This window comes from Dipodomys spectabilis, unplaced genomic scaffold (assembly GCF_019054845.1).
Source record: "Dipodomys spectabilis isolate Male_0828 unplaced genomic scaffold, ASM1905484v1 ptg000215l, whole genome shotgun sequence".
Taxonomy (NCBI): domain Eukaryota; kingdom Metazoa; phylum Chordata; class Mammalia; order Rodentia; family Heteromyidae; genus Dipodomys; species Dipodomys spectabilis.
In genome coordinates this window covers 10,566,819-10,635,930 of record NW_024870892.1, presented here as the reverse complement: position 1 = coordinate 10,635,930, position 69,112 = coordinate 10,566,819, and the positions used below count along the sequence as shown (strand labels likewise).

Genomic DNA, 69,112 nt, shown 5'->3' with positions numbered 1-69,112 from the left:
TGAGAGTCTCACAGGACTGGGAATGTGGTTTAGTGGTAGAGTGCTTGTCTAGCACGCATGAAGCCCTGGGATCCACTCCTCAGTACCACATACACAGAAAAAGCCAGAAGCGGTGCTGTAGTTTAAGTGATAGAGTGCTAGCCTTGAACAAAAGATCGAGGACAGTGCCCAGGTCCTGAGTTCAAGCCTCATAACTGGCAAAAAAAAAAAAAAGTGTCTCACAGACTTTCCTGCCTGGGCTGGCTTTGTACCTCAATCCTCAGATCTCAGCCTCCCGAGTAGCTAGGATGACAGGCCTAAGCCACCGACAGCCAGATCTTTCTTCTTCTTTTCCTTCTACCTCCTCCTCCTCCTCTTCCCTTCCCTCTCCTTCTTCACCTTGAACCTCAAAGGCCTGGACACTCTCCCTGAACTTTTGTGCCCAAGGCTAGCCCTCTACCACTTGAGCCACGACTCTTACTTCCAGCTTTTTGCTGGTTAATCGGACGTCAGAGTCTCACAGACTTTCCTGTCCCAGGCTGGTTTCATACTCAGATCTCAGCCTCCGAATAGCTAGCATTACCGACAGACACAAGCCACCAGCACCCAGCTCTTACTTTCTTCTTCGAGCCTTTTCTAAACCTTTTCAAAATTCTCCACAACTAGCCCTTATCACTTTTGTCTTGTGAAGCAGAAGATGGAAACAAAGCAAACACAACTGCTCCATGCTGCCCTTCTCCCTTGGCCCTCGGCCCTGTTCTCACGCTGTTCCCTCCCACTGCCAGCCCCATCTCCTGCACCGGCTTTCCCTGCTGGGGAATCACAGACAATGGCTTCTGCTGTGGGTTCACAGCCTCCAGTGTCTGCCTCCGTTCAGCAGAGGCTCTCCTGAGGGAGACAAAGTGTACCTAACTAATCTGAGGTTCAGGGAGGAGGTAAAGGAAGCAGGTGACACACATTTGGCAGAAGCAAGTCTAGCCTGTCTCCTGGCCTCACCCCCCATCTCTCCACACTCCCAAAGACACTGTGGGAGCCAGCTCCCCCCTACCCCACCCCCGTGGGTCTACTCACTGGCCAGCTGCCGAAGACGACGGTAGTTTGACACATGGGTCTTGGGTTTCGGCATGGGGTCCCACTCTTCCAAAAGGGGAGCTGGGACCTTGGGCTTTGCTAAATGCAGGATCCGTTGGCTGGGGACTGCTGTCTGAGCTGCCCGGGACACCTGCAACACCTGGAAACAGAGATCCGTGGGGAAGAAATGAAATAGCCCACAATCCCTTGCAGAGTTTACAGCCAAAGATGCCCCGCCCCCAACCCTTGTCTCAAAGCAGCACTAAAAACAAACAAACAGCAGCAGCTCAGCCAGCACCAGTGGTTCATACCTATACTCCCAGCTACTCAGCAGGCTGAGATCTAAGAATCACAATTTGAAGCCAGCCCAGGCAGGAGAGTCTGTGAGATGTATCTCCAATTAGTCACCAAAAAAAGCAGAAAGTGGAGCTGTAGCTCAAGTGGCAGAGAGTGAGCCTTGAGCAAAAAAAGGTCAGAGACAGTGGCCAGGCCCTGAGTTCAACCCCCAGGACTCTCTCTCTCTCTCTCTCTCTCTCTCTCTCTCTCTCTCATACACACACACACACACACACACACACACACACACACACACATACAGATGCATTTAGCAAAAAGATTATATATAAAAAGTTCCTTCTTGTGGGACATCAATGGCTCATGCCTGTAATCCTAACTACTGAGAGGCTAAAGATCTGCTAGAGGCTGAGATCTGACGATTGTGATTTGAAACCAGCACAGGCTTGAACTCAGAGCCTAGGCACACTGTCCTTGAGCTTTTGTGCTCAAGGCTAGTGCTCTACCACTTGAGCCACAGCTCCACTTCTGGCTTGGTGGTAGTTAATTGGAGATGAGAGTCTCAAACTTTCCTGACCAGGCTGGCTTTGAACCTTGACTCTCAGATCTCAGCCTCCTGACTAGATAGGATGACAGGCGTGAGCCATCAGCTCAGCCTGTTGCCTTCTTGTCGCCTAGCCTGGATGCTCAAAAGTGTTCTCTGTCACCGTACCCACTGTCTGGGCCTGCACAAGGCAAGTGACAAGCTCCACCTACCTCAGACATGTCCATGTTCCAAATATTTGTACGGATCTTGGGGATTGCCAGTTCCTTCAGCCGATCAGTGGGGTGGTATTCCAATGTGGGCCGAGGGATGGGCCAGATGGGCGTGGTCCTAGGGAGCATCCACAGTTTAGATTAATCACCAGCCTGTCCCAGGGGATGGGGGTGGAACGTCAGCCTTTGTGCATGTGTGTATCCATTACTGAGCCTGTTTCTAGAATAATGGGAGTCTAAGAATTTGCCGGGGGGGGGGGGGGGGGGCGGGGGGGGGGGTGATGAAAATGTCTCTAAAAGTAAGCCAGGCACCAGTGGCTCATGCCTGTAATCCTAGCTACTTGAGAGGCTGAGATCTGTGGATTTCCAGTTCGAAGCCAGCTCAGGCAAGGAAGTCTGTGAAACTCTTATCTCCAATTAACCACCAAAAAGCCAGAAGTGGCCCTGTGGCTCAACTGGTAGAGTCCCTACCCTTGAGCAGAGAAAGCTCAGGGACAGTGCCAAGACAGTTCAAGGCTAGCATAAAAATCAAACAAATTTTTTTTTAAAAAATCAGCATGACTAGTAGAAGTGTCTCTGTCCATAGGAAACCACTGTAAATTCAGAGACATGGTATAGAGGTCTTTCCACACCTCTGTGTGTGCATCGTCACCTTTTCTGTTCATATTGGTATCTTAGGCAGAGCACAGGTAATTCTGACGCCATGTGTAGCCAGTGACGGTGGATTCAGATTTCTGCGTGTACAGCTACTCAGAACTCACGAGTAAGGACAGCTTGGAACTCCTGCCAGCTGGCCTGCCATGTTTATAAGCTATGTACAGCCTCAGTTGGGCCATTGCGAGAGTCAGCCTCACTAGTACTAGTACAGTAGGATTTGCTTTTCATATCTGTGAGAGAAAAACTGTCTTTTCTATCAAAGTGTGTTGCTTAAAAGTTCCTGCTTTGCCAGGCACCAGTGGTTCACACCTGTAATCCTCCCTACTAAAAAAGCTGACAAAAAAAAAAAAAAAAAGCTGACATCTGAGGATCATGGTTCAAAGCCAATCTGCACAGGAAAGTCCGTGAGACTCTTATCTCCAATTAACTACCAGAAAACCAGAAGTGGAGCTGTGGTTCAAAGTGGTAGAACACTAGCCTTGAGCAAAAAGAGCTCAGGGATAATGCCCAGGTCCTGAGTTCAAGCCCCAGGACACACACACACACACACACACACACACACTCACACACACACAAGAGGTCTGGGTGCTAGTCGCTCACACCTGTAATCCTAGCTACCCACGAGGCTGAGATCTAAGAATCTCAGTTCAATGCCAGCCCAGGCAGAAAAGTCCATAAGACTCTTATCTCTCCAGTAAACTATTCACAAAAAGCCAGAAGTGTCACAGTGGCAGAATGCTAGCCTTGAGCAAAAGCAACTCAGGGACAGTGCCCAGGCCATGAGCTCAAGCCTCAAGATAGGCAAAAGAAAAAAAAAAAAAAAAAGCAGAAGGTATGGGTATATTTTGAGATTATTTGTGTATTATTAATCCTATACATTTTACCCCATTCAAACTAGCCAATCCTGAGAAGATTGTGAACCTGAGCTCAACCAATCAGAGCAAAGGGGTGGAGCCTTCTGCATAAAGTGATAAATAGGGAAGCAGCCAGCCTGCTCTGGGTGCTTGCTTGCTTGCTTGCTTCCCAGATTTCTGGCTGGTGATGCATCTTTCTGGAGAAGTATATTTTACCTTGCTGAGACAATTCTTTATTTTCCTATCTATCGTGACTCCAGTAGTTCTAAGCCTCATAGATCAGATCTCAGTCTCCTGAAGCTAGGATTACAGGCATGAGCCACAGGTGCCTGGCTTCAGTGATGTTATTGAATATTTCCTTACTTGCATAAAGATGGGAAGTTTGTGTGTGCATAGCTCCAAAGACCACTTTCACATGCATGCGAGGTGAGAGAGAGCCACCAGCCATGTGTCCTGAAATCGGAGCATAAGGTAACTGCTCATCCTGCCATTTTTATCTTTAAGTCAACAGAATTGTGGGGCTTGAAGAAGCTTTTTGTTTTGTTTTGTTTTGGCAAATGCTAGGGCTTGAACGCGGGACCTGGGTGCCATCCCTGAGCTTCTTTCGCTCAAGGCTAATATTTTACCACTTGAGCCACAGCCCCACTTCTAACTTAATTGGAGATAAGAGTCTCACAGACTTTCCTGTCCAGGCTTGGAACTGCGATCCTCAGATCTCAACCTCCAGAGCAGCTAGGATTACAGGCATGAGATGAGCTACTGGCACCCGGCTTGTGATGCTGCTATTTGAGCTCTCATTCTCGCAGATCCCTGCTGGGCTTCTTGTGTATGCAATCTCTGTAAGCCCCAGTTTGTAGGTAGGGTTAGGGTCACAGGGCAAGAGCTCCTCGGGCCATCATCCAGGAGCCCAGGTGATCCTAGGATCTAGACTCTCTGGCCAATCCCATCCAGGGAAGGGAGAAACCGGAAACACTTCCTTGCCCACCATGCAGCACCTGCTCAGCCCTCCTCCCTCACCTGTTGTTGCTATAATACTCCAAGTAGAACCTCCTGGGCCTCGACAGTTCCTCCACTCGTGGGGACACAGCTAACGGAAGAGAAAATGACCCAATTGCCACCGTGATGCTGGGCCCTAGCATGAACCACCTGCCCATCCCAGGGTCTCTGCGTGCTCTGCTCTGTTGACCGTAGACCTAGGCAGGAGGCACGGGCTGAAGACACTGCAGATGCCTCTCAGTACCAGACACATGGCAGACAAGTGGGCTCTGCTGCTCTGGGGTGGGGACAGCAGGCTTGAGGGCTCTCAGGACAGGTCTGAGCGGCTGGAGCTACAGCCCAGCTTATGCCTCCTTTCTAGCAATCAGCATGGACACTGGGAAACTGGATTTAGGTCTAAAGTGTGTGTAAGTCTAGAGTTTCCAGTGTTCAGGGAATCACTGTGGTAAGTCTGGAATTGCAGGTGAGAGCTTGCACCATTACTCCTCTCCAAAGATGAGCTCTTTGGGATCTTTGGCTTTTTCTTTCTCTCTTTCTCTTTCTTTCTTTCTTTCTTTCTCTCTCTCTTTCTTTTGTTCTTCCTTTTTTGTTTTGTTTTGTTTTTTTGTCGGTCGTGGGGCCTGAACTCTGGGCTTGGGCTCTGTCCCTCAGCTCTTCAGCTCAAGGCTAGTGCTCTACCACTTGAGCCACAGTGCCACTTCCGGCCTTTTCTGCTTATGTGGTGCTGAGGAATCGAACCCAGGGCTTCATGCATGTAAGGCAAGCACTCTACCACTGAGCCACCTTCCCAGCCCCCCCCTCTTTCTCTCTCTCTCTCTCTCTCTTTCTGATGTTGGGTATTTAATTTGGGGCTCTACACTTGCTAGACAAGCTAGACAGAAAGCATGTCTTCAGCCCTTGTAGTTTGTCTTCTGGACAGTATCTTCCAATTCTGCCTGCGCTGTCCTTAGGTTTGGATCCTTCTACCTCCACTTCCAGAGTGTCTGAGATTACAGGCATTCCCCCACCATGCCTGGCACACTTACAGTGTTTCATTTGAAGGGAGCCACACTCTCAGAGAAGGGTAGAAGGACTGAAAGAGCTCTCTTTGTCAATCAAACACTCTGCTCCCTGGAGATCCTATCCTGTGCCCCTTATACCAGAACTATCTCCGAGGGCTTGGGCTACTCAGGCAATCCAGTCCCTAAAATGGATCAGGGAGAAGAGCCCCCCCGCCCCCCCCAGGTGGTCGATCAGATTAGGGAGGGAAGTGGTTTGCCCCTGCTTTGTCTCTGACCCCAGGAAGCCAGGTGCCCAGCACACCACGCGGGGATGGAGGCCATCTGGGCTGCCCGGAAATCACCCTACTTACTGGGTACCGTGATGGTCAGAGTGGTATCCTTAAGGAATCGCTCAGTCCAGTACACGGAGGGCCTGGAATACAGCCGGATGGCTCAGAGCAAGGCAAGTAGAGGCCAGAGCCTGCGCCCAGCTGCAGAGGGGAACCTGGGAACGCCTCCCCCTCCCCCACCCCACCCCTAGCAGACAGGAAGTCCGCGGCCTGGGGAGAACGGAGGGAGAAAGTGGAAGAGCAAGAAGAGGGTCCAGTCAGGGAGGGGAGACACCATAGATCATCTGGAGCTGGCCACTGGTTCAGAGATAGGGGCAGCTGGAACAAGAGAACCCAGATTTCTCAGGGAGCAGCGACTGCCAACGTTGAGAGGAGAGAAGAAATGAGAGCTCTGAGCCCGCCCGCCCGCCCCTCCCCCTCACCAGTGCCTGAGAGGAAGAGGATGGTGGCTTGAGTGCAGCCTGGGGGGGGGCATTAAAGGAGGGGGACAGGACACCCCCCAACTCACCATTACAGGCAGAACTGTAATGTAATGTCATCTTGCGTGGGGGAAATCCAGGTATAGCCCTTACAACAGCACCCCGGCCTGCGGGGAGACAGGGACCCAGGCCCTGCCTTTGGCTCTGGGTGCCTGACTTGCTCCCCATTTCCTCTTTGTCCTTTGGACACCACCCAGAGGGCACCCAAGGGGTCACCTTGTCCCTGGGTCCCCACTTCCAGTGTGCTGGCCTCTCCCAGAAACCCCGTTCACTGTCTAGGCTTCCTGACCTGATGGTGAGGGCGAAGGTGTGGATGGTGGGGAGGGTGGGGGGCCAGTGGGGTCAGGAAGGCTGGGGAAGGAGATGAAGGGGTCCCCTCGATACCCAGGCTGGCTCCTCTCACCTGTCTGTAACACTTTGCCAGTTGGTCTTGGGCCTTGACAACTCATAGAGCCGTGATTGTCTCCTGTTTCTGGGCCTGGAGAGACTGACGGACTTCTCCGTGATGGTCAGCTGACTGTGGGAGAGTTCCTTGTTGGGGGGGGTCTGGTCCACACCCCCCAAGGTATCTGGACCCTCAGAGAACTCTCAGGCCTTGCTCAAACATCTTTCCTCGGTCCTGAGCCATGAAACCCACCACTATCTAATCCTGGCCTGAAATGGGGTTTTCAGATGCTGGGGTATCGGCTTCCTCCCCACACCCCATCGCCCCCCCCTCCACCGAGCGCCCACCTACCTCGTCTCAGGAATGTCATCCTCCCTATCCTGCTCCAGGACCTTTATGAGGCTCTGGACGTCTGGCAGCAGGTCCTCCTGGACCATCTCCTCCTTGGTGATGGACCCATGCTGGGTCCCCAGCTCCATCCCATCAGGGCTCTGGGTCCGGGGCTCCGAGAGCCAGTGGCTCTCACTGAACGCACTCGGCGACTCCACAGGAGCATCCTCCGACTTCGTTGACTGTGAGGTGGTGTCTGTGGGCAGACTCAGCTGGCACTCTCCCATGGACAGGGTCCCCTGGGAACCCTCAGCCCTGCTCCCTGACATCCCAAACATATCTGAGCTCACCACGGCAACGGGAGAATGGCCCTCCCCGGCCCTGGGTTCTATCAGCATCATTCCAAGCCCAAAGTGGAATGTGGCTGTCAGGTGGGATGGGGCAATATGCAGTTCCTTCCTTCCTTCCTTCCTTCCTTCCTTCCTTCCTTCCTTCCCTCTCTCCCTCATTCCCTCCCTCCCTCCTTCCTTCCCTCTTTCCCTCCTTCCTTCCTCCCTCCTTCTTTCCTTCCTTCCTTCCTTCCTTCCTCCCTCCTTCCTTCCTTCTTCCCTTCCTTCCTCTCCCTCCCTCCTTCCTTCCTCCCTCCTTCCTTCCTTCTTCCCTTCCTCTCCCTCCCTCCTTCCCTCCTTCCTTCCTTCCTTCCCGTCTTCCCTCCTTCCTTCCTCCCTCCTTCCTTCCTTCCTCCCCTCCTTCCCTCCTTCCTTCCTCCCTCCTTCCTTCCTTTTTCCCTTCCTTCCTCTCCCTCCTTCCTTCCTTTCTCCCTCCCTTCTTTCCCTCTTCCCTCTCTCTCTCCTTCCTTCCTCCCTCCCTTCCTCCCTCCCTTTGTCCTCCTTCCTTCCTTCCTCCTTTCCTTGTTCTATTTCTTCCTCCCACCTTCCCTCCTCTGCCTCTTCTTCCCTTCCTCCTCCTCCCCTTCTTTCCTCCCTCCCCCTCCCTTTCTCCTCCTTCCTTCCTTTCTTCGTTCCTCCTTCCCTTCCTCTTCTACCTCCTTCCTACCTTACTGCTTCTCCTCCTCTTTCTTCCTTTTTCCCTCTCTTCTTCCCTCCCTCCTTTCTTCTTCCTTCCTTCCTTCCTCCCTCCCTTCTCCTCCCCTTCCTTCCTTTTACTCCTCTTTCCTTCCTTCCTTCCTTCCTTCCTTATCTCTTTCTTCCCTCTCCTTCTCCCTCTTCTTCTCCATTCCCCCCCTCTCAGATTTTTTTGGTATGTGTGCTGATCCCAGGGCTTACCTGAATGCTCTCCCTTAGCTAGAAAGGCCTTCTTGCTCAAGACTGAGGCTCTACCAGTTGAGCCATTTCTTCACTTCTGGTTTTTCTGCTGGCTAATTGTAGATTTGGATTTGTCTGTCTGGGTTGGCTTCGAACCTCCAGCCTTAGATCTGAAACTCTTGAATAGCTGAGGCTATAGGTATCTACCCTGAACAACAGGATCCAGGACACCACAGGGACATCTACACCTCCATGTTCATTGCTGCACTGTTCACAATAGCCAAGATACAGAAACTACCCAGATGCCCCACTACAGATGAGTGGATCCAAAAATTGTGGTATCTATATACAATGGAATATTATGCAACTATTAGAAAGAACAAAATAATGGCATTCGCAGGGTAATGGATGAAACTAGAACAAATCATGTTGAGTGAAATAAGCCAAGATCAGAGAGACTACTCAAGAAACAAAGGACATCCTCTTAATTTGTTGCATTGTTTTTAGATGACTCTCTGTTCTTGACCCCACATATGGTATACACACATGCAGATCTGAGGGAGGAGGACGCAGAATGAGAGGGAAACAGGGGAAAATACAACAGAGGGGCCCATCAGCTGTAGTGGACATGAATGAAAAAGTAAGCAATTCAAGGGCAGTGATGGGAGGGAGGGAATGGAACAGCTTACACTAAGCAAAAGGAAGGAAAGAAACGTACGTATCACCCAATGTGGAAGAAATAGTTGTATAGTCCACGTTTGTAGAGTTCATAAGCTTTATAGACCATGATAAATGACAATTCACCTTTTGAAGGTGAAAAATGGACTCATTACCTGACTTATGAAATGGTAAACTCTCCGTACATCACCTTAACAGCAACAACAATACTAATAACAATAAAAAGATGAGATGGTGAGCTCCATACCAAGCAATTTGGCCAGGTTGGAAAACAACTGATATCTCACAAGGTTGAGTACTTTATGCCTGGCCCTGAATGAGTTCCCTCCTGGACTGTCCCTGAGCACCGCAGGGGCCTGGGGATGGCTTAGAGCAATGCCACAGTATGTGGGCAACACATGACTCTCAGGGCCTGCTGGAGGGGGAGCACTATGCAACAGTGAACCAGAAGAGATTCATCTTCTTTGGGAGCCATTGGGAGCTGACAGTAAAGCTCAAAGGTCATCTTGACTCCTGTGCTCGCTTAAAGGCACGTACAAGGAACTGGCTTACTTAAAAGACACCAGGGGCTTGGGATTGCTTTGCTAGGTCTGCAGTTTGTTTTAAATTTTCCTTGTTTTTCTGGACTATAGTAGAACAGCCTGAGTGTGGGGGCCCACGAGGATGCACCGAGCCGCATGTGTGCAACTCCCAATACCCAGGCTGCTCCCATGTTCTGAAGAGGACGACCTTACGGGATACTGACTTTTATATATGCCCAGGAATTAATCAAACTACTTCGGACATTTCTAACTGTAGCGGGACTGATGTTTATTACTGTGCTAGGTGGGGATGTGCGGTCACTGGGACGGGCTCTTGGATCATGCACAAGGGCCCTCCCTATCCTTGTCTGGCGAATGCCGCCCCAGACTTGCCTGGAACCCCCTGCATGGCCAATGCTATTCTTACCAATGTAATCTTGTTAAAACAACCTTTACAGAGGAGGGAAAAAGATAACTAACTGGGAGGTGGGTCTGCCATTAAAACAAAAAAGGGGGAATCTGTAGAGCACATGGGCAGCAAAGATGGCGCTGAGAGGGAGTTGAGTGAGCAGAGCCCGATTTGCTTTATGTTCAGTGCGTAACCAGCCCGTGGAAGCTTAGGTGCATGATAGGGTGTGACCTTGACAGTGATTGGTTCCTCTTCCTCCCCTCCCATGCCACCTGCTCTTTTTTGCTTTAAAAAGGGCTTGCTCTGTGTTAATAAATGAGTTTCCTGCTTGACTTGACTCCCCGCTGCGTCTGATTGTCTCCCCGGCTGAGGGAGGCTGGGAAGAGGCAAGCAGACACACTTACCTTCCCTCGGACCCTGTCCCATCTTTCGTGGGATGGACCAAGACCCGACAGTAGCATAGATCCAGCTCAGTAATACAGAAGGAGCAGGCCCATGGTCTCAGAGAGCTTTGACTTTCAGCCAGACAGTGAGGACAGCTCCCAAGAGGTGGGAGGGCTTCGCAGGGCGGCGCATGCGCAGGTAGAAACCCTGACACTTCGGGGTTTTTTTACTGCCACCTCCTCCAGGCAGCTGGGATGTGGGAAGGGCTCAAGCCTGGAGAGCTGCTGGAAAGAGGTGACAGCAGTGTGTACTAATGAAAACGACCTTACAGTGAGCTAACCAGTGCTCTTGTAATAAAGATGGGGTCGGAGGCATGGTTCAACTGGTAGAACGTCTGTTTAGCAAGTGCAAGGCCCTGAGTTCAAACCTCAGCATTTCCCCTCCTCCAAAAGAAGACTAGAGTGGTTGGTGGGGGAAGTGATGGCTGTGGTCCCGATGCAGAGCTGAGAAGGAGCAGGTGTGGGCCCTGCGTGATGGCTTGGGTCTGAAATGCTCCCCTCCCCCACCAAGGGCTTATGTGTGGGAGTCTTGGTCCCTTGTGCAGCGGTGTTGAGAGTTAAGGCTTCCGGGAAGTGCTTGTGACCTGGAGTTTTATCAAGGTGGGCAGAGTCTGCTCAAATCACAGCCCTCTGGCCTTGCAGCTGGCAGGGTCACAGCACGGCAGCAGACAGCACCTGCTAGTGTTACAGGGTTGTCTAGAGATAGATGATAGATAGATAGATAGATGATAGATAGATAGATAATCGATGGATAGATCTATCATATCTTTCTTCCTCCTTCCTCCTCCCTCTCCCTTACCCTCTCCTCCTTCCTCTCCCTCTCTGTCTCTGAGTCTAAGGGGTTTTGATACCCTGAACTGCGCTCAGATTGGTCGCTGCTATGCAAATGAGGTATAAGACAACTGGCCAATCAGAGAAGACCTGCTGAGTCACCAGTGAGTCTGCAGACCTGAAACTGTAGTCCTCAATTAGGTCCGCCTCCTACCTCAGCCCCAACTAAGACTGAGAGAGGAACTAGAAAGGATGAAAGCAGACATTGTATGCTCCTCAGCTGGGATTTCCAAAATAGTCTAGCATTTTCTATGGTCTGGTCTCAGCTCACCAACACAGCAATGCCCTCCACGGCAAGATGTTATGGAGGGGCAGGGGCAGCCTGGGCCCTGATTTATCTGCAGAACCTTCTATCTTTTTAATTGCATTTGCCCCCATTCACTTGGATGCAACCACTGATGGGTGGGTGATCTGATGCAATCTCTTTGAGGTGGAAGTAGTGTCTTGTTGGGAGACGTGGGCCATGGGAGACGTGGGCCATGGGGGCATGGGCTTGAAGGATTCTCTCACCCACTCTTGCTCTTTCTTTCCCCTTCCTGGCTGCCAGAAGGGAATATCCTCCCACTGCCCCCTCCCCCCTCCCCACTCTCCCTGTCCCCTCCCCCCTCCTCAGCACCAAACTCCACCCCACCCCACTCCCTCAGGCTCAAAGCTCCAGGGCCAACTGAACACAGACAGAGCAAAACCTCCAAAACCAGAGCAAACCTTTCCTCCTCTAAGCTATTTTTCTCAGTTCTTCTGTGATAGCTAACAAGTGTTCCTCACCTGTTGATAAGCAGACCACTCTGCACACTGAATTCAGAGCCCCCAAAGTTCACGCCTGAGCAGAGGATGGAGGAGCAGGTCAAGGAAGAGGAAGGAGAGGGAGAGGAGAAGAGAGAGGAGGAGGGGGGAGGAGAGAAAAGGGAGGAAGAGGAAGGAGAAGGGGAAAAGGAGGAAGAGGCAGAGGAGGAAAGTCTGTGAGATTCTGTGTGTGTGTGTGTGTGTGTGTGTGTACCTGTCCTGGGGCTTGAACTCTAGGCTTGGGCACTATCTCTGAGCTCCTTTTTTGCTAAAGGCTAGCACTTTAGCACTTGAGCCACAGTGCTACTTCTATTTTTTGTTGTGATTCATTGGAGATAAGTCTCTCAGACTTTTCTACCCAGGCTGGCTTTGAACCACAGTCCTCAAATCTCAGCATCCTAAGTAGCTAGGATTACGGGCGTGAGCCAGCAGCACCTGGCTGCAGGGGTGGGGGTGGGGGGGTGGGGGGGGGAACTTGAAGGAGGCCAAAGCAGAGTGCAAAATTCTGGAGAAAAACAGAAGTAGATGCAATGCCTGTCATGACCACAAGGTGATGCCCTGCTCCAGGTCACAGGAGTCTCCATCAGCCACTTGCCGGTGGACCCACTGTCTCTGTCCTATTATACTGAGGATAGCTGAGCTCAGATAGGCAAAGCAGGGCGCTGGTGGTTGCACAGCAGGGAACTTAAACTCCCTCCAGTTGGGCTGTATTTGCAAAGAAAATGCATAGCAAAACTCAAGGAAGCCAGAATGGACGGCAAAAGCCTTCTGGGTCTCAATTCCTCCCGGATTCCAGACACTGTGCACTCAGTAACCTTCCACAACTTCCACATTGTGCATAGGCCAGGCCAGACACTGGCTGTTCACACCTGTAAATCCTAGCTACTCAGGAGGCTGAGATCTGAGGATCACAGTTTGAAGCCAGCCATGAGACTCTTACCTCCAATGAACCACCAAGAAGCCAGAAATGGAGCTGTGGCTCAAGTAGTAGAGCACTAGTCTTGAATGAAAAAATCTCAGGGACAGTCCCCAGGCCCTGAATTCAAGCCCAGGATTGGCACACACCAGCAAACAAATCTCCTTGGAACCATGCCCTGGTAGCTCAGGCTTTATAATCCTAGCTACAAGAGATCTGTGAATCGAGGTTCAAAGCTAACCCAAAGAGACAAATGTGAGAGATTCCTACCTCCAATTAACCAGCAAAAAGGCAGAAGTAGAGCTGTGGCTCAAGTGGTAGAGCACCATCCTTAAGTTAAAAAAGCTAAGGGACAGTGCCCAGGTTCTAAGTTCAAGCCTCAGTACTGGCACACACACACACACACACACACACACACACACACACACACACACACACAAGTTGGACCTTTTCCAGTGCTCTCTTGTTAGAGACAACAGGCTCAGTCTGGTGGCGGCCATGAAACCAAACCTTTCTTCTTCCCAGTTGTCCACACACCTTTCTGGCTGGGCTGCTGTTCTTGGAAACAGGGCAAGCATCCCAGGAAAGTGGGGAGCATCCTGAGGTTTCCCCAACCCAGTGGGGGGAGGGGCAGGGGATGGCCCACCAGTGGCTGTCTACATCTTTTCCCAAACCCCTGGACCCCAATGCTCAACAGCCCCTGAGCAAGGTGAAGACTGTGTCCACCTGTTCCTCCTTCCTCCCAGGTCTTTGTGGGGTGCAGGGGTGAGGGAGGGGGGACTGGGAACTGCCCAGGTGTCTCCCCCCCCCAGGCACAAAATCACTGTGTGCTTCCTGGGGAGGCCAGGGCCTCTGGGGAGGGGGAGGGGGAGGAGGCAGAACCCAGCGTCTGTGGCCGTTCAAGGCGCAGTCCGGTTCCTATGGAGATGCCCAGAGCGGAACTCGGAGGAGAGCTAGGCTGCCCGCCACAGGCCCTGCACAGCGCTCCCCCAGAGGAGACTAAATTAAGTCCTTCAGGTGTGGGGGGGGGAGGGAAAATGAGCTGGGAGTTGAGTCAGCCCCGGGAGGTGGGAGGGGCGGGGAGCTGAGGAAGATGGGGGGGCTCAGCCGCCCTGCCCCCACCCCAGCCCAGCCACTCAGCAGGGAAGAAGGAAAAGATGCCAAGATGCCTCAGAGATGGGGGGGGGGTGAGGAGCCTGGCTGCTTGGCGCTGTTACCCCCCCTCTGTTTTGTTCCTACGCAGTCTGCAGCCTGAACAAAGCATGGACGTTTGGGATTTTCTCTGTCCCCCCACTCCTCCACCCAGGAGCACCCCATCCAAGACTGCTGCCTACACCCTCCACATAGGTCTCAGGAGAGGGGGCTCAGGCTCCGTCTCAGGGGAGCCTATGCCCCTCCCCCCCAAGTGGTCATGAGCCCCTGTCCTGCTGCTGGAGCCCTGGGACGCTACCCACATCCAAGTCATCCCCTTTGTAGGGGGAAGTCCGTTCCAGAAGCTGGGGTCCCTCAGCTCACCGTGCCTGGTGAAGACAGAGATTAAACACATATGTTCGGGGGAGGGGGTGTTTGTTTGTTTGTGTCCGTCATGAGACTTGAACTCAGGGCCTGGGCGCTGTCTGTCCCTGAGCTTCTTTTGCTCAAGGCTAGCACTACCACTTGAGCCACATCCAGCTTTTTCTGTGTCTGTGGTTTTGAGGAATGGAACCCAGGGCTTCATGCAGGCGAGGCAAGCATGCTACCACTGAGCCACCTTCCCAGCCCATTTATTTTTCTAGCTATCTATTTATTTATTTTGGTGCATTCTGGTGTTTGAACTCAGAGCCTGTGCGCTGTTCCCCAGCCATTCCACTCAAGATTGGTGCTCTACCCCTTGAGCTTGTTCATTGGAAATAAGATTCTCCTGGGCTTCCCCCCCCCTTCCTCGGGCTGGCTTTGAACTGTGATCTCAGCTCTCAGCCTCTTGAGTAGCTAGGATTACAGGTGGGAGCCACCCAGCTTTGATCTCTTCCTGTGTAATTAACAGGGATTTTGCCCTCTGCGTGGTGGGCAGTAGGCTGTCCTCGGGGCCTGCAGGGAATAAAGCAGCGTCCTCCCCCTCTCCGCCCCCCAGGATCTGCCCAGTCCCAGCAACCGCACTTATCTCCAACATCAGCCAGATCCGCTGCAGTCACCTTGAGGAAGGAAGAGCGAGTGGAAGGAGTCGGTCGTGGGCAGTGGGCAGCCAGGAGCTGCACGGTGGGTTGCACACCATCTGTTCTTGTCTGGAAAATGCAAAGCACCCTCCTCTCAGAGCTAAGGAAGCATCAGCCCCAAAGGCGGCTCTTGCTAGGCTCAGGAAACTGAGATCTCAGGATCGTGGTTCAAAGCCAGCCCTGGCAGAAAAGGCCAGGAGACTCTTATCCCCAATGAGCCACTGAAAAAAAATGGAAGTGGCACTGTGGCTCAAAGTGGTACAGCACCAGTCTTGAGCAGCAAAGCTCAAGGACAGCACCCAGGCCCTGAATTCAAGCCCTACGACTGATCCAGAGGCGGGGGGGGGGGGGAGGCAGGAAGGCAGGAAGGAAGGAAGAAAGAAAGAAAGACGCAAGAGACACACAGAGATGAGCAGATGAGGACAGAGGTGTCAACAGGCAAGGAACACCGGGCTGGCAGCCACGCCAGAGCCATGGGGGAGGCGTGATTGGAGTCTCCCTCTGGCAGGAACTCACTAAGAGGAGGGGGAGGATGATGGGGGGATTGTGGAAGGATGATAGAGGATGATGAAGAAGAATTGGGGGGGATCATGGAGGATGATGGGACAATGGTGGAGGATAAGGAAAAGATTGTGGAGGGAGTGTAGAGATGGAGAATGATGGAGGATAATGAGAAGATGATGGATGGGGGTGGGAGAATGATGGGAGACCATGGGACGAGGAGGGAGGATCGTGGAAGGAGGGTGGAGGATAATGGAGGATGATAGGAAGATCAAGGGAAGACGATGAATGGTGGGAGAGCCAGGCACAGTGGCTCACACCTATAATCCCAGGAGGCTGAGTTCTGAGGATCATAGTTCAAAAGCAGCCCAGCAAGAAAGTCTGAGCGCCTCTTACCTCCATTAAACCACCAAAAAAAAAAATGCTGGGAGTGGCTCAGTGGCTCATTCAAGTGGCAGAGCACCAAGCGTTAGCAAAAGGAGCTCAGAGACAGCACCCAGGCCCAGTTCAAGCCTGAGGACCAGCACCCAACAAGAAAAGACTTGTGGGAGGATGAAAGGATTATGGGAGAATGTGGAGGAGGATGGAGAAGACAATGGAGGATCGTGGAAGATGATGGGGGAGATCATGGAAGATTGTGGAGAGTGATGGAGGATCATGGGAAGATGAGGAGGATGAAGGAGAATGAGAGGACGGTGGGTGGAGGAAGGGAGGGACTAGAATGACTTGGGCCGAACCCCAGTGGCAGTCACTGAAGGCAGCGGAGTAAAGAGTCCACTTGTGGGGCTGGGAAGGTGGCTCAGTGGTAGAGCGCTTGCCTTGCATGCCTGAGGCCCTGGGTTCCATTCCTCAGCACCACATAAGCAAAAAGAAAAAAGCCGGAAGTGGCGCTGTGGCTCAAGTGGTAGAGCGCTAGCCTTGAGCTGAAGAACTGAGGGACAGCGCCCAGGCCCAGAGTTCAGGCCCCACGACCGGACCCCCCCCCCAAAAAAAAAAGTCCATTTGTGAGATGTTTGGTCCTGGTTTTTTTTTTTTTTTTTTTTTTTTGCCAGTCATGGTGCCTGAACTCTGGGCTTGGGCACTGTCCCTCAGCTCTTCAGCTCAAGGCTAGCGCTCTACCACTTGAGCCACAGCACCACTTCCAGCTTTTTCTGCTTATGTGGTGCTGAGGAATCGAACCCAGGGCCTTATGCATGCAAGGCAAGCACTCTACCACTGAGCCACCTTCCCAGCCCCTGGTCCTGTTTTTTTAATTATAGTTTTTATACTGGGAAGGGAATGGACCCATAAGTGAACTTTTATTATCATCGCTCATAAAATCACATTAGCCATTTTACTTATTTATTGTCAGCTCTAGGGCTTGAACTCAGGGCCTGGGTGCTGTCCCTGAGCTTTTTAGCTCAAGGCTAGTGTTCTACCACTTGAGCCACAGCACCACTTCTGGCTTTCTGCTGGTTCACTGCCTGGGCTGGCTTTGAACCGAGATCCTCCAATCTCAGTCTCCTGAGTAGCTAGGATGACAGGTGTAAGCCATCAACACCCACAGACAATTCTCATTTCTTCTGGGAACTGACTAAGGATTCTTGGCTCTCCTTTATCAAGGACTGCCCCCCCCCCCCAGCTCCTCCCCAGTAGGCTTCTCCCACACTACCTTCTGACCAACGGTGAGGAAGCCTCAGCTTTCCCCCAGCTGCTGTTTACCTCTTTCTTGATTGTAGACATCTCGTGGGCGTGAAGTGCTATCTTGTTGTACTTTGGGACTGCGTTTCCCTAATGATGAGTGATGTCAAGCGTGTGTTCCTGTGCTTGTTGGCCATTTGTGGGTCTTTAGAGAAATGTCTGCTCAATCCTGCGCTTATTTGTAAATGGGTGGTTTGGCATTTTGTGGCTGAGGTGTAATTATATATATAATTTTTTTTTTGGATCTGGTACTTGACCATTTGGAATCTAGTAAGCATTTATAAATAAACTGAGCCCCGCCAGCCACCACCCACCACCCAGCCAGCAGATGAGCTACCTACCACAGCAGCGCTGTCTCCTCCCCCTTTCTGGCTGTGTGCGCTCTGGTTCGTGGAGAGATAAGAGTCTCAGAGACTTCCCTGCCCGAGCTAGCTTTGAACTGCCTCAGATCCTCTAGGTGGGGAGGTCAGCTCTGGAGAGGACACCGAAGGATCAACACCCCAAGGATGCCCTTGGAGCTGTCACAGGATTCGCCATAGGGTCCTAACTTTTGGAAGGAATCAGCAACCAATCAGCGAACGGCCACAGCGTGCCCACTGTGTGCAGCTAGCACACACTGAGCACTTTGTGAGTACAGCTGACATGTAGTGAGTACTTGCTGTGTTCAGGGGCCGTGTTGAGCGCTTAACTGTGTGCTTCCCACGTGCACTGAGGGCTTACCGTGTATGGGCAATGCTAGGCAAGTCACGTGACTTCCCCCTCCTATCATTCCCAGGTTAAGAAAAATCCAAAGCTTGGAAAGGAGTGAATTGTGGTTGTCTGAGGTTACCTTGGAGGCCATGGCTCTCCCTGTAGCCTGGGGATGATGGCAGGTCATCCTTGGCAGTGGAACTGCCCAAGATGGCTGATCCCTTGGAGAGCTAAGGCTCATCCACCAGACCACACAGTGGATCTTGCTGACCAGCCCTGCCCTGACCAAGAGGTCATCTACATGGAGCCAGGCACCAGTGGCTCACGCCTGTAATCCCAGCTACTCAGGAGGATTGCCATTCAAAGCCTGCCAGGGTAGGGAAAAATCTGTGAGACTCATCTCTAATGAACCACTAGAAAACTGGAAGTGGCGCTGTGGCTCAAAGTGCACTAGCCTTGAGAGAAAAATGCTCGGGGACAGCGCCTAGCCCCTGAGTTCAAACCCCATGGCCAGAGGAAAGAAAGGAGGAAGGAAGAAGGAAGAAGGAAGAAGGAAGGAAGGAAGTCAGAAAGGAAGGAAGGATGGAAGGAAGGAAGGAAGGAAGGAAGGGAGGGAGGGAGGGAGGGACAGAGGGAGGGAGGGAGGGAGGGAGGGAGGGGAAAAAAGGGAGGAAGGGCTGGGAAGGTGACTTAGTGGTAGAGTGCTTGCCTTGCATGCATGAGGCCCTGGGTTCGATTCCTCAGCACCACATAAGCAGAAAAAACTGGAAGTGGTGCTGTGGCTCAAGTGGTAGAGCACTAGCCTTGAGCTGAAGAGCTGAGGGATAGCGCCCAGGCGCAGAGTTCAGGCTCCAAGACCAACAAAAGAAGGAAGGAAGGAAGGAAGGAAGGAAGGAAGGAAGGAAGGAAGGAAGGAAGGAAGGAAGGAAGAAAGGAAGGAAGGAAGGGAGGGAGGGAGGGAGGGAGGGAGGGAGGGAGGGAAGGAGGGAGGCAGGGAGGGAGGGAGGGAGGGAAGGAGGAAGGAGGGAGGGAGGGAGGGAGGGATCATGCAAGTGTGACAGACAGAAGCCCCCTCTTAGAGGCCAGCTCACGGGGCAGGTGAGATTCTATCCAGAGAATACACTAGTCTCTCACTCACACCCTCCAGCTGGGTTCCTCAGGCCACCAGAACAGAGCACCATGTGTGCACCTGTCTGTGCCAGTATACAAGGGAAGGTGCAGGGTGCTGGAGAGGAAACTGAGTCACAGAGCCATGGTGGTGCCTTGCTAGGATTTGAAGGCTAGCAGGAAGAGGTGGCTCTGGGACCCGACTTGAGGACGGTCAGAGGGTATGAGCCAGGCAGAGGGGCCTCTGGGTGCCCTCCCCCTACTCATGCCTCAGTTTTCCCATCTGAGAGTGAGGCTCAGGGTGGAGGGCCAATTTGCCATCCCACTCACCCAGTGAGAGTTTCTTGTCTTTTTTTTTTGTCAGTCATGGAGCTTGAACTCAGGGCCTGGGCACTGTCCCTGAGCTCTTTCACTCAAGGCTAGCACTCTACCACTTGAGCCACAGTGCCACTTCTGGGTTTTGAGTGGTTCATTGGAGATGAGCGTCTGAGACTTTCCTGTCCGGGCTGGTTTTGAACTGCGATCCTCAAATCTCAGTCTCCTGAGTAGCTAGGACTTACAGGTGTGAGCCACCGGCGCCTGGCTCAGTGAGGGTTTAATACACAGGTCCTTCACTATGTGGAGAGAATGTATGTAACCCTGGAGCTTGTAACCTTCCCATCATACAGGAGCGGAAACTGAGGCTCAGGGAGCTGCGGAGCCAGGATCCAAGTTCACCTGCTTCTAAGAGCCCTCCCAAGAGAGGCAAGCTCTCCTCTCCTTCCCCCTTTCAGGGAAGGTTTTTTGTTTCGTATTTTGTTTTCCAGTCAGCTGAGCTGGCTGCAATCCCCCTCCAACCCAGAGCAGCTGAGAAGAAAAGCAAACGCTGACTGGGATGCCCACATGGGGCCTAGGGTGAAGAGTCCCCTGAGGAGGAGCCGGGCAGCCGGAGAGCCCACCCCGCCCACCCACCCACCCACACACCCACCCAGAACCAGACTGGGCTCAGATCTGAGGACAGCCAGCTGGTCATCTTGGTCCTAATGCGATTCCTTCCGTTATCCTGGCCGTGCCGTACAGTTCTGTAGAATGATCTGGTGAATTCAATTCAATTAAGCTCTACCACCACAGAGCCTGCCAGCGCTCCCAGTACACACAGCCTGGATGGGGGGGGGGGGGGGGAGGCAGGTGGGTGGGGAGTGAGGGGGGACCCAGAGATGCCTCTGGGCTTGCCCAGGGCTACACAGGGAAGTGGAAAACTCAGCTTCGATCCCAGCCATCCCACACAGACCTCCCCTTCCCGCATCGGAGGCCGGGGAATAGAAATGCCCATAATGTCTTGATCAAACAAAGACAGAGCGCGTGGGCTCAGCGAGAGGCAGGCAGGGCCATGGGCGCCATGCAAGGAGTCAGGGAAGAGCCTGAAGGGGAATGGAAGTGGTGGGAGTGGGAGGGGCACAGATTTGGGTGTCAAATCCTGGGATGTCCCCAGGACACCTTGCTACCCGAGGCCCCTCTGTACCTCCCTCTACGTTCGATTCTGTTCCTTTCCATCCATTCACCCCCTCACTCCAGCCTCTCTGCAGATTTGGGTGCACCCAGCTCAGGCCTCAGTAAATGGGGTCCATTTCTTGTGCCTCCTCCAGTCTGAGGGTCCCACAAGGCAGGGCCCCTGGAGGACACTGTGACCAAGCTCTTGGCTGTCAATGGAAGAAATCAATTTGCTTGGGGGGGGGGAGTTGGGGGGGGGGGGGGGAAGGGGGATTTTCTTGGCCTGAAGTGAAACCATATGCAACCATGGGCTTCAGATCTGGCTGGATCTAGTTGCCCAACATGAATGGAACCTTCCTTTCTTAGTTCTCCCGTTCCCTGAACCGACTCTGCTCTGAAGGAGGGGCATTTATATGTGATGATTTACACCCACTTGCCTGTGGTAGCCTGGGGGCCCAGGACCTTCTCCGAGGGGAGCCAGACTCGGGGCAGAAGGAAATGCTACGCATGCTCCCATGGAAGAAAACCACACAATCCCAAGCACTTGGTGGCAGCCAGGGACATTGTCACACAGAGGACAGAGCTCAGCTCCAGCCAGCATCTTCTGGCAGAGCAGTTACACTGGCCAGGTGTGCAGGGGTGCATCCACTTGGGGGTGTGGCCTGAGGAGGAGGTGGGGGCCCAAAGGGCCAGGGGCTGGCAGGAGGAGGGACACTCCTGTGACCTCCAGAGGATCTGAGGGCAGGGGACAGCCAGAGCCCCACAAATGCACACGATAATGACTCACCGCCGCCAACATTCTCACGGTACATGCAGACACGTGTGTACACAGTAACACAGCTACACATGCGTGCTGGACACACTGCTATCAGTACACTTGTTTGGTCATGAGCCAACACCCGTAGGATACACACACGGACACACACACACAGGCACAGGGTGGCGGCATGAATCTTCTTGGCACACAGATGCAATCAAGCACTCGAATGTGTGTGTGCATGCACACACACACGCGCGCGCGCATACACACACACGCACACTGCGGGCCTGGGGATGAGAGGCCGGTGGGGAAGAGCAGAACCCGGTTGCCCTGGCAACACATCCTGGGACCCGCTGGGCCTCATCGCGTGGCTCATCTGACAGACAAGCAGCAGGAAAGAGCCTGCTGAGGGCCCACATCCTGCTGGACAGTCCATGGATGGTCCATGGTTGCTTCCTGAGCGATCTGGGTCTCAGCAGGAGACGGTGAGCAAAACAACCCAGCCTGGAGTCAGAAGAGGTCACCGGGTCCCATCCTGGGAGGTCAGGGATAAGACCCCAGAAGACCACAGGGGTCACAGCCTGTCCTGATGGCTCAGGTGGGTCCCCTTGTACTAAGCCAGAAGTCAGGAAGCAAAACCTGGGCCCAGTTCCCTGCTGCCCAGTGGCTTATGGACTCGGCCAGCCCAGTGCTCCCCACTATAGCCCTAGGACCCCGGGCCTTCTTTCACCCCCTCATCTGTCTAGAGTAGGAAGAGAAATCCCAGAATCCCTGCAGGCAGAAGGGGACATCAGATCCCATCCACAGGCCACAGCACGAGCCCACGGGACTCAGTGGCCAGTGAAGGGGTGAAGGGCAGGGTGGACCTTGGCCGCCCACCCAGTGCCCACCCTTGACATCCTGCAGATATGGTTCTTCACCCAATGCCCCTGGGTTCCTGGTACCAGTGGGGAATTGGGTAGGCTAGAGACCAGTGTGATGTGCCGGGAAAATGGGGGCAGGAGAGGGCAGAGAAAAAGCCACTCCCCTCCCCCACCCTCCCTGCCCAAGGTGGAAGTGAAGTCCAGCCTCCCCTCACACCACCAGACAGGACAGGCCAAGCTGGCTTCTGTCTGACCAGGGGCTTTCCCTCACCTTAACAGTGGATAGCATTGGAGGGTCCCCCTGTGGGCAGGAGCCAAGGTCAGCTGACTCCGGCTGTGATTAGAAAGCTCTGCTTGTGATAGAGCCCCCTTGAGGTCGGTGTCCAGCGCCCAGGCTGCTGAGCATCAGGCTCCCCACTGCCCTCCCCTCCGGGCAGCAGCAGAGGTGGAGGAGGCAGCCCGAAAGGACTTTCCCTACCCAGCCTCCCCGGAATTCAAGGCCAGACTTCCTTCCCTATTACTCCACAGCAGAGCGAGCAGACCGCCACCCCCACATTCCCGAAACACCTTTATTGCACTAAAAACAGCATTTTATAAACAAACACATTTGGGAAGAAGGTGTCATAAAGATTCGTCCACAGTCAACTTCAAACACAAAGATAGCAAACGGTGCAGAGATGTAGAAAACGCGCTTGGGGGTGTGGGGGACCCCAAGGGGAACAGGGCAGAGGTCAGAGAATAGACAAGGCAGTTACAGGCTCCATGCAGGGTCCCCCTGCCCACCACCCCGGCCTGACCAGCCCAGGCCCCAGGGGTCCCCCACAACACAGGGACCCATTTCAAGGTCCCCCTCATTCTGTCTCAAGGGGATACAGATTTCTCTCATGGATGTACAGCAGGGGGCATAGGTTCCCTCTGGTCTTGGGTGGGGGTCAGTTCCCACAACCCCTCTGTAGTGAGACCTAGGAGTCCGGAGGTACAAAACTAGCAAAGAGATTGACAAAGGCGCATCCTGAACCCCACAGCCGTGGGCCCAGCAGGCAGCCTGTTCCGACCTGCATCCTACAGTGTGGCAGAACTCCAGCGAGAATCCACACAGCCCTGCCCTGCACAGCTGTCCAACTCCCCAAACAACATAAACTCCACCCCCAGGGCCTCCAGCCTGCCCCTGAGCCATTCGACCTGCCTGCCATAACCAGATCCTCCATACACAGGTGGAACCAGGGGCACTGGCCAAGGGGGCTGGCTGGCCGGGAGGACAGAGGGGTGGTCCTGAGGGGTGGGGAGGGGAGCCTCTGGCAGGAGGCTTCAGCCAGGCTGGCAGCTGAGGAGCCCAGGCTGAGGAGCTGGCCTGGAGGAGACAGCCCACAGAGCACTGCCACCCTGAGCAGCTCCGAAGCCTTCCCTGCTCCAGCCTGGCGGTTGTGCTGTCAGGCATTAGCCGTTCCAGCCTTGTGATGGCAAGGGATTGCCCAGAGCCAGGGAAGGGGGGTGAGGGGTGGTGCGGGAAACCTTCTTCAGTCTGGTGAACATCGCAGGCAGAAGATGGTGTCATCAGGAGCTTTCAGGGCAGCTGGACACCAGTGGCTCAATGCCTGTTTATCCTTGCTACCTAGGAAGCTGAGATCTGAGGGTCCAGGTTTGAAGCCAGCCCAGACAGGAAAGTCTGTTAGACTCTTGACATCCAATTAACCAGTAAAAAGCCCAAAGTGGAGCTCTAATTCAAATGACAGAGAGATATCCTTGAGTGGGGGGGGGGGGGGGGGGGGGAAGGTGAGCTAGGAGGCAGTGGCTCACACCTGTAATCCTAGCTAGCTACTCAGGAGGCTGAGCTCTGAGGGTCATGGTTTGAAGCCAGCCCAGGCAAGAAAGTCTGTAAGCCTCTTATCTCCAATTAACCACTAGAAAACCAGAAGTGGAGCTGTGGCTCAGGTGATAGAGAGCTAACTTGGAGCAGAAAAGCTCAGGGACAGCGCCCAGGCCCTGAGTTCAAACCCCGCAACTGACAACACACATACACACACACCAAAAAAACCAACAATGAGAGCTCAAGGCCCTGAGTTCAAACCCTAGTCCCAGCACACACACACATAAAGAGTTTTTAGGGCATCAGGACAGAATGGGGTGGTGGCAAAAATGTGGGAAGAAGCTGATACCCACATGTCAAAGGGAAAGACTGCGTTCAACCTGGGAAGAGCAATCTTGGTGTACCCCACAAATCCCTGGGTCCTTCACAACACTTGAAACTCTGGGGCTCTTCCTTTGCCCCAGGAAGAAAGAAAGAAAGAAAGAAAGAAAGAAAGAAAGAAAGAAAGAAAGAAAGAAAGAAAGAAAGAAAGAAAGAAAGAAAGAAAGAAAGAAAGAAAGAAAGAAAGAAAGAAAGAAAGAAAGAAAGAAAGGAAAGAAAGAAAGAAAGAAAGAAGAAGAGAGAGAAAGAAAGAAAGAAGGAAAGGAAGGAAGGAAGGAAGGAAGGAAGGAAGGAAGGAAGGAAGGAAGGAAGGAAGGAAGGAAGGACATTGTGGTCAGCATCAGTGCCCCTAGGGACCCCCCTAGTGCCAAGCCCGGCCTGAGTGAACCCCATCTCCCCATCGGGTCCCCAGCCTGTTGATCTGCCTCCACCGCCCCAGGTACAGGGGACGTGGTCCCCTCCTCCTGCCCCTGGCCGAGGGCGCACTGGCCTTACAGGAAGGGGAGCAGGGAGGTGAGGGGCAGTTCCTTCTCCCCGAGCAGCGTGTCCCGCTTCAGGCTGCTGCCCTTGTTCACAACCTTGATCCTCAGGGCCAGCTTCCGGACGCTGGCCGGCCCCAGGCCGTCGAAGAAGAAGTCCTCGTTGAAGACGGGGGTGGCGGCTGTTCTTGATGATGGTACTCCGCTGTTTCTGCAGCTTGCCGGGCACCAGGCACAGCCCCACGCAGCAGTTGATGCTGCGGGCGTCGCACGGCCGCTCGTACAGACCCTCGGCGGCCAGCAGGCGCACGCGCAACCGGGCCTGCGCCGCCTCGTACTCGGCCAGCAGCCGCACGCTGCCCCTCACCCCCATCCGCACCGTGTGCTCCCCGCGAGGGGTCTGGCCGGACTCGGGGCCAGGTTCTGGGGTGGCCCGGCGAGTGAGGCGCCGCCGGACTCCGGGGCTGGTGTCGGGCGTGCTGTCATCGGCGGACAGGGACCCGTGGCGGCCCACGGAGTGCTTGAGTTGGCTCACCTTGGCCTGGCTGTCCTGGGCAAAGCCCTTGAGCAGTGACACCGAGCGAGACAGCAGAGGGGACCCGAACGGAGACGACTCGGCCGAGGACCCTGTGTCGCTCTCCCCGCCACTGAAATAGCGCCCCGGGCTCATGAGGGCCCCCCCGGATTCCCGCGGGCCCCCCTCGCCCCCGTTGGCTTTGCCGCCGGCCCGGCGGCGCCCCGCACCCGGCGAGCCCACCTGGGCCAGGGCCCCGTGCTCACTGTGGAAAAGGGACTCCTTGCGCCGCGTGTGCGGGCTCTCCGCCAGCGTGGCGAAGCCGTAGGAGGTCTGCGCCTTGGGCACCGAGGGCAGGGACATGGCGCCTTGCGCCTGGGGGTCGGCGTTAGTGGCCTCCTCGGCCGGCCAGTCCTCCGCGCTCTCTATCTGGATGACATGCCTGGTGGCTGCCTTCAGCAGGCTGCGGCTCTCCGCAGCCAGCTTGGCTGGCAGCCGGGGGCTCCGCGGAGCTCGGCGGGGAGCGGCCGAAGCCAGGTTCTGATCCGACGGGGAGGGGCCCAGCTCGGCCTGGCCCTCGCCGGCCTCGGAGGGGCCCGAGGGCAGCTTGGGAGGGATGAAGAAGTCGGGGATCTTGTCGGGTGTCAGCACATTGCTATACAGAGGCCCCTTGGAGGCCTTGTCCCCGGCCTCGCCCCCTAGCCCCCGACCCCCACCATTCTCCCCAGACCCCCGAATCCGCTCCAAAAACCACATGTTGGTTTTTTTCATGAGGACAGCGAGCCCCGAGGCCGGGGAAGGGGCCGCACACAGCGCCTGGGGAGAGAAGGGGGAGGGGGTCAGGGGCGGGCACCTGTCGGAGGGAGGGGGGCACCTGTCAGACCCCCCCCACACCCCGGCCAGCAGGGGCGGTGGACGGTCACTCTGGGGCGGTGGCCTCCGCTGGGGGGGTGGGGCCCGGATTCCTCTTCCCAGAGAGCCGGGGCTCAACTTCCCGGCCGCGGGGGAGGGGGAGGGGGAGGGCGCAGCCCCCCCCCCCCCGGCCGCCCGCCCGATCCCAGCGCGCTCTCGACCCGCCCCCCCTCCCCCGGGGAGGACCCGGGAGTGCGCGGGCCCCAGGTGCCCCGGCCCCGCCCCCAGCGGTCACCCACCTGTGGCTTCTCCCGGATGCGGCGTGGGATGGGGGAGGAGGGCGGTGGGGTCCCGGGGTCCCGGGCGCAGCGAGCGGATCGTCACCCCCGGACTCGCCTGCGGCCTGGGGTCCTAACGATCCGCCCCCGGGACTGGCCCTGGGCTCACCTGCCGGCGGGACCGCGGTGGCTCTGGACCGCTCAAGGCTCGGCGACAGGCCCGAGCGCAAGCTCCGAGCCCGAGGTGGCAGCGCAGTCGCCCGCTCGGCGGGAAACCGCCCACCCGGCCGTATTCCTCCGAGTGAGGCCGCGCGCTCCGCCCCGCGCCCCCGCCGCAGGGCGGGGCCTCCGGATAGGGGCGGAGCCTCTTTGGAGGGGCGGAGCCTTGGAGGGGCGGTGACCCGGGGGAGTGGCCAGCGCGGGGCTGAAGCTTCAAGTCGGGGGCGGGTAAGGGGGCGGTGCCTCTGATGGGCGGGGCCCAGGGCGGGGGTGGGGCAAACGCGGGGTCGCATGTCTGCATCAGTGGGGACATGGGGGCGGGGCCTAAGATGGTCCTTGCGAGGGGCGGGGCCAACACGGGGCTGAATCAGCGTCGTGGGGCGGGGCCAGCACCTAATTGGGCACAGAGGAGGGACCTCCATCACCTGGCCAGGTGGGCACCGCTTGGGTACCACTTCCTCAGCTTCTGTGAGCATGTTAGATTATTAATGACCGACTCCCTGCCCAGTCTGTCCCACGTTTTGGACCCCAGGCCCCCAAGCCCCTCAGCCTATTGCTGTCCCCAATATGTAGATGAAGGTGAGTGTTGTTCTCTCTATATAAAGATTAAGCCAAAACCTGGGCGCTGAGGCTCATGCTGGTAATCCTAGCTACTCAAGAAGGTAAGATCTGAAAATGGAGGTTCAAAGCCAACCTGGGCAGGAAAGTCTACGATTCTCATCTCCAATTAACCAGCAATAAGCCAGACGTGGACCTGTGGCTCAAGTGGAAAAGTACCCGTCTTGAGCAAATAAAAAGCTAAGGCAAAGCACCCAGGCCTTGATTTTAAATTCCAGTATTAGCATGCACATTGGGGGGGGGGGGAGTGGCGTGAGTGCACGCACACATACAAACTACACCAGAGAAATGTTAAGAGGAAGGAGGGGGCAACCAGCCAAGCCACTCGGGATAGGAGTAAAGCCAAGAGGGACGTGTCCAGGGCTCAGACCCAAGCAGGCCCTCCAGGTAGCCAGACCTTTCCTGCTAGCCCCAGACTTCACTGCTACCTGACCCTCCCCTTCTCTCTTGCCTCAGTTTCCTCTTCCAGAACCCAGATGGCTACTTCCCTGACCAGCCTTAGCTTGACAAGCCAAAAAGATAAGGTATCAACTGGCACCCAGCAGTCATCTGGCGCTTTATTAAATTAATGATTGTCAAGAGCCACCCATATTCCAGAAATGTCCCTAAGTGCCACCGTGACCCATGCTAGAATACTGGCAGGATGAGTGACTGCTTGCCTATCAGCTGAGGAGTGGGTGTGGGACCCAGGTCCTGTCCCCTGATACCTCCACACATCCTGGAAGCCAAGTGGGGTTGGAGGTTGATCATCCAGATAGGAGCAGGAGGCCAGAAGAAGCTGAGATCACCCCTAAGAAGGCCATCTCAGCTGGATTCATTGAGAGGGGTCCCACCCACTTTGGGCCAGAAGCCAACAGGAAAAGTACCATGGAGATCTTGTTCCTATAATGTCCCCAAGGCCTGCTCTGGGCAAATTGAAGGGTCTTCAGTAAATATTTGCCAGACACCAAGCATGGGGGTGCACGCCTGTCATCCTAGTGTGCGGGAGGCAGAGATAGGAGGCTTGGAGTTCAAGGCCAGCCTGGGATCCTGTCTCAAAACAAAGCAAAAAAAAAAAAAAAAAAGTCAGACAATTGTGCAACAACGGTCCTGAGAACCCTTGCTCAGTTCTGCAGTGAACTCCTCCAGGGCTAGGGAAGGGGTTCAGAGCCCCCTGTTTATTGCACAGTTGGGGAGTGACAAGGCCAGGTCTTGAGGATCACAGCCCAGCACTCACGCTAAGTTGGAAGCAGCACCGCTCCTCCCATGTGGGGATCTCAGCTTCCTGAGTAGCTATGATCACAGACATGAGCCACTGGTGCCTAACCAGCATCACTTTGCCAAGCACCCAGCATTTGCAGAGAACCTGCAAGGTCAGTGTGGGCTACCGTTGTTCCCCAGATGTTCTACAGTGTAATCAAGTCTCAGCCATGATCCAGTCCTGGAAAAACTCAGAAGATGACATCACCAACAGGAAGTCCCGCCCCCTACCCCTACCTCCTTCACACCTGGAGAAAGAACCCTGAGATGAAAAGTACCTACTCACCCGTACCCGCCCCATGACAGCTGAGGACGCTGCCACAGAGGCCAGGGAGCCCAGCCCACCCAGCTGGCAGTGGGCAAACACTGAGCAGTCTGGGCTGGCAAGGGTGTGATATCCCCAGGATGCCCAGCCTTCCTGGAGCCTGAGAGGGTGTTGCAGCTGTAATCGCACACTAAGAAAAAGGGGGCACAGGTGGTATTGACTGGCCCTGAGTCGTGCCACCTCATGCTGGGTGGCTTCAGCGCCAGCCCCAAGCTGGGGACTGGCAGGAGGAGCGATTCTCAGATGCCTGGATCCCAGCAGTATCCAACACAAGCTTGGAAAGGTACAGATGGCTGAAAGAGCCAGAACCCAGGGCCCCAGGACCCAAGATCCAGGGCCAGTCCCAAAAAGGCCATGTGTGCTCATGAGGCTCTGGCAGGGATCACTTCTATACTATCTTCTCCATCAGAGCAGGGAAGGTGGCTCCAGGAGCTGGAGGAACAGCCCGTCTGAAAACCCCCAAGTAGGATTCCCCTCATTCCCCTAGGATCCTGCCCACAGCTTCCCTGTAAGCTCCAGGTGTCTACAGATAGCAAGGCCCTTGTTAGAGCCTCACAAAGCCTCCACGGCAGGGGGAGCAGGACATATCTTGCCTAAATTGCACAGACTCTGAACTTGAACTCAGGACTCTCCTACACCCATCCCAAGTCTCCCCCAGGACAGGCTGGGCCAAGGAATGTTGGCTGACTGAATAGCAGAAGGTAAAAAAAGGGGAGTAAGACTGACTCCACTGGAGTCAGAGCTGAGCTTCCAGCTCCCTGTTTGCAACAGTACCTCAGACTTTTCAGCAAAAAGAAAAGCAGGATGGGATTGGGCTGGGCCACAGCGTGATCTTGCTCTCCTCCTCGCCTGCAAAGCAGGGAGAACTTGAGCATCTGAACTTGTACAGGTAATAGCTGTTCTCACCAGGGCACCAGACACCTGGACTTCAGAGTACAGGATGGAGGCAGGGAGCCCAGGTCTCACAGGACCCAGGGCCAAGGGCGAATGAATTTGTGAGCCCATAAAATACATTTAGACCTCTGTCATCAAGAGCTGGTATTTCACGACACTCCTCTGCTCAAGACCCCACTGCCTCCTCTCTATCTTCCCCTCCCTTCCTCATTGGAATGCATGATCTGTTCTTGAGTGTGCTGGGTCCATGTACCACAGGGCCTTTGTACTTGCAGTCTCTTTCGCTGAACTCTACCTCCACTTGGCCTGAAACATCCTCACAGAGGCCCTCCACATGTCCTGGAATATCTGAGTTGTAGGACTTTTGTTTTCATGGTTGTCAGTGCACATTTAGTGGTGATTTGCTCATGAGTACCACAAGGAAAAGTCTGACTGGGCACTTTTGTGTCCCTGTTGTTTACCAGAAGGTGTTCAGGATGCTAAAGGATGTTGGGTGGATTAAAAGATGGACATACGTATAGATGGGTGGATGGATGGGTGGGTGGGTAGATAGATGGAAGGGTGGGTAGATGGCTGAATGGATGGATTGATGGATGGATGGGTATGTTAGTGGGTGGATGTGTGTGTGTGTGTGTGTGTGTGTGTTTGTGTGTGTGTGTGTGTGTATGGATTGATGGATGGATGGATGGGTGGCTGGGCAGATGGGCAGATGTGTGGATGAATGGATGGAAGGGTGCATGGATGGATGGATGGATGGATGGATGGATGGGTGGGTGGGTGGGTGGGTGAGTGGATGGGTCAATGGTTGGAGGGGTCACAATGAGTGCTGTCCCTAAGCTTTTTTACTCAAGGCTGGAGCTCTACCACTTGAGCAATGCCTCCACTTCCAGATTTTTGTTGGTTAATAGGATATTAAAGTCCCATAGACTTTTCTACCTAGGCTAGCTTGAACCATAATCCTCAGCTCTCCATCTCCTGAATAGCAAGGATGACAGGCATGAGTCACCAGCAGCTGGCAGGGGAAGAAAGTGTGGAAGTCTGGGGGGTGGGGGGGAGAGGGGCTACAAGATGTTGGAGATAAGCTAGGTGTCTGTGAGGAGGAGTCAGAACATTGGACAGAAAAGCAGAAACCCAATTTATCTGGCAATAAAAATCAAAGGCATGGTGTCAGGATTCTGGAGGGAAGGCCACTTCCAGGGCTCTCCTCTCACCCCAGATCCCAACCCGCCTTCTCCTCCTCCAGTCGGCCCCTGAGGACAATCGGGGACTCCTGAGCCCCCTCCTTAGCTGCCCTCTCAGGAACCTCATTCTACCCATGGAACCCATCCCCCAGCCCTGCCAGGACCCTGAGTATACAGGTGGCTGGCACTCGGTGTTGGGTCATTCCAGGTTTAATTACAAACAGAGTCCAATGTCCAGGCTGCAGTAACAGCTGGGGGGCAGAGCAGACAGCTGGTGGCACCGCCATGCCCGGCTCCCCTCCTATTCAGAGGGGGGAGGGGAGGGGAAGCGAACCTCACAACTGGCCGCATCAACTCACCTGGATGTCTCCCTGACCTGGTAGGTGAGCCACAAGGCCCCCTCCGCCCTCCCTCCCGTAGGCCAAGGTCAGCACATGCCTTAGATGAAGACCCCAAAGCACCATAATATCTCCCCCCAAAACAATGGTGCACCCAGTGTCTCTGGTAGGAAAATGGGAGCCCAGCTTGGGAAGAAATCCGCGTCCACACAGGCCTGGGACCTTCTGTTTCAGGGGACAACCTGAATCCAGCTGGGGGCCTAGAGGGGGACAGAGAGCCCCCTTCTCTGCCCCATCAGATACCAGAGGCCAGGGCTCCACGCAGAGGCGGTCTGTGCGTGTATCTTCGTTAAAGGCGAGGAGGTCAGTGTCTTTGGTATGAGCACCCTCTCTCCAGCACAGGTGGGGGGGCAGGGCCCTTCCCCGTTTCCAGCCCAGGCAGATGATGGGAGAAAGATTCCCCAAGCTCATGCGAGAAAGGCGAGATGGTGGCAGTTCTGATTCCAGCAGTTCTGGGCTGATGGGGGTCGGAGAGAAAGGCTGAGAGACGTTAAGACTCAACAGGGACAGGAGTCAGGCTGAGGACGGCGACCTGTGGGCTGATGGGAAGATGAGATCAGGGTCACCGTGACCACAGCTACAGATGTGGGTTCAGGTCCCAGCCATACCCCTGCTTCCTGTCAACAAGAAGGCTCCTGGGCCAGAGGCCGCTGGCTCACAACTGTAACCCTAGCTACTCAGGAGGCTCAGATCTGAGAATCCTGATTCCAAGCCAGCCCAGGCAAGGGGGGAGGGGCGGCAGGAGGAGGAGTGTAGGATACCCTTATCTCTAATTAATCACCAAAAAGCCAGACGTTGAGCTGTGGCTTAAATGGTAGAGCACCAGCCTTGAGGGGAAAAAGAGCTAAGCAAAAAAAAAAAAAAATGAGGTCCTGGTTTTTAAACATCAGAAGAAATCTATACATGGGCAAAAGCATGTACCCAGGCTGGCACCCAATACCCACCTGACTCAGGGCTCCCGTGAGACCATGCCGCGCAGGTGCAGCTCGCTCTCTGCAGCTACGATGGGCTGTCCGTTCTGGAGGTGGTAGTCGATGAGGTGACTAATGCTCTCAAACAGGACATCCTTCGTCCGCACCTGTGGGATTGGAGGCCTCAGCATCAGTACCGCCCCACCCCGGAGCTCCTCCCAGAGGGAGGCCTCGGCCCACGGCACTGCTGAGCAAGGCCTGCTCCCACCGCCCTCCACAGGACTAAAGTCAGAGTAGGAGGGCTCCAATTAGCCTCAGATCCAACACCATGGGCCAGGAGGCAAGGGAGCATATGCCTGCAATCCCAACATTCAGAATGCTGAGGCAGGAAGACCACAAGTTCCAGTCCAGCCTAAGCCCCAGAGAGAAACTTTATAAAAAAAAAAAAAAATCTGGGTGCTGGTGGGGCATGCCTGCAACAACCCCAGCTACTCAGGAGTTTGAGACCTGAGGATCGTGGTTTGAAGCCAGCCTGGGCAGGGAAGGCCATGAGACTCAACAAACTACTCAGAAAAAGCCAGAAGTGGCATGCATTGTGACTCAAGTGGCAGAGCGCCAACCTTGAACAAAAGAATCTCAAGGACAGCGTGCCAAAAGAAAAAGTTGGTAGGCACCCATGGCAAATGTATCTACTCAGGAGACAGATCTGAGGATGGAAGTTTGAAGCCAGCTGGGGCAGGAAAGTCTGTGAGACTCTTATCTCCAATCGACCACTAAAAAGCCAGAAGTTGAGCTGTGGCTCAAGTAGCAGAGCACCAGCCTTGAATGAAAAAAGCTCAGGGACAGTACCTAGGCCCTGAGTTCAAGACACACACACACACACACACACACACACACACACACACACACACACACACACACACACACACACACACACACACACACACACACACACACACCACTAAAAAGCCAGAAGTTGAGCTGTGGCTCAAGTAGCAGAGCACCAGCCTTGAATGAAAAAAGCTCAGGGACAGTACCCAGGCCCTGAGTTCAAGCCACACACACACACACACACACACACACACACACACACACACACACACACACACACACACACACACACACCTCCTTGGAGCTAAGACTGGTGGCTCAGGCCTATAATCCCAGCTACAAGAGGCTGAGATCTGAGAATTAAGGTTCAGAGCCAATCTAGGGAGACAATGTGAGAGACTCTTATCTCCAATTAACTAGCAAAAAAAACTGGAAGTAAAGCTGTGGCTCAATGGTAAAGCACCAGCCTTGAATGAAAAAGCTAAGGGACAGTGCCCAGGTCCTAAATTCAAGCCCCAGTACCAGTACAAAAAGAACTAACAGGGGGGAGGATGGGAAGGGATGGGAAGGGGAAACAAAGGAGGAGGCTTGATAAGAAATGTACTCATTATCTCGCCCAAGTAATTGTAATCCCTCTGTACAGTATTTTCACAATAAAAAAAAAAAAAAGAACCAACAAACCTGAGACTCCATCTCAATCAATGAACTGGAAATGATGGCTCACACCTGTAATCCCAGCTATCCTAGGCCTCAGGTAGAAGGACTGAGGTCTATGGGCAGCCCTAGGCAAAGGCAGACACCCTACCTGACTGAAAAATGCCTGAAGCAAAAAAGGCTGAGGGTGAGGCTCAAGGCAGCATTCCTGCCTAGCTAGCACAGGCTGAGTTCAAATCTCAGTACAAAAAAAAGATCCCAGAGGTGTCAAAATAGACAATGGATACTTTCTCTTTCCTTTTTCTTTAAAAAAAATTTTTTTCCCACTCAGTTTGCTTGCTAGGCTGGTACTCTGCCACTTGAGTCACACCTCCAGCCCTACATTTTGCTGGTTCTTTGGTGATGAGTCTCATGGACTTTCCTGAACCACAGATCCTCCAGATCATAGCCTTCTGAGTAGCTAGGATTACAGACGGGAACCACTGGTGGAGCTGGAGATGTGGCTCAGGTGGTAGAGCGTCAGCCAATGAGAGAAAGCGTCAGACACTGAGTTTGAGTCTGTCTCAGACCAGAAAAAGAAAAAAAAAAGGGAACCACTGGGGCCTGGCCACATTTTAAAGTCAAACATCCAGTGCCATGCATCTGCTGATGAGCGGGGGAAATTCGGAGCTTGGTGAACCTGAAAAGGCCTTAAGATTAGAAATGTTTCTGTAAACCCCAAATGCTCTGCAGACTGAGTACTCCTTTGAACACTGGAAAATACTTTGCAATTCTACGGGAGCTGGAAAATGCTCCCTGGACCCTGGCATTGGGCCCTGGCAGCCTGTCCCCTCCCTGCCCCCCTCCAAGCCACCCCCCATCTTACCACACCCTCAGGGTCCACCAGCAGCAGGTGCTTGGGCTGCCCGGCTTGCATGCCGGTGAGGACATACTGCCCCGGGTTGGTGACACTGTCTCGCACAAGGAAGTCCCCGTCTGCTCGGAGCAGCTTCTCAGCCGCCCTGCGGCTCATGCGGCCGTGGTACCAGGGCTCCTGCCTCAGTTGCTCCTCTGTTGGGGCTATAGGAGCCCGACGGGTCGGGGGGCTGGGCCACTGGTCCTCCAGGGAGAGTGGGGTTGCCGCCACGCCCGACGCCACCGAGCACTCGTGCAACTTCAGGGCATCCTCAAAGGGGCCTGCGGGGGGCGGGGAGGAACAGGAGGGTGGGGGAGGCAGGGGTGTGCAGCCTTGCCCTTGTTAAGCAGGTGCTCTTCCAATTGGGCCCCGCCCACCGGGTGGCTACTACTCCCCCACCATCCCCCATTCTCCACTTGGGGAACACCCTTGTCAGGACGCCATCTGAGAACAAGGTCCATGTAGGACACGCCCACATGCAGCCACACCCACTCTGGAGCCACGCCCACCCGCATGACACGGGGACTAGCCTATGCAGCCCCATGCCCATTAGGGCACGCCCAATGCAGCTCATGCCCACTTCCGTCTGCCTTCCCCTGCCAGCATTTCTTTCCTTGGAAGCTCGCACACATTACGTTTTCTTGTCACCCTGGCCTGCCCACATGTGAGCCTGTCACATGGCTCCTTGCTGTGGCAGGACCTCAGCACACACCATTGTGGCAGGTGACAAGCAGACATTTCCCATCCTAACTTAGTGGAGTGCTCTTTCTGCTCTGAGCTTCCTACAGACTGCCAAAGTGCCAGGGAAATACTGAACGTTGCCCCCCTCCAAGTCACAGGACCTCACCACCCATGGAGGCAGGTGGCACAGATCTGCCATCCAGTCGCCAACCCTTACACTCCTCGGCTACAGCCCTGGCTCACACAGAACCTGACTTCCAACCCCAGGCCACCAACCAAGCCCACAAGCAGCCTAGCCAATCAGCACATGCCATCCTGTCCTCTGGACTAGGGGTTGGTCAATCCTCACACAGATGCTGTCTTCCTGGCTGGGGATTGGCTGAGGAATGACCATGCTGGGGGCAAAGAGCACTGGCTTGGCTAATCCACACACGTGCTGCATCCTCCTGACTGGAGATTGGCTGAGGGACACACACCATCCCCTTACTCAGCCAATGGGAAGCAGTGGCTTGCTTAGGGAATGTCCACACAAGCAGCTCTCTGGGATCCTCCATCAAGGAGAGGATTCAGCCTCCCTCATCAGATAAGGAAGTCAGTAGGGAGGCCTCCCCCATCAGGCTGTGGCCCACAGGAAGTAAGTCTGGGCTCCCCTAGTCTCTTGTGGACTCCCCTCACATATCCCTCCCCCCTACCTTAGGCTGCAGGGGGGTAATAGGACAAACTTACGCATATCAAACAGGTCCTTCTTGGGACTGTCCTCAGGTGGCAAAGAGTCCTCAAGCTCTGGGGCATCCAACCCCTGGGTGTTGACATACAGGTGTTCCTCGTAGTCCCGTGGTCCCCTGGCATCTGCCTGCACATAGCCATCCCCAGGCGGGGCTGGGGAGCGAGGAAGGCCATGGGGTCAGGGACAAGACTCCGGGCAGGGGAGTAGGAACACCAGAACCTTCCTGTGTGGCTCCAAATGGGCAAGATGCAGGAATTTCATGCAAGTCCCCTCTGGAACACCACGATGAGCCCTCTCCCATCAGCACTGAAAATCCACAGGGCCCCCAGCTTGGGACACAAGTGGAGGATGCTCCCAGGTGGGGGCTGGGGGACCCCCCCCCATGTTGACACAGAGAGGGGCAGCTCCAGGCCAGCCATCCGCAGGCGGGAGGCCGGAGGTGCCCGCAGGAAGCGGGCTCAGATGTTTACGTTCAATGCCCACATTTAAGCAGTAACAGCAGCAGCTCTGCCACCCTGTAATTATATTATCAGCGAGGCTTTGTTGGGTCCACCCTCTGTCTGCTCTATTTTAGAACTGACTTGCCTCTCTTCTTTTTAATTCTATTTCTCAATGCATAATGCATCCACATGGTTCAGAAGCCACAAATGCTTCACAAGGACCCTTGAGAGTCTCTCTGTAGGGCCCTTGCCCAGGGGCCCGCGTGACAGGCAGGGGCGCACTGTCCCCTCACCCTCAGGCCCCTGGACCACCAGACTGACTTCTGCTTATCTGATGGGTGAGAAAAGGCATTGGGAGGAATTGAATCTGCAGTTTTTTGTTTTATTTTTTTTTTTGGGTCCCATCGTGGGGCTAGAACTCTGGGCCTGGGCGCTGTCCCTCAGCTCTTAGCTCGCTCTACCACTTGAGCCACAGCACCACTTCCGGCTTTTTTCTTTTTGCTTATGTGGTGCTGAGGAATCGAACCCAGGGCCTCGAGCATGCAAGGCAAGCGCTCTACCACTGAGCCACCTTCTCAGCCCGTTTTTTTTTTTTTTTTTTGGGTCTGGTCGTGGGCCTGAACTCTGGGCCTGGGCGCTGTCCCTCAGCTCTTCAGCTCAAGAGCACTCTACCACTAGAGCCACAGCGCCACTTCCAGCTTTTTCTGCTTATGTGGTGCTGAGGAATTGAACCCAGGGCCTCATGCGTGCAAGGCAAGCGCTCTACCGCTGAGCCACCTTCCCAGACCCAAATCTGCAGTTTTCTATCTTGAGAAGGCTGGAAGTTGGGTGCCAGTGGCTCATACCTGTAATCCTAGCTACTCAGGAGGCTGAGATCTGAAGATCACAGTTTAAGGCCAGCCTTGGTAGAAAAAAAAATCTGTGAGACTCTTATTTATAGTTAACCAGAAAAAAAAATGGAAGTAGAGTTGTGGTTCAAGTAGTAGAGTGCCAGCCTTGAGCAAAAAAAAAACTAAGGGAGGGCTGGGAAGGCGGCTCAATGGTAGAGCGCTCACCTTGCATGCATGAGGCCCTGGGTTCGATTCCTCAGTACCTCATAAGCAAAAAGAAAAAAGCCGGAAGTGGTGCTGTGGCTCAAGTGGTAGAGCGCTAGCCTTGAGCTGAAGAGCTGAGGGACAGCGCCCAGGCCCAGAGTTCTAGCCCCACGACCGGACCCAAAAAAAAAAAAAAAAACTAAGGGAGAGAGCCCAGGCCCTCAGTTCAACTCCAGTACCAGCATAAAGAAAAGGAGGTGGAGGAGGAGGAGAAGGAGCAGCAGGAGGAGGAGGAGGAGGAGGAGGAGGAGGAGGAGGAGGAGGAGGAGAAGGAGGAGGACGAGGAAGAGGAGCAGCAGCAGCAGCAGGAGGAGGAGGAGGAGGAGGAGGGGAAGGAAGGAAGGAAGGAAGGAAGGAAGGAAGGAAGGAAAGGAGTCAGCAGAGCATCTTGGGTATATTCTTCCAGAACCTATTGCTGGGCAGGAAAGTCACAGTCAGAACCCAGCCAGCCCAAGGCCTGTGGTTTTGTCTCTGCTGTGTGGAATTGTATCATTAACCTCCAGGGATGTTGATTCCCACCCCAGCTCTACCACTGACGCAGCAAATTACCCAACATCTCTGTGCCTCTGTAAAACAGGGAGAGCACTTGTTAAATAGTGAGACCCAGCCCTTGTGACCATGCCTATAATCCCGGCACTTGGGAGCCTGAGGCAGGGGAAGCTCAAGTTCCAGGATAGGCAACATAGCCAGACCTAGTCTCAAAAGAAGGAAGAGAGGGCTGGGACTATGACTTAGTGGTAGTGCTTGCCTAGCATGCACGAAGCCCTAGGTTCGATTCCTCAGTACCACATAAACAGAAAAAGCTGGAAGTGGTGCTGTGGCTCAACGTGGTAGAGTGCTAGCCTTGAACAAAAGCTCAGGGACAGTGCCCAGGCCCTGAGTTCAAGCCCCAGGACTGGCCAAAAAAAAAAAAAGAAAGAAAGAAAGAAGGAAGGAAGGAAGGAAGGAAAAGAAGGAAGGAAGGAAGGAAGGAAGGAAAAGAAGGAAGGAAGGAAGGAAGGGAGGGAGGGAGGGAGGGAGGGAGGGAGGGAGGGAAAAAAGGATGGAGGAAGAGAAGAAGAGAGGGAGAGAGGGAGGGAGGACAAGGCATGAGAACAGCAACTAGAATGATCTGGATGGTTGTTGGGAGTAGAGGGGTTCAAACCCAGTCTTGCCATCTTCCAAGAGGAGCTCCTCTTAGAACTATATGGGGAAAGGAAGCAGACTATGGGGCAGACAGGTGCAAGAATTCCCAGATGCTGGAGCTAAGGTTCTGATGTGTTGGCAGGAGTTCTTGGTCAGAGCTATTAGAAGGGGCTGGCTGAGCCTACGTCCCGGTGACACATGATGAGGGGGAGAATCGGCAGTGCCACACGAGACCCCACCAGTGACCACGGCTGGACAGGACACACATCCACAAGTGTCAAAAATCTCCTTGGACACCCGTTTGTTAAACATCAGAAATGAAATATAGACCTGCCCCAGACATGGGCTGGCAGGCTGAGCCTCACATTCTTCTATAGGACAGGACACTGGGGCAGCTGCTGGCATAGAAGCTGGCAGCCCCTGGAAGGCAGGCCGGGGAGCACACTGTGTGATTTACCAAGCTGACAGGAGTGGTTGCTCACCTAGGGTGAGCACACAGCCCTTGACTGAAAACCCGTACCTGCTTGTGGGTCTACCTGTCACAGCAAACACCTGGACTCCACACAGGGAAATTTATATGGAGAAATACCATGCCGTTGTGGCAAAGGACAGGGCATCTACCGTGCCTGGGAGTATGGGCATGGTGGCTCACGCCTTTAATCCCAGCTACTTCAGAGATGGAGGTCAGGAGGTTCTTGGTTTGAGATCCACCCAGGCACAAAGTGCACAGTTGGATGAAAACTCCATATCAAAACAAAGAGGCTGGGTATGGTGGTGTGCCACTGTCATCTGAGCTACACAGAAGGCATATCTGGAAGCATGGTAGTCTGAGGCCAATCCCTGGGGGCCTACTTGAAAAATAAGCAGAAAAAGACAAGGAGGAAGAGGAGGAGAAAAGAAAAAAAGTGTGGGAGTGGGGGTGGGGCGGCAGATGCAAGACACGGGCAGGACTCCCCAGCTTCGAACCTTGCAGGATCTGACCCCCAAATGCAACAGCTCCACCAGTACAGGGAACAGAATGGATGGCTCAACCGGAACAGAAAGAGCGAGAGAAAGAGCAGCCTTGGGGGTGAGCCGAGAAAACAAGTGGGGACAGGAGAGGGCCCAATTCCCCCATGGGCGAGAGAGAGGGGGCTAGGGAGGGCCTACCTGGACCAGACACACCCAGGTCCCACTGCAGGCCACGGGCATCTCTTCGCACAGGAGAGACTCCCTGAAAAAGAAGCGTGGGTACCCCTGGGAGTGTGCAAGCCCCTTTCCCAGCCTGCACCCCCGCCACTGCACCCTCAAATAGTCTGGGGACTGCTCCCCACCTGGCTCTCAGGACATCTGGCCTCCGTGCTGCCCCCTGGTGGTGGCTGCAGCCCTGGCTGTCTCTTCCTGACAGTGGGTCCTCCCCCGCACCACCTCACGCCCACAACCAGTGCCACTCATGCTCTGTAACACCCTCACCCCAGTCACACCCGGGGTCCAGCCCCTAGCGGCCATGTCAAGAGCGGCCCCGGGCCCCGTCCCTTCACGGGGACAGCAGAGGCTGACCTGTCCGAGGGCCCCGAGGGCTGCCAGCGCACAGGGCTGGGTGACAGCCAGCCTGGAGTCCACCAAGCCGCCCAGGGGCGGCTCCTTTCCCGGGATGCTATTATAGTAGTTGTGTTCTGAAGACTCTTCCTCGTCCCCCCAAGCTGACTCCTCCAGCCCGGTCAGCCTGGGGAGACAGAACAAGGCATCAGGGGTGAGGACACTCAAGTCCCCATCTGGTTCTCCACCCGTCAGTATTACCTGCTCCCCGAGAAAATGTCAATGACAACACCTGGGCTAGCTGGGTGCTGTGGCTCACGCCTGTAATCTCAGAAGGCTGAGATCTGAGGGGCAAAATTTGAAGCTAGCCTGGGCTAAAAAGTCCATGGGACATGTGTGTGTGTGTGTTCCAATACTGGGGCTTGAACTCATGGCCTCGGCATTGCCCCTTAGCTTTCCCCCTCAAGGCTAGAACCCTATCACTTGAGTCATACATACACTTCTTTTTGCTGGTTAACTGGAGATAAGAGTCTTGAAGCCCGGGTTGGTTTTGAATCTCACTGCTCAGATCTCAGGCTCCTGAGTAACTGAGATTACAGGTATGAGCCACCAGCACCTGGCTCACCAAGAACCACACAGGGGACAAGCAGCAGGAGCCACCACCAGCAAGGGAAACCCAGGGACGCCCCCAGCTCACGTGAGGGGACAGACATGCCCATGCTGCCCTGGATGCCAACCTCACCACAAACAACCTCCAATGCCCACCCCATAAATTAATGAAGTTATGTTCTTTTCCTTTTGGCAGCACTGAGGTTTGAACTCAGGACCTTGCACTTGCCACACAAGTGCTCTATCATGTAAACTATACCTCCAGCCCTTTTTTGGCTTTTCTTTTTCAGATAAGAGTCTCATGTTTTTGTCCCAAATGGCCTCAGACCATGGTCCTCCTATTTATACCTCCTGAATAGTTGGAATTATACCACCATTCTCATCTGGTTGATGAGATGGGGTCTCAATAACTTCTGATGGTCACAAATTACGATCCTCTCGATTTCTGTCTCCTGAATGGCTTGAATTACAGGCAGGTGCCACCACCCCTGTCTACAGTCTGAACTTCTGAGAGGCACAAGTGTTCCAGGATCAAATCTACCTGCCATCTGTGCTTGCTCAGCTATAAGCTATAAAGGTATGTTCCCTGATTTCAAATCTTAAAACTTCAAATGGCTGAGAAAAAGCCCAAAGGATAATATTCTTTGTTGTTGTTGCAGCATGGGTAAAGTTATCTGAAATTTAAATTTCTGTGTCTATAAATAAAGTTCTGCGGGCACCCGGCCATGTGTATCCATTTATGTACATTTTGAGACGAACTGGACACAATTTGCCCTTGAGGTTGGTGACGCTCACTGTCTGGTCCCAGAGCAGCAACAGCCAGGGCTGAGCTCTGGAACTCATCTGGGAGGGAAGGAAGGAGAAAGGGAGGAAAAGATAGAGGGAGGGACTGGACGCTGGTGGCTCACACCCAGAATCCTAGCTACTCAGGAGGCTGAGATCTGAGGATCACAGTTCAAAGCCAGCCTAGGCAGAAAAATCACTGAAACTCTTATCTCCGATGAACCACCAAGAAAACCAGAAGTGGAGCTATGGCTCAAAGTGATGGAGTGCTAGCCTTGAGCAAAATTGCTCAGGATCAGGCTCTGAGTTCAAGCCCTACAACCATTGGGGCAGGGGAGGGGAGAAATGGAAGGAGGGAAGGTGGGAGAGAGGGAGGGGAAGAAGGTGGGGTCCTCCCGTGGGTGATATTCTCAGAACCCAAGAGGGACAGATAGAGCCAGGCCCATGGGTGAAAGGCAGAGCTGGCCACCTGGCCCAGCAGAGTCCTGTGTATTTACCTTTCGGGGGGCACAATGGCCTTGGGGGGGCTGTGCAGATACTGCTTGAAGCGCAGCTCAAAGGCTTGGCCCACGGTGCTGATGACACTCTGGGCGAGGCCCTCACAGCACTCGAGGATGTGACAGGCTGGAGGGACAGGGACAGGGGTCACCGTGACCGTTGTACGGCATCGCCCCCTCCCTGGCTATTGCCTGGGCCCTCAGCTCTGACCTCCCGCCATGGCTCACCTCTCTGGTTAATAGGGTCCTTGGCGACATAGGCCACGTAATCCGCCATGTCCTGGGGAAGAGGGCCGGTGGGAGGGTCAGCGGGGTGGGGCCACCGTCCGGGTCCTGCTCCCCAGCCGTGGGAAGGGTGGGGGTCACGGGCAGAGCAGGTGGGGTCTGGGGAAGGCGAGATGGTCTCGAGGCTGGAAGGGCAGCGGGCACAGGGCCTCACCCCCTCCCCAGTCCCTGCCCAGCCTTACCGTGTCACCGCCCGACGCGAAGGAGATAGACTGCATGTGGTGGCTGGCGATGACCTGGGACGGCAGGGGGCACTCGAGGTCACAGGCGGGCAGGGCGGGAGAGCGGGGAGAGGGGACAGGAGGAATAGACCAGGCTGCCGCAGGGGGCGGGAGAATGGCTGGGGCAGGGATGTGGGGCTGAAGATGCTCCCCAACTGGTACCCACCACAGCTGTCCCACAAGAACACCAAACCCCTGGGGCCTAAGGAGGGTGTGACAAGACTGGGTCACACAGCCACATGTGTAGCAGGACAGACCACCCACTGGAGACACCTTCATGTGTGCACCTGCCTGAACTCACAGAGACAGAGACACAGTGACACCCCAACACACACACACACACACACACATACACACACACACACAGAGGCAGGTGCACAGACACACAAACATTCAAGTGAACACATTCACAGATGAGCACACATACACACAGATACACACACACATTCCAGGCTCCCATCTCCTGGCAGTGGCATCTGCGTGCTCATTTGCATGCTCGTTTGCATACCAATTTGTATTTGTTGGCATACCCCCACTTCATCTGCCACCTGTCTCTGGAGTCCCTACACAGTCCTTTGGAAGGACTGGGCCGGCCTTCTCCCCACAAAACAGCTATTAATCAGCTCTGTTACCTTTGAGGCTCTCCAGGGCCCAATACCCCTGTTGAGAACCCTAAGGGGCCACAGAGATCCTTGGTGGCCCGTTTGCAGCACTGTGGGTCAGTGCCATTCATGCTGCGCCCCACAGCAACCTCCAGCATAGTCCATCATGCCGCAGCTGTGCCCGGAGCCTGGCCTCTCCGCCTAGTATCTAATGCCAGCCTTCACACTGTCTATGTCTCACACATCCAGAACCAGCCTGCTGAGCCCCAGCCCCTCCCTACAGTCCCCGCTGCCCTCTTCAGCTGCCCCTCCTGGCTTTCACTTCAGGCCTCCACTGGGAGCCCGCTCCTTCACTCTTAGTACCAGCCTCCCTACCTCCAGGAAGCCCCGGGATATCCTTCTGAGCGATTGGGAAGCTGCAGTAGCCTTTACTGTAGCACATCTCTTCTCCAGCCTAATACACAGCAGCACCCACAGCCTTTCATGTGCGCAGGCAAGACGCCAGCCTCCCAAACTCCACTCCCTACACAGGCAGTACGGTCCAGCTAAGAAACTCCCCACAGGCCCTCAAGGCCCAGAGCTCACTCACTGACCCCCAGTGGCTCCCGTGGCAATGTGCCTTATCAGCTTCTCAGGGAGACAGGACTCAGCCCATGACTACCGAGTCCTCCCACAGATGGGGCAAAACAAAGCACATTTCTGACAGGAATCTGTGGGCTGATCAAAGCTCAGCCTCAGGGTGTCTGGTGTGGTTGTATATGCCCTCTTGTGCCCCAGCCTTGAGACCTGGGATGGCAAGAGGTCAGGGATGTGCACAGACCCATCAGCCTCCAGCTGAATGCATGCTCACTACCTTGCAGCTGCAGTAGGAACTGTTTTGTTATGCACCCCTACTTCACTAGCTGATACAATTCCATTGGCTGTACCACTGGCCTTGTCCATCAACTGTCCCTGCTCCTGCTCTCAGAACAGACGACAAACTCCTCTCCATGACCCAGGCTGACCTCTTCCATGAGAAACGCCCCCTCCTCGTCAGTGTGGTCTCCACTGGCCTACCAATGCTCTCAGAACTGATCATTATTCCCTTATTCAATTGCCATTTTTCTATTTCTCCCACAAGAGACTGGAAGCCTGTCTCCCTCCCATCCCCCACCCCACGCCAACACTGTGGATACTAGGCCAGGTCCTGAGCACTGCATGAAGCTGGGCAGTACCCCTGGCTTCCACCCACCTCAGACCAGGAGATTCTTCCCTGAGTCCTGACAGGGTGGACAGACAGGGCCTGGTGTCCTCTTAGCTCTAAAAGGGGCTCTCAGAACATGTTGATGGTGCCAGGCGCCAATGATTCATGTCTCTGATCCTAGCTACTCAGAAAGCTGAGATCTAAGAATTGAGGTTCAAAGCCAGCCCATGCAGAAAAGCCTGTGAGACGCTTATGTCCAACTGACCAGCAAAAAGCTGGAAGTGGAAATGTGACTCAAATGGTAGAACACTAACCTTGAGTAAAACAGCTAAGCTAGAATGGAAGGCCCTTTAATCCTCAGTACTAGTGTGCACCCACAAGTGCATGCGCACACACATACAGAACAAGTCTGTGGTTGATGTCATATGCTCTATAAAGCCTGCACCTACCCGGGCTCCACTTGGGTGTGACATACTTCTACAGGTCAGGCAAGTCACAGGGTTAGATGAGCGCTAAGGGAGGGGGTAGGAGTGTGGCCAAGGGTGGGGCGGGGCTGAGGACAGAACTGGTTGGGGCGGGGATAGGGGCGTGGCTTGGGCGGGGCCAGGTTGAGGGCGTGGCTAAGGGGGAGTGAGGCAGGGCTGGGGCGGGGCCAGGCTAAGGACTGGCTTGAGGGCGTGGCTAAGGGGAGTGAGGCGGGGCGGGGCCGGGGAGGGGCCAAGGGCGAGCCACACCCACCTGGCGCGTGGCTGGCACGGAAAGGTTGAGTCCATCCACCGATATGTTAACAGAAATGCTCATGCCGGCGAAGCGCAGGTTGCTCTTGCCCAGGATGGAAGTCAGTGCCTTGTTGGGGGCCTAGGAGAGGGGGACACACAGTGAGAGGCTTGTGTGGGGTACAACTTGGCCTGAAGCCACAAGGGGCTCCTGGGGGGGCCACGCTGCCCCCCACCATGATCTCAGGAGGCACCCACCAGCCCGGCCTCAGGCCTCACCCACCTTCTTCTTCCAGGAGCCCCTGATGCCGGGCACGGCCTCGTGGAGCCGATTGATGGCTTCCCTGCAGTTGAAGGGGAGAGGCTCAGACAGGAAGGGACTGGGGGGGGGGGCACAGGGAAGAGGCAGGAGCTCAGGAGGGAGCTGGGGTCTAAAGGGAAGAAGGATAGGGAAGAAATGGGTTCCGACATGGGGGTGCCATCTGGCGGGGACAGCAGGGACACTAGCCCTACTTTTAGCCCCCAACCTCAGCTCCTGACACCCTGGCTCCCTTTACCTTCTCTGTGGCTGTGGATCCCTGAGAGAGGGTCAGGCTCAGGGAGCCAGGCACCACAAATAGAGGTCCTGGGCTCTGAGCCTCCCTGAGAGGTCAGGAACCAACCTCTTTAGGACAGGAAACAGAAAAGCTGCTGGTCCCTGGGAGGCAGGATCTGTTCAGAATGATAGGGTCACAGGAGGGGAGGGGGGTGGCCACAAAACAGGCCCTCAGAGATGTAGGTGTAATGAGCTACTCAGGAGGCTGAGATCTGAGGATTAGAGTTTGAAGCCGCCCTGGGCAGGAAAATCCAGACTCCTTATCTCCAATTAACCACTAAAAAAAGCTAGAAGTGGAGCTGTGGCTCAAGTGGTACAGCACTAGCCATCAGCGAAAGTGCTAATGGACAGTGCCCAGGCCCTAAATTCAAGCCCAGTGGCGCAGAGAGGGGGGGGGGGGTCAGCCAGGTACGGTGGCTCATGCCTGTAATCCTAGCTACTCAGGAGGCTGAGATCTGAAGATTGCAGTTCACAGCCAGCCAGGGCAGGGAAGTCTATGAGGCTCTGATCTCCAATTAATCACCAGAAAACCAGAAGTGGTGCTATGGCTCAAGTGGTAGAGCGCTAGCCTTGAGCTGAAGAGTGCAGAGAGAACGCGAAGGCCCAAAGTTCAAGCCCCACACTGACTAAATAACTAAATAAGTAGAAACAGTGTCAGAAATGACCCACCCAGGGGCTGGCAATGTGGCTTTGTGGCAGAGTGCTTGCCTAGCATGCATGAAGCCCTGGGTTCAATTCCTCAGTACCACATACACAGAAAAAGCCAGAAGTGGTGCTGTGGCTCAAGTGGTAGAGTACTAACCTTGAACAAAAAGCTCAGGGACAGTGGCCAGGCCCTGAGTTTAAGTCCCAGGACTAGCACACACAAAAAAAAAATGCAAGAGAGAGAGAGAGGGAGGAAGGAAGGAAGGAAGAAAAAAAAAAAAGACCCACCCAAGACTGGGGCCAGAGATGGGGCAGCCACTGAGGAAGCAATCCATGCTTCCACACAAGGGTAAAACCTATCACCCTATAACCCAGAAATTCCTCTCCTAGGGGGTCTGCCCAAAATAAGACACCTACACTAAGATTTAGTGTGTGGCTTCACTGACAGGACACATCCAGAACAGGTGGATCAAGACACAAGCAGTGGATTTGTGGCGGGAGAGGGAGGGAAGTCAGGGTAACTGAATGGGATTTCCTTTGGAGTGATGGAATGTTCTAGAACTTCTAGGCAGAAGTTGTGCAACTTTATGGAAATACTTAAAACCATCATTTTGCCAGGCACCAGTGGCTCACATCTTTAACCCTAGCTGAAGGTTGCAGGGAATCTTCAGCCCAGCCAAGGAAGTCTGTGAGACTTAACTCCCCCAAAAAAGTTGGAAGTGGAACTGTAGCTCAATTGGTAGAGTGCTAGCCTTAAGGACAAAAGCTCAAGAATAGTACCCAGGCCCTGAGTTCAAGCCCCAGCACTTGCCAAAAAAAAAAAAAAAAGTCATCATATTATACAGTCTATAGAGATTGAGCTATTAAGAAAATTGATGCCAAGCCAGGCACTGGTTGCTCACGTCTGTAATCCTAGACACTCAGGAGACTGAGATCTGAGAATCTTGGTTCAAAACCAGCCTGGGAAGGAAAGTCGTGAGACTCTTATCTCCAATTAACCACTAAAACACCAGAAGTGGTGATGTGGGTAGGGTGCTAGCCTTAAGCAAAAGAGCTCAGGGGCAGTGCCCAGGTCCTGAGTTCAAGCCCCATGGGGAAAGAGAAAGAAAGAAAGCAAGAAAGAAGAAAGAAAAAGATAGAGGGGGGCTGGGAAGGTGGCTCAGTGGTAGAGCGCTTGCATTGCATGCCTGAGGCCCTGGGTTCGATTCCTCAGCACCACATAAGCAAAAAGGAAAAAAAAAGCCGGAAGTGGCACTGTGGCTCAAGTGGTGGAGTGCTAGCCTTGAGCTGAAGAGCTGAGGGACAGCGCCCAGGCCCAGAGTTCAGGCTCTATGACCAGACCCAAAAAGAGAGAGAGAGAGAGAGAGAGAGTTGATCCCAATGAAGTAATTTTTTAAACCCAGAACAAGTGCAATCTATGAATTCCCAACGAAAGAGGTGTGGATCCCGTTCTGCAAGGCCTGGCTATGCTTCCCCCCCTCACAGTTCCACCCCAGGCAGCTCGGAGCACTGAGCTCCACCTGCCTCTCTGCATCCCCTCCAGGATAACCCTGGCAGTCACGGAAAACAAGCCAGCCTCTGTGGCTCCCAGCTCCCTCCCCAAGTCACACCAGGTTCTGCAAGGCAGGCAGCTGCTCCATCCTTCAGAGGGAAACCGAGGCTGGGAAGGGAGGGTAATTACCACGCACAGTAGATGAGGAGAGAGAAGAAAAAAATGCAGACACAGCCTGTGTCAAAGCCTGTGCTCGCCCTACATAGCAATGTCATCCGTCCACCCACCTGCCACCTGCACGAAGCTTCACCCCAGCTGGGTCTCACCTGGTCACCTGGGTCCGAGTGGTAAAATCCAGGGAGCGCATCGATCGAAGAACTTCAATGCATCCCATGTACTGAGGAGAGAGGAGAAAGTCAGCAGGAAGAGCCCCAACCCAAGAACCCACGGTGCTCCCCCTCCCCAAGGCCACCATAGGCCCATCCTCCCTCCCTGGACAATTCCAGCCTCTACCTCAGGGCCTTTGCATATGCAGTATCCACTGAGGCTCCATTCTCCCACCTGCTGGATCTCTCCCCATCCCAGCGCTCAACTACAAGGTCACCAGAGGCTCTGTGGTGGCCTTACTGTGGTTGTTCATATAACCACCAGCCACGTGGGCATGGCAGGCCGGAAGGACAGGGATGTGACAATCCAGTTCACTGGATCCAGGGACCAGGCACAAAGTCTGAAGGACAGTTTAGGACAGAGAGCTTCCAGCTGATAAATCAAACACGGTGGCTCACGCCTGTAAATCCCAGCTACTCGGGAAGCTGAGATCTGAGGATTTCAATTTGAAGTCAGCTCAGGGCAGGAAAACCCATGAAACTAAAGCCAGAAAGTGGAACTATGGCTCAAGTGGTAGAGTGCCAACTTTGAGCAGAAAAAGCTAAGGGACAGTACTCAGGCCCTGCGTTCAAGTCCTCATAGTAGCGCATGTGCACGCACACACACGCACACGCGCACAGGTGCACACGTGTGTGCACACACACACAAAACCATTCCTTGCAGACTCCTATTTTAACAACTATTTCTGCAGGAGGGTGATTCATGTCCCAGAGGGCAACAAGTAAGGTAGAACCTGACTGCCCTGGCGTTCTTCCAACCCCATGTGGCTGGTGGCTGGGAGCATGTGCAGCCATATGGCCTCCAGAACGCCCAGAATAGGCAAATACAGAAGCAGGAAGTGGACTCATGGGTGCCCAGGGCTGGTGAGACGGGGTGCTCATGGGGACAAGATCTCCTTTAGGATGATGGAATATTCTGAAAATAGCCCTTTATCTTGCTTCCTGTCTACCATGATGAGAATTGCACTGTTCTGCTACACCCTTCCCTGCTCTGATGAACAGATACTCATGAAACCGTAAGCCATAATAAAGAAAGAAAGAAAGAAAGAAAGAAAGAAAGAAAGAAAGAAAGAAAGAAAGAAAGAAAGAATTCTGCCTTAAAAGAAAAAAATAAAGTTCTTGAAGTAGAGGGTAGCAGTTACACAACTCTGCTCATGTACCAAATGCCACTGAATTGTATACTGGAAAGAGATTCGTGGCTATTTTTGTTTTTATGATTTTTAGTCATTTTCTTATTACGTGTGTGTGTGTGTGTGTGTGTGTGTGTGTGCGCGCGCGCGCGCGCACACCGTCCTGGGACTTGAACTCAAGGTCTTAAACACTTGCTTGCTTTTTTTGTTCAAGGCTGGAGCTCTACTGCTTGAGCCATAGCTTACTTCTGTCTTTTTTTGGTGGCTAATTGGAGATAAGACTCCTTCCCTAGCTGGTTTTGAACTGTGATCCTCAGATCTCAGCCCCCTGAGTAGCTAGGATGACAGGCGTGAGCCACCAACACTTGATTAATTAATTAATTAATTATTTATTTTTTGGTGTCCGGTTGTGGGGCCTGAACTCTGGGCCTGGGTGCTGTCCCTCAGGTCCTCAGCTCAAGGCTAGCGCTCTACCACTTGAGCCACAGTGCCACTTCCAGCTTTTGTCTTTTTGCTTATGTGGTGCTGAGGAATCGAACCCAGGGCCTCAGGCATGCAAGGCAAGCGCTCTACCACTGAGCCACCTTCCCAGCCCTTTATTTTTGAAATGGAATCTTGCTGGTTGCCTAGGCTGGTCCCCAACTCTTGAGGGTTCAAGTGATTGTCCTGCTTTAGTCTCCCAAGCATTAAGATGACAAGCATGTACTACTCATTAGGCTCAACTTGCTTTGTGATTTTGATCTCAGGGATTTTTGTTGTGGGGTGTGTGTGTGTGTGAATACTGTGGCTTGAACCAAGGCCTCAAACTCACTTGCCTTTTTCCTCAAGGCTGGAGATCTACCATTTGAGCCACAGCTCCCCTTCTGGCTTTTCTGGTAGTTAACTAAAGATAAAGAGTTTCATGAACTTTCCTTCCTGGATTGGCTTCAAACCAAAATCCTCAGATCTCAGCCTCCTGAGGGGCTAGGATTACAGGCACAAGCCACCACCCATGTAGAAACAAGTAGGTTTATGTATTTATATGACATCATTTCTAAGACAGTTTTAAGTAGCAAGGTGTAAGGCTGCAGGATAGCACGGGAGTGTTCCAGTGAGAGGGGGAGGAGGACCATGGGGTAGGAACACTCAGATTGAGCTTGCATGAGTGTAAGTGGACTGCAGGGCCCCATGCAGGGTCCCTGCCTCCAGACAGGACCTGGATGCTGATGGAGGATTGTGAAAACAGCCACATGCCACTCCCCTCTCAACGGCCCTCAGGTTGGCTGTGCAACCTCTTTTGCCAATGAGATGCCAGAGAACGTCATACATCCTGGGAGGACATCTCGCCTGGCTGTGCCCCTTGCTGCACCCGGGCACCTTGCGACCACACCAGGCTGCCAGGCTAGCCGCTGGATGACGAGATTCACACCAGCTGGCACCTTGCCACACAAGCAAGACTAGGGAGACCACTCAGCCTTTGCCAACTACAGAACCACAAGAAGCAAGTGTCTGTGTCTGTGTCTGCGCTTCCCTCCCAGGAATCCATGTGAGCAAAAGCTCACAGATGCAGGCAGTGACAACGAGGAGGAAAGGGCAGCACGTGAGGCCCAGGAAAGGAAACAGTAAGCACCAGGCAAGAGGCAGGAGCCAATGTGGTCTCCACCATAGCTCATGTGGAGGAGGTGGAACAGAGGAAGCAAGCAGCAAAGAGAGGAGCGGATGGGGGTGGGAGGCTAGAGGGGGAGGAGTTCCTTCTGAGAAAGCTGAAGAGCCATGGAAGAATTTCAGGAAGGGAGGGACCTGATTTACCTGTTGGATGGATGGATGGATGGATGGGCATATGGATGGATAAATGGATGACAGGTAGGTGGACAGAAGTGTGGATGGGTGGATGGATGAATAAGCAGATGGATTAGTGAATATATCATCAGATGGGCAGATGAAGAGTGAGTGGGTAAATGAATGAGTGGATAACAGGTGGATAAAGGGATGAATGTGTGGACAGATGGATGAATACATGCATAAATGGTAAGTGGGTGTACAGATGAATAAATGGTTGGATGAATAAATGATGGGTAGTTGGGTGGCTGGGTGGATGAGTGGACAGGTAGATGGATAAACGGATGAACGGATGTGTGGATGGATGGATAAGCAGATGGACGGGTGGATTAGTGAATGTTGAATGGAAAGATGGATAAGTGAGTGGCTAGATGAAATGGTGTATGAATGAGATGGATGGAAGGGTGGATGGACAGATGGATAAATGGATGAATCATGGGGGTAAATGGGTGAATGGATAGATTAATGGATGGATGAACTGGTAGATAAATGAATGGATAGATGAATGATGGTTGGATGGATGGATGGATGATGGTTGGGTGAATGGGCAGATTGATTGGATAGATGTATGGATGGGTGGAAGGATGGCTGATGGGGTAAATGGGTGAATGGATAGAGATTAATGGATGGATAGATCGGCAGATAGATGAAGGCCGGATAGATGAATGATAGGTGGGTATGTAGATGGATGGACAGATGGATGAATGGCTGGACAATGGGGGTGGATGGACAGATGGATGAATGGATAATGGGTGGGTAGATGGGTGTGTGGATGGATGGACAGTTAGATACATGAGCTCAGATGCACCAAATGCCAACCATGTCTCAGACAGGTAGTACTTCAAAGGGGCCTGTGGACCCTGCCCCAGACCTGGAGTAGACAGCCTTGGAGGGACCTGGGAACAGGCAGGTGCTAATGCCCCTGGTCTGCAAGCCACACTCCGCTCTCATTGGCTGAAACTTCTTTGGTGAGCCCTGTTTTCCCCACCACAGTGTAGGAGATACCTCTTACAAAAAGGAAGAGGAGGAAGCCAGGCGCTGGTGGCTCACGCCTGTAATCCTAGCTACTCAGGAGGCTGAGATCTGAGGATCGTGGTTCAAAGCCAGCCCGGGCAGGAAAGACTATGAGACTCCTATCTCCAATAAACCACCAGAAAACCGGAAGTGGCGCTGTAGCTCAAGTGGTAGAGCGCTCGCCTTGAGCTGAAGAGCTGAGGGACAGCGCCCAGGCCCAGAGTTCAAGCCCCACAACTGACAAAAAAAAAAACAACAAAAAGGAAGAGGAGGGAAAGGCAGTCTTTTCTTCCCATGGACATGCTGGGTCCCCAAAAGCAGTGTCTGGCGCTATGGCTGCCACTTTGTAACTAGGAGGGAAATCAAACCAGCCTGGTGGGGAGAGCCATTCAAAAAGACAAAAAGAAAGCCTAGGCACCAGTGGCTCAAGCCAGCCATTCTAGCTACTCAGGAGGCTGAGATCTGAGGATAACAGTTCAAAGCCAGTCCAGGCAGGAAAGTCTGTGAGACTCATCTTTACCAAAAAGCTGGAAGTGGAGGTGTGGGTCAAGTGGTAGTGGATCAGCTTTGAGTAGATAAAAATCAGGGAGAGCATCCTGCCTTGAGTTCAAGCCCCAGAACTGGCATGGAAGGAAAGAAGAAGGGGAGGAAGGGAGGAAGAGAGGAAGGGAGGAAGGGAGGGAGGGAAGGAAGGAAAGAGGGAGGGAAAACTCCCAAAAACCTCCCTGAGAGCATGGGCCACTTCTTTCTCTTGTTCTCCGCATCACCAGTACATGACAGTACACATATGTTAAATATTCTCTCCATTGATCAAAGCCTCACATTCATATTAACCCAAAACCCTGAACCCCAACTTGAGTATGTGAATTCTGGGGGTGACTTCCAATCCCAGCATCCCACACAGACCTGGTAGCCACAAGTTAGTCCTAAACCTCCAGGTTTGACTGGCCTTGGGAAGTGGCTCCATTCAAAGGAACACACTTCCACATCCAAGGTCAAAGCCAAGGAGAAAGGGATGGCCCATCACTTCCCCAGGGGGCAGCAAAGAAGTTTCCTAAACTAAACACTTGGCACAGCCGCAGTGGATGCTCACACTTGGAGAGGCGCAAGGGCAGCTCCAGGTCTGCGCAGGGTGCTTGCTCTCTGACCGTTCCAGGGAGCCTCCATGTCTGGGGGCTCCCCACCATCTTTCCTGGGTCTGGGGTTGAGCTCTCGTCCATTCCCACCTCTACATCGTTCCCTGAGTAAAACTTCCTCCTCTCCCTGGTAAAGACACCACATATTGCCTGTCATCCCTGACTACAGAGAAGGCTGAGATCTGAGGATCCTGGTTTCGGAGCCAGCCCAAGGCAGGAAAGTCCGTTGAGAGACTCTGATCTCCGGTGAACCGCCAAGAAGCCAGAAGTGGAGCTGTGGCTCCAGTGGTCGAGCGCTAGCCTTGAGCGCGGACCCGCTCAGGCACAGCGCCCTGGCCCTGAGTTCAAGCCCCAAGCCTGGCACAAAATATGACAAACCAGACATACACAAAAGCACGTGGGGAGCCCCGCCTGTGCTCGCCTGCTTGGATCCCGGGGTTCCAGCGCCCCGCCGGGCCGGGCCTGCGCGGGGAGGGGGGGGGCTTCTGGTTGGGGGTCCACCCGAGTCCTCTTTCTCTTGACTCTCCCTCTGGGAACCGCGCGTTGTGGGGGGGGGGTGTCCTTCACCTGCGCATGCGTGTCCCGCTCCCACCCGCCGCCCTCTCCCCGCCCCTCCGCGCGTGACGCCGTGGGAACCCGACCCCCCCCCCACACACACACTGGGGGCGGGGGGTGAGGGGGGCGGCTGTGGAGCGCGGGCTGCGCGTGGGGGTCCCGGGTGATGGGGAGAAGAGGAAAGGCGGGCGGTGGCCACCTGGATCTGGGGGTGCGGGACCCCGGGACTGGGGAGGGGGACCAAGCCGAGGGTCGCCCGGCCCGTCCTCCCCCCCTCCCCGCTGGCGCACTCACCCGCACGATGTAGGAGACCCCGGGCCCCAGGACCCTGGCGTCGGGGTGCAGCCAGCCGTGCGCCGGCTTGTGGATGAAGCCCCCCTTGCGCGCCCACTCGTCGGCGGCGTCGGGGGCCCCGGCCGCCCCGCGCGCCCCCCGCGGCCCGCGCGCCCCCGCCGCCCGGCAGCGGCCGAGCGCGGGCAGCGGGCAGGGCGCGGCGCAGCGGGGCTCGCAGGCGCCCAGCACGGCGGCGGCCAGGGCGGGGACCCCCGCGGGGGTCTCCGCGGGCTCGGGGTGCGGCTCGGGCGCCCCCGCCGCGCGCGCCGCCGCCGCCGCCGGGCCGCGGCCCAGGAACCCCGCGGGCGCCGCGAACTTCCACTGCGGCATGCGCGGCAGCAGCGCGCAGAAGGTGGTGGGCGCCTCGGGCTCGGGGGCCGCGGGCGGCGCGGGCGGCGCGCGCCCGCCCGGACCCTGCGTCATGGCCGCGGCCGCCGGACCGGACCGGACCGAGCCGACCCGGCGAGCGCCTGGCGCGGAGGCGGCCCCGGCGCCCGGCCGCCCCGCCCGCCCCGCCCGGTGATGTCACCGCCCCGCCCCGCGCGCAGCCGCGGGGGGCTGCGCCCCTGGGACCCGCGCGCCCGGCGGGGCCCCGCGTGGCCGAGGCCGGTGATCCGCCCCGCGGGGGAAGCGGGGAGGCTGCGAGCCCCGGACCCAGCGCGACACCCCCCCCCCCACTCTGCCCAAGTTCCCCCAAAGGGCCGGCTGGAACTGGGGCGGGGGAAGGGGGCGGACAGGGGAAACTGAGGCCGGGGGCGGGGCAGGGGGCGCGGTCGGAGGCGGAGAGAGCCCCCTAACCTTGAAGTCAGCCCTCGCCGGATCGCGCCCTGCTCTCTCCCGAATAAAGGAAACTGAGGCTTGGGGAGGGAGGATCGCGGCCCGGGCACACAGCGTGGGGGGGGGGACCAGCCAGCCAGGCCGAGCCTCGTCGGCCTCAGTTTCCCTGCCCTGTAAGCCTCTCCTCCCCCCTCGTTTCTGGGGTCCCCTCCCTGGCGCCCCCTCGTCTGAACCCCGAGGCCTCTGCGCCCCGGGCCCGCGGGAGCCCCGAGGGCCTCTGGGACGGGCGTCTCGGCTCCAACCCCGAGGAGAGAGCCTGCTCGGAGGGGCTGGGTGTCCCGGTCGCCGGGAGGTGTGGGGGGAGCAGCCTCCGGCCTCGGCGCCCCACCCAGGCCCAGCCGGTGCCGAGGAAACAAAGCCGGGGCCGGGCGGGGCGGCTGGAGGGAGGGACGGGGAGGAGCGGGAGCCAGATCGATAATCGGAGAAATGAGATCACGCCGAGCTGGGAGAGGAGAGGGGGAAGGGCGCCCTGCGCTTCGGCCGCGCAGCCAGCGGGGCCCAGTCACCAGCCAGGGCCCTGTGGCCGCGGCGTGGGGAAGGGGCAGCGGCCTGGTGCGGCCGGGAGCCCCCCGGGCTCCCCTCCCCTTCCCTCCCCTCCCCTCCCCTCCCCTCCCCTCCCCTCCCCTCCGCTCCCCCCTCCCCTCCAATTCCCTTCTCTTCTCTTTCTTCTCTTCCTGTGTCAGTACTAGGGCTTGAACTCAGGGCCTGAGCTCTATCCCTTAGCTTTATGGCTCAAGGCTGACCCTCTACCGCTTGAGTCACGGCTCCACTTTCTAGTTTATTTTTGCTGGTTAACTGGAGGTCAGAGTCTCCCGGACTTTCCTGCCTGGACTGGCTTTGGAAGGAAACCCTCAGATCTCAGCCCCCTGAGTAGCTGGGATTACAGGCGTGAGCCCTTGATGTCAGGACCCTCCAGTCTCTCCGAGCTCTGCTTCCTCTGGGTGAGCAGCACACCATCTGTCTTCTGAGATGCTATGGAGCCTGGAAGATCTTTATCAATATCCAGAATATGGTAAGCATTGTTGTGGGAAGGTACTAGAACACATCAGACTTGTATACATCCTTCAAAACCCAACTTGAACCCCCACACCTGGCTCCCAATCAAAGCCTTGGCTCTACCTCTGGCCTCCCCCCCCCCCCCCCAGCCCTCCTTGGGTCTCATCTGAACACCTCAGCAGCTGGAGAATGTGTGAGGGCAGTGTTCAGGTCGCCTTTCTGCGACACAGAGACAATGAAGTGCAGCCACGTGGTGACGCTGAGGGCACTGAGGAGAGATTTATTGGCAAGCAACTCTAGAAGGTGGAGGCGTGGGACAGGCAGGGGCCTCGGGGATGCGCCTCCAGCCAAGTCTGGCAGCCACATCCCCGTGAGCAGCTAGGGCCCAGCCAACCAAAGTTTGTGACAGAAACTGGAGCGAAGCTGGGGACCCAGCGGGGCCGAACACTGAGTTCTAGGACACCAGCCTGCGTCTCTGGCTGGGGAAAACAGACACTTCTTCCTGCCTGGCCCAGCCTGGCCTGGGGTGACCTGTGGGAAAGAAACTGGGGCTGTGGAAGGAGAATCCCTCACACCCCACACAGGGCCTCGGGTCAAGGCCCCCAGGGAAGATCAGGTGGCCAGGAAGGGCCTCAGAGGGAAGGACCTCAGACAGCAGAGAGGAGGAGGAAGGAGCCTCCTCTGTCCCCCACCCCCACCCCCCACCCCTGTCCCAGGACCCCCAGGAGGGAGCTGGGAGGGCCTGTGCCCTGCGGTTGTCAGGGTGTCATGTCCCCAGCCAGCGTGGCGGCCCTCTTGGAGTGGCGGATGCCCATCGTATATGCGGGAGCCCTGGTCTTGTTCAGGGTGACCTGCTCGGGGCTGTGGGTTCCAGGCCCCGGGGTGTCCGCCAAGGGCCGTGGTGCCCGGGGCCGCCCCAGCATGGTGAAGGCCGGCCGGCGGCGCTGGTAGGTGTTGGGGTCCGGGCTGTCGTACTGGCCAGGGCCTGGCATCTCGGCGGGATCCTGCGGGGGTCGCACTGGAGGGGTGCGGCCCCCCGCCGTGTAGCTGGGGCTGCTAGGCTTGACGAAGACCTGGGAGCCCCAGAGGGCCGGCATGGTGTAGGCATTGGGGGCGGGGGCCGTGGTGTCCAGCGGCTTGGGGCGCAGGCGGAAGCCCAGGGTGAAGGCTGGGGGGTTCCTCTGGCCGGCAGGAGGCACTTTCTCGGGGCTGTAGGCCCCTGGGCCTGGGGTCACCTCCAGCTCTGCGAGAATAGATGGAGAGTTGGCACAGGAGGGGGATCCTCGCCTGCTCCCCGCACCCGCTTCCTCCCGAGAGTGACTTCTCACCCCTCCAGCAGGCCCTGAGTGCAGCACCATGTGGGACCCATGGGGAGCAGGGCCTCCGAGCAGCTGAGAGACCCTGTAGCACCCAGCGAGCATGGCCGGGGGGAGACCGGGGAGTGCTGGGGGCAGGGAAAGCAGACTTAGGAAGGCAGAGTGAATGGGGAGCTAAGTGGGGGGAAGATAGGGGAGGCAGAGGGTGAAGGGGGTGGATGGACGGTAGATGGGTAGATAAAGGAGTAGGTAAGTAGATGATGGATGATGGGTGGGTGGATGAGTGGGTGAGTGCTAGGTGGGTGGATGGGAGATGAGTGGTGCATGGATGGGTAAGTGGGGGTGTGGATGGATGGATGGATGGAGGCATGGACAATGGATGGCTGGGTGAGTAGATGGATGGGTGGATGGTAGATGGGTGCGTGGGTGAATGGGAGGGTGGATGGATGGGTACATGGATGGATGGATAGATGGATGGGTGGGTGGCTGGGTGGATGGATAGATGGATGGGTGGGTGGATGGGTAGATGGATGAGTAGTTGGATGGATGGATGGATGTTCAGTGGATAGACAGTGGATAAATAGGTGGATGGAGGTTCAGATGGGTAGATGTAATGATGGATGGATGGATGTTGAATGGATAGATGGGTGTGTGGATGGATGGATTGATGGGTGGATGCATAGTTGGGTGGATGAAAGAATGGATGGAGGGATAAATTGGTGGATGGATGGATGGGTAGATGGATGGGTGGGTGATAGGTAGATGGATGGGTGGATGATGGGTAGATGGATGATGGGTGGGTAGATGGATGGACAGGTGGTGGATGAACAGATAGATGGATGGGTGGAGTATGGGTGGACAGGCAGGGATTATGGGTTGGTGGTGGGGAACCAGCAGGGGGGCTGGTTCTCTGTGGGAGGGTAGGGGGACACATGGAGGCTGAGCAGATGGTGGGTAGATGGAGGGGTTGCAGGGGGGGTCGGTCAGGTGCTGATGGTGGGGGGGACGGATGGGTCAGTGAGTGGATGGGTGGGACATGGGGGGTGCGCGGTCAGGAATGGCTGGGTCAGTGGGGGTGAGTACGTAGTCGCAGGCCAGCAGATGCAGAGGTGGGGTGGGGGGAGGATGGGTGTCTGTCCCTGGGGGCGGGACCAGCCTCTGCCCTCCAGCTCCCACGTGGCCGCGGTCATGGGGGTCCAGCCACTTTGCCCGTCAGATGCTCCCAGAGCTCTGTGGCCCCTCGTCTGAGCCCCTGGGTTTTGGGGGAGGGAGGAGGGACCCTCCCATGAGATGTGGAGTACATACTCACCCCGCGATTTGCCGCGGCCCTGTATGGAGTAGGCGGGAGGACAGATGCGGCCAAACCGGGTGACTTTGGGGTCCAAGAAGTAAACCGGCCCCGGACTGGTGTCCTGGAGAGGCACTGGGAAGAGGAGACCAGCGTCCCTCCAGATGATTCTGTACCCAGGCCAGGCCTGAGGTCCCAAGAGAGCTTGACTAGTGTCCCCCCACCCCCACCCCCACTGCGGGAGCTGCCACTACAGAGGTGCTCAGTGGGAAATGGGGGAGACAGCCTGGACTCCCCTATGGGGCTACGTGCAGGGTGGTAAGAATGACGCACAGGCTGAGTGTGGTGACTCACACCTGAAATCCCAGCGACTCAGGAGGCAGAACTCGGGAGACTTGCCGTTCAAAGCCAACTCAGGGCAAGAAGAGAGAGCCAGGCATCGGTGGCTCACGCCTGTCATCCTAGCTACTCAGGAGGCTGAGATCTGAGGATCACAGTTCCAAACTAGCCTGGGCAGGAAAGTCCGGGAGACTCTTATCTCCAATAAACCACCAGAAAACCAGAAGTGGCGCTGTGGCTCAAGTGGTAGAGCGCTCATCTTGAGCTGAAGAGCTCAGGGTCAGCGCCCAGGCCCAGAGTTCAAGCCCCACAACCGACAAAAACAAAGTTAGAGACACACACACACCATCTCCATCAACAAACCAGGTATAGTAGCACACCTCTGTCACCCTAGCTACCCAGGAGGCATAGGGGAGGCCTGGTCCAAGACCAGCCCTAGGCAAAAAAGTGAAACTTCATGGGGAAAACAAACCAACAGTGGGAGCAAAAAAACAGCCGGGGGCATGGCTTAAGTGGTAGAGCACCTGCCTAGCAAGCCTGAGGCCCTGAGTTCCGACCAAACAAAGAAAGTATAGATAAGATCAGGGTCATGGGGCCCCAGAAGCACACACAGCTTCTCTCTTTAGCCCCAGGGGGGCGTGTCTCCCAAGGACTGGGGGTGCCTGGGGGTCCCCCATCCTCAGCACATCCCCTGGGCGTCGGCCACACGCATGCAGAGCGGCCTCTGTCCCGCATTTCCCGGTCAGTCCGGAAGGCCAGGGAGCCGCTGGCATTTCCCCATGTTTCAGGAGTCTCTGTGGCTCTGGGATCTCTCCGGGAAGATAACCATGGCACCTGTCCCAGCCTGTCCTCCTGCCCCTCCCACCCTCTGCAGCAGCACTCCATGCCCCAGCCTCACCTCTGAGGCTCCTACCCAACTCCTACTCATCCTACACAGCCCAGATCTACCCACGCTACCCCCAGGCCTTCAGCAATAGATTTCCTTTCCCCCTTGTGCACAAGTCTTATCCCTCATCCGGGAGGTGTCCGGAGACCAGGATTTGAACCCAGATCCCTTCATCTTGCCAATGTCTCTAAGGGATGAATTCCTACTGCTAACCTTGTAACAACAAAGTTGTCACATTGCTAACATTGTACAGAGATGGAAACTGAGGCACGGAGCAGTGAAGCAACTTCCCCCAAAGCCAAGCAGGAAAGGGTCACAAAACACAGGTCTTAGCTAGGGTATACCCTTTCCCCTGTCACTCTCCTTTTTTGAGTCTTGGTACTAGGCCTTGAACTCAGGACCTGGGCGCTGTCCTAAAGTCTTTTTTTTTTTAAACTCAAGGCTGTCACTCTACCATTTGATCCACAGCTCCATTTCCAGCTTTTGGGTGGGCAATTGGAGATAAGAGTCTCACAGGCTTTCCTGCCTGGGCTGGCTTCAAACCCTGATCCTCAGGTCTCAGCTTCCTGAGCAGCTGGGATTACAGGCGTGAGCCACTGGGCCCGGCTTGGCATTCTCCTTATCAGGAAGCAAACAGGACCAGAGAGCACAGCAAGTGTGGGGTGTGCCCAGCCCTGCCTTCCTGCCTCATCCCCCTCCCCAGGGAGCCTGTATGTGAGGACTGGAGGCCCCCACAGGCTCCAGGAGCACCTGAAAGCTAGGACACCCCTCACCCCCCCCACCCCACCCCCGCCGCCGGCAGCCTTACCTTCACTGGGCCTACGAGTGAGCGAGTAAGCAGGACTGGCTGTCTTGGTGCAGTCATGGTTGATGTAGCCCACGGTGGATGGAAGGACATACAAGCCAGGCCCAGAGCCTAGGACCCAGAACCCAAGTCAAGGCTGGGAACCCCAAGACCAGGACAAGCCAGGGGCAGGAGGGGGGCACCCAGGTACGACTCCATCTCCAATCACACAGTGGGACAGGGCTGGGGACCTTACAGAGCATTTCAGGATGAGGAAGAGGCTGTGCAAAGGCCCTGGGGCAGGGGTGAGAACAGAGCCTGGACCATGACCGGTGGGGCTGGGGGGGGGGGGGTTTGTCAGGGAATTGAGGCCAGAGGCAGAGAGAGAGAGAAAGTATCCCAAGTGGGGAAACTGAGGCCAGGCAACAGAGACTCTGGCCCAGGTGAAGAGCCAGGCTCCTGTCTCCTGCCCAGCTCCAGATCATTGCAGGGACCCCCCAATAGGGCACAATAATGGTTCTCCTCCATCTATCTCTCTATTCCCACTCCCCCCCCCCCCCCCAGCCAGGCTAGGCCAGCACGCACCGTTCTCCAGTGTGGCCATTCCACAGGTCTTCCTCAGACCCGTCTCTGGGATGTGGCCCTCAGCCACGCGCCGGGCCAGGGGCACCGTGGCCAGACGCGTGGCAGGGTCGCAGCTGAGGGTCCCCATGGTGAGACCCTGGAGCCGGCTCCTCTGTCCGGCCACTCTGGCACCTCAGGCCGGACACTGCCCTCGATCGGAGCTTGGCAGAGGTCTGGCCCTCACCACACCCTTGCATCAACCATACAGACAGCTCCTTGTCCCCCGGCCACGGAGCGCGGGGCCCCGGGGCCCGAGCCAGGCTGCTCGGCCGGACGCTGGCCTGGAAGCGGAGCTGAGATCGAGTGTCACCAGGCCTGGCTGCGTGGTCCAGGAAGGAATCCGGTGTCAGCAGAGCAGGTCCCCAGGGAGCCAGCCAAGCTGGGTGGCCAAGGCCAAGCCAGGCCCCAGGGAGCCCGGCTATAAACAAGACACCCACAGCGGCCGCAGGGAAGGCACAGCACGCTCACCGCTCAGCCCCCAAGCCTCTTCCCTTCCATTCCTTCCTTCCTTCCTTCAGGCCACACAGGCCTTCTAAGCAGCTACCATGTGCCAGGCTCTGATGGAGGCCTGGGACAGGACAGGTGCAGACAGGTAAAGGACTGGCATCCCAGGAAGAGGAGACACCAAAGAAAACATAGCCGGGCGCCAGTGGCTCACCCCGTCATCCTAGCTACTCAGGAGGCTGAGAGCTGAGGATCGAGGTTCAAAGCCAGCCTGGGCAGGAAAGTCCGTGAGACTCTTTATCTCCAATAAACCACTTCATTAACCACTTTTATCTCCAATTAACCACTTAAGTGGAGTTGTGGTTCAAGTGGTAGAGTGCTAGCATTGAGGGGAAAAAAACAAAAAACAAAACTCAAAAACAGTGCCCAAGACATGAATGGAAGGCCCATGGAATGGGACAAATAAATAAATATATCAGGAGGAGTGTGGACCAGTATCGTTAGTATAAGAGGAAATCAACTGCCTTCACCCCCCAACACACACACACGCACACACACGCACACACACACACACACGCACACACACACACGCATTCCTGCTTCCTTTTAGAATGGAATACGGTTTTGTTTTTGTTTTTTAATTGTATGTGTCAGTCCTGGGGTTTGAACTCAAGGTCTGGGTGCTATCCCTAATCATTTTTTTTGGGGGGGGCCCAGTCGTGGGGCCTGAACTCTGGGCCTGGGCGCTGTCCCTCAGCTCTTCAGCTCAAGGCTAGCGCTCTACTACTTGAGCCACAGCGCCACTTCCGGCTTTTTTTTTTCTGCTTATGTGGTGCTGAGGAATCGAACCCAGGGCCTCACGAATGCAAGGCAAGCGCTCTACCACTGAGCCACCTTCCCAGCCCCTACTTCTGGGGTGTTTTTTTTTTGTTTTTGGTAGTTAATTAGAGATAAGAGTCTCACCAATGTTCCCACCTGGGCTGGCTCCGGACAGTGATCCTTCTATCTCAGCCACCTGAGTAGCTGGGATTATAGGTGTGAGCCACACACAGTGTCCAGTCCTAATGCAGGTGTTAGGTGACATTTGCCAGCTCAGCCCTCTGGCGATACTAAGATTCTCCAAGCTCTCAAGTGTATGCAGACCCTGCACGTCCCTGTCCCCATCCCCCCGTACCCCCTCCGCTCCCTGTCAGCTCTGGGCATGACCTCTGCCTCAGCTTCCACCCCTGCACCTGGGGGGACTCTGTCAGCCCTAGTAACTCGCCCCCCAGTTGCCAACCTTCCTGCTGAGTCCACTGAATCTTCTCAATTCATCTTTTATCTTTTTGGTGGTGCTGGGGTTTGAACTCAGGACCTTGATCTTGCTAGACAGGCTTCTAGCCATTCTTTGCCTTATTTTTGTTTCAAATAGAGTCGCATGTTTATGCCCCACATACCCAGACCCACGAGCCTCTCATGTACCCTTCCTGTGACACAGGCATGACAGATGTGTACCACCATACCCAACCTTGTATCCATTCAGAAAGGGGTCTTGAGACTTTTCATTATCTAGGCTGGCCTAGAACCTCAACTCTCCAGATCCCAGCTTCCTGAGAGTTGCTAGGATTGCAGGCATGAGCCCTCAGAGCCATCCGTACACCCTTTCCAGCCTGTGTGGCTGAAGCACAGGGAGAAGAGGGAGAAGGAGGAAGGCTGTGGGGAGAATTTGGAGGGAGCCAGGGAAGATGATGGTCCTGGCAAGGGACCCAATAGGCTGTGCTCACAGGTGCCCTCTGGTGGTGTCTAGCAGAACAGACCCTGAGCGGTGTCCTGAGACCAGGACCAACCACATGTAGGTCCCACAGCAAGTAATGGAAAAAGATGATGCCAAGGAAAGAGGAGGAGGAGGAAGAGGAGGTGATGGTTTTGTTGTGCTGGTCCTGAGGCTTGAACTTAGAGCCTAGGTAGGCATTGTCCCTAATTTTTTTTTCTTGTTATTGGTTGTGGGACTTGAACTTGGCGTCTGGGTACTGTCTCTGAGTTCTTTCGCTCAAGGCTAGCACTTTCAAGCTTAAGCCACAGCCGGGCGCTGGTGGCTCACGCCTGTAATCCTAGCTACTCAGGAGGCTGAGATCTGAGGATCGCGGTTCAAAGCCAGCCCGGGCAGGAGAGACCGTGAGACTCCTATCTCCAATAAACCACCAGAAAGCCGGAAGTGGCGCTGTAGCTCAAGTGGTAGAGTGCTCGCCTTGAGCTGAAGAGCTGAGGGACCTACAGCACCCAGGCCCAGAGAGTTCAAGCCCCATGACCGACAAAAAAAAAGAAAAAACTTAAGCCATAATGCCACTTCTGGCTTTCTGATGGTTCATTGGAGATAAGAGTCTCATGGACTTTCCTGCCTGGGCTGGCTTTGAACCATGATCCTCAGATCTGAGCCTCCTGAGTAGCTAGGATGACAGGAGTAAGCCACCAGCATCCGGCCAATGATAGTATTTCTTATGTACTTTATGTGTGCAAACCGTATGTTTCTTGCTTTAAGACACTGAAAGTTTGGCAAAGTTGTCGGAAGTCAGTGTCTCACGCCTGTAGGCTGAGATCAGGGGATCAAAGTTGGAGGCAGAAAAGTGTGGAGATTGTCTTCAGTTAACCAGCAAAAAGAGGGGCTGGAGGCATGGCCCAAGTGGTACAGCACAACCCATAAGCAAGTCAGCCAAAAGAAAATGCAAAGCCCTGAGATCAAGTTCCAACACAGGCAAATGAATAAAATAATAAGAGGTTTGTCAAACCTGCTTGTGCCCCAGGATTTGTTTCTGCCTTGGTGCCCTCTGCTGGGAGAGTGTATTTGTGGTTGATGTAACCAATCACCGACTGATTTAAAACAACATAGGTTTAGCTGGGCATCCATGGCTCATGCCTGTAATATTATAATATGTGAACACACAAAGCATAACACATGTGTATGCACACACCGATGCACATGTCCATGCACACAGGAACCACACATGGGTGTGCAGAACACACAGGCACCCGCAGATGCAGGAGCTGCAGTGCAGGACCCCTGCATTCTGACATTTAGACTCGGCCTGCTCAGCAGGTGTGCACAAAGACACCATCTACAGAACAGACGTATGTATGCAGCCGTGCTGCCGAGCCCAGTTCCCTGTCTGTCTGTACTCAGGGGTCTGAACTCAGGGCCTTATGTTCATTTGCTGGTTTGGCTGATGCTCCATCATTTGAGCCATACCTCCAGCCTGGCTTTTTGCTAGTTCGTTTGGAAATGGAATCACACAGACTTTTCTACTCAGGCTGACTTTGAACCACAGCCTCCTGAGTAGCTAGGATTACAGAGGTGTGTGTGTGTGTGTGTATGTGTGCGCTTGCGCGCGCGCACACACACGCACACACACTTGTACCCAACAAAGTTTGATGTCCAATGTGGTAGGCAAATGTTTTGGCTTTCTTTGTTTGAGTTTGTTTTTCAGATCAAGTCTCGCACTTTTGCCCAAGGTCATGCCTTGGATCTTTTTCACCTCCAGAGTAGCTGGGACTCCAGGTCACCATGCCCTGCTCCATCTTTTTTTAAAATAATCCGTCTGGTGGGTCATAAGCAAAGATGCCAGCACAGTAAGGAGGTATATCCCAGGAGACTGGGTTTCTTGGGTGACCTGTTGTTTCCTGTGTCCCTGGCACGTGGTGGCTGTGAGACTGGTAGAGGCCACGGCTTTGTGGGTGACGCCTCCTGCACCCTGTGCCAGGGCACACTGTGTCACAGCTATCTCCCTGGAGACCAGGCCCCTTTGTGCTCTATCCGTACCGGGCGCTCTGACTCAGACTCACGCGGCTCTGTGGCTGCCTGCCCCTTTTGTCCCCTGGGGACTCGAACAAGGGACACTTGTCCTTCCCCTGAGGACACGGAGAACTTGCTGGGCTCCCAGTTCTCTCCTCTCTCCAGAAAGGGCTGTTGTCCCTGCAGGTCAGTGAGGACCAGCGCAAGGCTGGCTCATGATCTTCTGGGAGTCTAAACTCAAGCCCAGGATCCCCCATCCACAGGAAGGGGCTGTGTGCAGGGAGCTGGAGAAGAATGCCAGCAGGCTCTCCTCTGTGTGTGTGTGTGTGTGTGTGGTGTGTGTGTGTGTGTGTGTGTGTGTGTGTGTGTGTGCCAGCCATAGGTCTTGAACTCAGGGCATGGGGCCTGTCCTTGAGTGTTTTTGCTAAAGGCTAGCACTCTGTCCCTAGAGCCACAGAGCCACTTCTGGTTTTTTAGCAGTTAACTGGAGGTAAGAGTCTCACAGGAACTTTTCTGCCTGGGCTGGCTTCAAACCAAGATCCTCAGATCTCAGCCTCCTGAATAGCTGGGATTACAGGCATGAGCTACTGGCCAGAGATTCTTATCTCCAATAAACCACCTAAAAAAGGGAAGTGGTGTTATGATTCGAGTGGTAGAGCGCTAGCCTTGAGCTGAATTGCTGAGGGACAGCGCCCAGGCCCAGAGTTCAAGCCCCACGACCAGAAAAAAAGAAAAAAAAAGCTGAAGCCACTGGCCGTCTGGCTCCTGCCGGTCTTTGCTCTCTCCATCTATCTGCCTGCCCAGTTTCACCCCCATTTCTGCTCTGTGTGTTCACACCATAGGGATGGACACACACTTGGCTCCAGATCAGGACTTTGTGTTGATGCTTAGCAGCACACTCCTGCCTGTTTATGATGCTTTGGCTTGGTTCTGGGTGTCTTAAGAGCTCATGTGTCCACAGCATGGCTCCCTGGTAGGTACTATTGGGAGGTGGTAGGAACTTTACAGTGGGGACTAGTAGGAGGGTCATTGGTCACTGAGGACATGGCCTCAAAGGGGCCTGGGGGAACCTCCCTATTCCTCATTCATTCTCTCTTTCTCTTTCTCTTTCTCCTCTCCCCTCTTCTCTCTCTCTCTCTCTCTCTCTCTCTCTCTCTCTCTCTCTCTCTCTCTCTCTCTTTTTCTGGCCCCTCCATGGCCAGGAAAGTTACACAGCACAATGTGTAACTTCACCCACAGGCCCCCAAACAACAACCCCAACAAATCACAGTCTGGAACTTCCAAACTGTGAGGCAAAATAAATTGATCATTGATCATCTCATATTTTTTTAATTTATTGTTATTATAAAGGTTACAGTTACGTAAGTCTGGGAATGAGTATATTTCTTTGGTCTTTCCCTCCACCCCTCAGTCCAGGGGCTTGAACTCAGGGCCTGAGCCCTGTCCCTGAGCTTCTTTTGCTCATGGCTAGCACTCTACCACTTGAGTCACAGCACCATTTCCGGCTTTTCCTGAGTAGTATATTAGAGATAATAGTCACACAGAGTTTCCTGCCCAAGCTGGCTTCAAACGGCGATCCTTGGGGCTCAGCCTCCTGAGTAGCCAGGATTACAGGCATAAGCCACTGGTGCCAAGTCTGATGAGTACATTTCTTTTTGGACAATGTCACCCCCTCTCTCACTCTCTCCCAGTTTTTCCCTCCTGTCCACACCCACAAGCTGTATAGCTCATTTTAAATGTAGTGTCTTATTGAGTATCATATTTCTTTATATGTGTGTATTTGTGTATGTGTGTGTGCCAGTCCAGTTCTAGGGCCTGAACTCAGGGTCTGGGTGCTATCCCTGAGCTTTTTTGGGGGGACTAAACACTAGTGCTCTACCTCTAGAACATCAGCTCCACTTCCAATTTTTTTTTGGAGCTTAATTCCTGTCCAGGCTGGCTTTGAACTGCAATCCTCAGATTTCAGCCTCCTGAGTAGCTATGATTACAGGCACAGAAGTAAGACTTAAGTTCCATCAAAAAAAAAACTCCTCGGGGCTTATGTCCATGCACCTCTTACTCTGCTTGTGTCCCTGATGCCTTTAACAATGTTTGTTATATAGTAGACACTTAGTAAATGTGTGCTGAACAGGACCCTGCCCTCCAGGTCTTTGAACCAGTCCTCACAAACACCCTCCAAACCTTAAAGCATTCAATTTCCCAAACACCATCAAATTAGGCAGACAGTAAAGCAGGCCAGTTCCTCTTCCTCTTCTTTATTGCCATCCTGGCAATAAAGTCCTGGTTCTTAGCAACCTCATCATCATAAGCCCAGTCCCTAGCAACAGGGATCCCTCTTCCTAGCAACAGGACGCAGACACAAGCAACTGAAGTCCATATCCCTAGCAACAGGGTCCCAGACTTAACCAACCTGGTTCCAGCCCTTAGTAACAGAGAGGCTGGCCCCTAGCAACAGGATCCCAGCCTTGACAACCTGGTCTCAGCTCTAGCAACAAGGCCTGCAGCCTTGGCAACGCGATCTCAGACCCAAGCAATAGGATCCTAGCCCTACGGCCCCAGCACCACGAAGCCCCCTCCCTCCCAACGCTGCAGGGCTCTGGTGCATTTGGCAAAATGCCTGCAGGCCGGAACAACACACCCAAGGAGAGGCCAGGGGTGACTAGATCTCCCCAGGAGCGAACCAGGGGTGACAGAGGAGTAAGCCTGACTCCCGCAGCCCCACCGCCCACTGCAGACACCTCCTTCCCGCGGGCCAGTGCGGTGGACTGAGCCCAAGTCAGGCAAGGAGGCCGGGAGGGTGGCCGGGAGCTGTGGGCGTGGCCCAGGCTTAGAGGGGCTGGGGCTGAAGTGGGGGCGGGGTCCTAGTGCAAAGGGGCGAGGCTTGGGGAATGATGGACAGGATCCTGGAGGAATAGGCGGGGCGGACACGGAGGGGCGGGGACGCAGAGACACTGGGACTGGAGGCGGGGCGGGACCTCTGGTGTAGGCGGGGCCTTTGCGCGGGCAGGGCAGAGCGTGAGTTGGGGGGGAGTTCTTGACAGGGAGTGGTTTGTGGTGATTGGACTTTGAGAGCAGTGTTTGTGTGGGCGTGGCTTGTGGTGAAAGGGTGAAGGGGCGTGGTTTTGTGGTGGGCGTGGCTTCGTGAGGGTAGGGGTCTGTGTGGGGCTGCTTAAGGCAAGCCGGTGTCTTGGAGCATGGTTTGTGATGGGCGGGGCTTTATGGGAAAGGGCTATGTGTGGTTTGTGTTGTGGGCGTGGCCTGAGGTGGGCGGGCATTGTGGGCGTGGCTTGAGAGGTGCTGTGGTAGAATGCCATGCTGGAGCAGACAAAGCTAAAGGACACTTGGGCGTCGGTGACACACACTTGTGATCCTAGCTACAAAGGAGCATGAGATCTGAGGATCTTGGTTCAAAGCCAGCCCAGGCAGGAAAGTCCGTGAGACTTATCTCCAATGAACCACCAGAAAACCAGAAGTGATGCTGTGCTTCAAGAGGTAGAGCGCTTGCCTTGAGCCTTCTTAGGGATAGTGCCC

At 55.0% G+C, this 69,112-nt stretch overlaps 4 protein-coding genes across 4 annotated transcripts in view; all 4 read right to left on the bottom strand.

Moving 5' to 3' along the window:
* Nucleotides 1–7,418, bottom strand: part of Theg (theg spermatid protein) — a 13,880-nt gene extending 6,462 nt beyond the window's left edge. Inside the window, 7 exon segments of the mRNA XM_042697017.1 lie at nt 1,051–1,210; nt 2,101–2,218; nt 4,629–4,698; nt 5,959–6,020; nt 6,446–6,523; nt 6,820–6,933; nt 7,153–7,418. Coding sequence (XP_042552951.1) covers nt 1,051–1,210; nt 2,101–2,218; nt 4,629–4,698; nt 5,959–6,020; nt 6,446–6,523; nt 6,820–6,933; nt 7,153–7,418 — 868 coding nt within the window.
* Nucleotides 7,419–24,919: 17,501 nt separating this feature from the next.
* Nucleotides 24,920–26,192, bottom strand: C2cd4c (C2 calcium dependent domain containing 4C). The gene is given in 2 exon segments (XM_042697329.1): nt 24,920–25,081; nt 25,083–26,192. Coding segments are annotated over 2 exon segments (1,272 nt in total).
* Nucleotides 26,193–31,231: 5,039 nt separating this feature from the next.
* On the bottom strand, nt 31,232–54,724 carry Shc2 (SHC adaptor protein 2). Its single transcript, XM_042697225.1, has 13 exons — nt 54,263–54,724; nt 48,256–48,326; nt 45,481–45,541; nt 45,220–45,339; nt 42,658–42,711; nt 42,419–42,470; nt 42,191–42,317; nt 40,323–40,488; nt 39,933–39,996; nt 36,124–36,276; nt 34,687–34,997; nt 32,370–32,503; nt 31,232–31,964 (listed from the first exon to the last, which is right to left on the bottom strand). The coding sequence occupies exons 1-12, from the start codon at nt 54,722–54,724 to the stop codon at nt 32,375–32,377; spliced, it is 1,770 nt and encodes a 589-aa protein (XP_042553159.1). The 3' UTR covers nt 31,232–31,964; nt 32,370–32,374.
* Nucleotides 54,725–56,892: 2,168 nt separating this feature from the next.
* Nucleotides 56,893–61,459, bottom strand: Odf3l2 (outer dense fiber of sperm tails 3 like 2). The gene is made up of 4 exons (XM_042697016.1): nt 61,333–61,459; nt 60,772–60,879; nt 58,760–58,873; nt 56,893–57,377 (listed from the first exon to the last, which is right to left on the bottom strand). The coding sequence occupies exons 1-4, from the start codon at nt 61,457–61,459 to the stop codon at nt 56,893–56,895; spliced, it is 834 nt and encodes a 277-aa protein (XP_042552950.1).
* Between the last annotated feature and the right edge of the window lie 7,653 nt (nt 61,460–69,112).

Bases quoted from the DNA above. Each gene is read 5' to 3' on its own strand.
- Shc2 (XM_042697225.1), bottom strand. From the start codon at position 54,724: ATGACGCAGGGTCCGGGCGGGCGCGCGCCGCCCGCGCCGCCCGCGGCC. The intron at 45,542-48,255 runs GTGAGACCCAGC...CTTCAACTGCAG, and splicing joins ACTCGGACCCAGGTGACCAG to GGAAGCCATCAATCGGCTCC. The intron at 45,340-45,480 runs GTGGGTGAGGCC...CCCCTCTCCTAG, and splicing joins GGGGCTCCTGGAAGAAGAAG to GCCCCCAACAAGGCACTGAC.
- Odf3l2 (XM_042697016.1), bottom strand. From the start codon at position 61,459: ATGGGGACCCTCAGCTGCGACCCTGCCACGCGTCTGGCCACGGTGCCC. The intron at 60,880-61,332 runs GTGCGTGCTGGC...TCTGGGTCCTAG, and splicing joins AATGGCCACACTGGAGAACG to GCTCTGGGCCTGGCTTGTAT. The intron at 57,378-58,759 runs GTGAGTATGTAC...CTATTCTCGCAG, and splicing joins GGGCCGCGGCAAATCGCGGG to AGCTGGAGGTGACCCCAGGC.